The sequence below is a fragment of the Cygnus olor genome, chromosome 23 (genome assembly GCF_009769625.2).
Source record: "Cygnus olor isolate bCygOlo1 chromosome 23, bCygOlo1.pri.v2, whole genome shotgun sequence".
Lineage (NCBI taxonomy): Eukaryota > Metazoa > Chordata > Aves > Anseriformes > Anatidae > Cygnus > Cygnus olor.
In genome coordinates this window covers 7,330,388-7,385,000 of record NC_049191.1, presented here as the reverse complement: position 1 = coordinate 7,385,000, position 54,613 = coordinate 7,330,388, and the positions used below count along the sequence as shown (strand labels likewise).

The 54,613-nt window shown below is 41.2% G+C and overlaps 3 protein-coding genes across 6 annotated transcripts; 1 reads left to right on the top strand and 2 right to left on the bottom strand.

Annotated features, from left to right (window-relative positions):
* Positions 1–5,867: 5,867 nt before the first annotated feature.
* Positions 5,868–32,146, bottom strand: HNRNPR (heterogeneous nuclear ribonucleoprotein R). 4 transcript variants are annotated; one of them, XM_040534652.1, is made up of 11 exons: positions 31,772–32,020; positions 25,518–25,683; positions 23,162–23,280; positions 22,640–22,747; positions 21,840–21,953; positions 13,554–13,730; positions 11,702–11,837; positions 10,417–10,622; positions 9,595–9,744; positions 7,321–7,442; positions 5,868–7,131 (listed from the first exon to the last, which is right to left on the bottom strand). In XM_040534652.1, exons 1-11 carry the CDS (start codon positions 31,844–31,846, stop codon positions 6,519–6,521), a joined length of 1,986 nt encoding a protein of 661 aa, XP_040390586.1. In that variant the 5' UTR covers positions 31,847–32,020; the 3' UTR covers positions 5,868–6,518. The 4 variants fall into 4 exon arrangements, with proteins under 4 accessions (XP_040390586.1, XP_040390585.1, XP_040390589.1 ...); XM_040534651.1 differs by having other exon boundaries at positions 25,518–25,686; positions 31,772–31,919; XM_040534655.1 differs by lacking the exon at positions 25,518–25,683 and having other exon boundaries at positions 31,772–31,929.
* Positions 32,147–39,277: 7,131 nt separating this feature from the next.
* Positions 39,278–40,107, bottom strand: ATP5IF1 (ATP synthase inhibitory factor subunit 1). Its single transcript, XM_040535227.1, has 3 exons — positions 39,958–40,107; positions 39,771–39,883; positions 39,278–39,571 (listed from the first exon to the last, which is right to left on the bottom strand). Exons 1-3 carry the CDS (start codon positions 40,048–40,050, stop codon positions 39,430–39,432), a joined length of 348 nt encoding a protein of 115 aa, XP_040391161.1. The 5' UTR covers positions 40,051–40,107; the 3' UTR covers positions 39,278–39,429.
* An 82-nt stretch (positions 40,108–40,189) lies between these two features.
* On the top strand, positions 40,190–54,136 carry DNAJC8 (DnaJ heat shock protein family (Hsp40) member C8). Its single transcript, XM_040535174.1, has 9 exons — positions 40,190–40,346; positions 41,192–41,293; positions 43,915–43,971; positions 45,696–45,762; positions 46,369–46,463; positions 47,300–47,371; positions 48,586–48,677; positions 49,608–49,683; positions 53,348–54,136. Exons 1-9 carry the CDS (start codon positions 40,278–40,280, stop codon positions 53,468–53,470), a joined length of 753 nt encoding a protein of 250 aa, XP_040391108.1. The 5' UTR covers positions 40,190–40,277; the 3' UTR covers positions 53,471–54,136.
* The last annotated feature ends 477 nt before the right edge of the window (positions 54,137–54,613 follow it).

The window sequence follows — 54,613 nt, the reverse complement described above, 5'->3', positions numbered from 1 at the left end:
GTTTAAAATTCACATCTGGTCTTACAAAAGCAGATGTTAAACTTAAAATAGGGTGCCATCCTTTTAGGTGTTCTGTTGCTATAGGTGCTACCAGGAATAAGTTCCAGTTTTAACCAGTGAGGTTCTCTCTGAATTATCTCTACCTCACTCGTTCAATACATTGAATTTTCAAACTGGTTACTTAAAGTAGGATTCAAGATGGCACCTAACAACATGCTTCAAATAATTCTTTAAAAGGAAATAGACCAGTTCCTAACCAGGAATTGGTTAAAAAAGCAGACATCAAAATCACTGCCTGTACAACTTTTATTCAGTTCTGCGCGCATACATCACGATACTGTCTTCAGCTATACACTTGAACTATTTTTAATCACAGCACTTTTAGTCTACGTGGTGTTTTATTTCCCCTATTTCTACAGGCATAGAAGCAGCAGAGCAGTGAATTTTAAAAGAGAAAAGACTGCTCATTGTTAAGATAGCAGAGTGTTCTCCCAAATAAGTTTTGTGATAGGAAAAAATCTAATGTTATTTCTACATCTTCTCTTAAACTCAAGTTAAATATGCATTTTCTGCATGTTCAATTTGTAAAGTCTCGAGGTATGTTTGAATAATGTCATGTAAGCAGGTATAGATGCATTTGATATTCACTCCTTGAAATTAAAATATGCATACAATCACTTCTCTCATAGCTCATAGTCTGCTGTTAAAGTTGAGGGAGGAGGGATAATTGCGTATCCCAGTTACACAAACACTACATAAAGTTAATAAGCAAGACAGTAAGCTCACTTGTACTAAGGAAGAAAAGTGAAGCTGTACTTGAAGTATACGTGCGAGACGGGCAGAACTAAAGCTAGGTCTGCTCCTCAACCTTTACTTTTTTCTTCATTTAATACAGTTTGTGATTATAGATCAAACTTACATTTTGAGTCTGTATTTTGCAGTCATAAACCTCACCAGAAGCTGATGTTTCTGCTTTCTGATAGGAATACTGCCTATTGTGTATTCCTACAGTTATCCTTAAATCCTACATGTGCAAAAGCGATTTTTTTTCCCCTGTAACAACCTGCCATCTGCTTCAGGCCACCTGTACATTTTCACGAACTGCCATTACACTTGTTACTATCAGTACTCTATCCGATTATACATCCTGAACAATTCTTAACTAAACAAATGAACATCTCTTCTGTTAAAATCTTTTGAGTGAAACTACATCAATGACTTGGTGTGATTAAGACTGTCTTCAAATCAAGGTATTCCAAGCAAGGTTCATCTGGGATTAAGTAAATACTTTTGTTTCTGAAATCCTCAGATACCTCTAACTCAACCAGTTAAATTTCTTCAGTATTGGTGTCAGTGCTACAACTGGCATGCTCATCAGTTTCACAGTAAAAAATGATTGAACTAGTAATCCCATATAGCTTACTGAGCTCTTTCAACTTCTCTGGTCCTTCCGAACTACTGTATTGTGCACTCAGTAAAACAAAGGTCTTGACGCACCTGGCTGAGCAAACATGCTATCCTGAGGGACTCAAAGATATCCAAGAATTTTTAAGTTTGATCTGCAATCCTTCCAAAATCTGATCTTCAGCTTTTGATATTTGTCTATAGTTCACATAATAGACCTTCCACAAAAAAGTTCATTACTAAACTCCAGTGATTTTAACATAGCCAACTACAACTCCCCCTTAGTTTAGCGGTAATTCTTTTGAAATGAATGCCTTGTAAGGATTGTCGGATTCAAAAGATAAAAGATCCAAACTCATGATATGCCAGTTTTTTTTTGTTTGTTTTCCCAAGATAAAGCTTTTGTTTTTTTAAAAAAGACACAAACCTACTTGGACACTTTTACAGCATCTAGACTTCAAAGAAGTGCGCTGTAAGTTCTTCACTTTTTCATCACGGGGAAAAAAATCTGGCTTTGATTACAGAAGAAAAATCCAAGTGTTTAAAACCTTTTATGTTTCCAGCATCTCAAAAATAGCATCCATTTTTCTTCTGAAGCACAAGTCACCTTTATTTTCAAACTGGTTTCAGTTGAAAGAACTTACGCCATTGCGCCTCTTGGACATGGATGAATTTAAATTCAATCATTACCTTCAGTGCTTGAAAACTCTCCATGGTAATTGCAGATTTTCAACAAAATTCCAGTGATCAGGTCTGTGGAGGTCATCTCTTCCCTCCCTCCACCCCCAAACCCTTTAATCTTATTGAAGTAAATTAGAAAGAAAGTTGTCTTACCGATAACTCCAAGGTTAATGTCCCTTGCGAACCCCACCTAGCAAGTCGACATCATGACATGTCAGGTCAGCCTCAATCACGCTTCCCTGATAGTCAGGTAAAAGGAAGGAGTTAAAATACAAAATTGACACTTGCACATTTCTGGACATCAGAAAATGTGATGCAATATAGTCTGAACTGTGTTTCAGAGCTTCTGGTAACCTCCAGGTTGTTTAAACATTTCTTCAGAGGGATTCTCCTATTCTAAGTTTTCAGAAATTCCTGATCAAATATCGCAGATACACCTTGACTGCTTTGTTTGAATGAGAACAAAAGTTTAAGATTCCCTTTAAAGCAAATGATTTTTTTCCTACTTTACAGATTTTATCAGCCAAAGTATGCCAAACTAAGCCACTCAGTTTCAAAATACGTTTTAAGCCAATACACTACATCTAAACAGCTTCATTCAAATTTTAAGTTAACAGAAGCTCCAAGTGTTTTTTTTTTTGTTTTTTAAAAGATAAACAGGAAACACAACTTGGTACACTCTTTCTATAAGGCTCTAAGTTATTTAAGCGCTTCACATGAATGACAATCCAACTGGCAAACTTTCATTATGTAAGTAATCCTTAATCACACAAATACTCACACATGATCAAAGATCACTCAGGAAAGATTTGTAGGACTGGGTTCTTGTCTTTCCACATATGGGCCGATCTCATCATTTCTAGATTACTATTAAATCTTGCTGAGAATTAATATGCATTAGGGTCTCCAGGCCTAGGTGCCAAACATGCCTTACTAAGAAGTTGGAGCCTTTTTGCTCAATACCTCAAATTTGTTCTCCTGCTAGCCTTATAATAAGAGTGCCTTCTGTATAGTTCAAGTTACAGAAATGGGCTTCATGTCCAAATGCAGAGGGTACAAAAATGATAGTCACCAAAATCATATGGTGATATTCTACTTAGACTTCTAAGTTCATTTTGAAAATGCTTTAAGCAATGCAGATATTCTTTCTAATAAAGAGACTATAAATGCTGGGTCCTGAAAATAAACAATGCTACAAAAATTAAACTTTTTAATGCTTTGAAAAAATGCAAATTATGTTTAATGAATTAGTAAAATTAAAAGCTGAGTTTAGTAAGTTGATTTTTGTTAATTATGTGCAAGTAATCCTACACCATAATAGCTGTAAAAATCTTTTGCTCAGAAGTTTTGGAATTGCTATAAATCTGGCAACCTACTTTTTTATTTATATATCAAACACCTTATCAATACAGACATTTAAGCAACTGCTATAAATGAGTGATCAAATGATTATTAAAGTCCCATTTCATGGCTCCTCCTCCAATGCAAGCAGGACACTCAAAAGCTTAATATTGGTTTGCAAGTTGAAATCCATTCTCAACATACTTTATATGAGGATTTTTGTTAAGTTATACTGAAGAAAAGATCAAAACAGATGCATGAGAGTAAATTTAAATTTATTTTTGCTTTGACTATGTATCAAAATTGTGCCGAGAAGATTCTTCCCTTGAATATCTGTCATCAGGCATAGCAGATTTTTCCACTGTGCTACAGTATTTTTGTTCCATGTTTTTGTCAATAATTTTGTTAAGTTCAAGTTCACTGTACACCACTACTAGACTAAGCCGTAGTACACATTACGGATTCAGTGGAGCACTGTTGCAAATTTAAATAGTTAATTTAAGTATCCATCAATCACATAAATTGCAGAACTTGTTATAGCTTGTAAATATAAACTTCTACTGATTTTCATTTTCAGTTATAATAAAGTATAGCTCACTTGTCATACTCAATGAAAATATTAGGATAATTAGTGGTTTTTGGCAGACACAAATACAAGATGTAGCTTTACAATTCTTGAAGACATTTTTTGTTACTTAGTTGTCTTATAAAGATTAGAATCGGAGTTTTTCACTCCCTCCCCCCCCCCCCCCAACTCCCCTTCCCCTTAAGCATGCACTGGGACTTAATCTCTCCTGGGCTAACACTCAAAAGCCGCTGTATGTGAGTTACTACCTTTCTTCCAGGACAGACAGTACTTTAGATTTGATTCCAATTAATCTCCCCTAAACCATATTATCCCCTTTACAATGATTAATGAAATACAAATACTTCTTGGAACTACAGGGTTCTGCTCAACACCACAAAATCTATATAATTACTATAAAGTCATAGTGATAGAACAGCAATCCCTTGTATTAAAACAAAATTACAAGCCAGATCCTTACCACAAGAAAAAGCCTGAAACGCATACCCAGGCAATACCCCTCTGACTTCACTGCTCAAGTAAGGAACAGAGAGGACAGGATTTGGCCCCATTAACTTTATGAAATAAAAAACAAGAACAAAAAGAAAAAAGCTTTAACATACTAAAATATTAATTTTGGAAAGCACTTTAAATTACTTAATGACCAATATACTAATTTGAGAGGAAGAGCGCCTGACAAAGGGGCAAACCCATTTTTGAGAACCAGATATACATCCTAATTTCAATTCATCTCAAAAGTCAAACCATGCAATTATATACCAGGCCCACAACAATAAAGCGTGGGAAGGCTTTTTTTTTTTTAAACATTCTGACATAATACAATTAAAAGACACCAGACAGGAATAGAAGACAAAGGGAGGAGTACGACCGTTGAAGTTTAATTTCCCCAATAGTCTGTGTTTATAATGCTGTAATCAGGTATGAGCAACGTATTTGATTTGGATATTTAGAGGTCCAACAATAGTTTTCTTTAGAGAAAGTTCTAATCCTTTTTGTTTCTCTTTCTTGAGAAGCAAATGTTTCTTCATTGGGGTACAAAATGGCTCAGATGCAACAGAAGAATGTCATAACTCGCCAGTTAAAATTGACATCTGGGAATGTCCAATACAAGGGTCCATAAAAGCAACACATAATACCCCAATAATGTAGCTAGTAGTCTCCACAAAAGATAAGATGTATTTTTTAAACAGCCTTTGTTACAAGGCACAAGAATTCTACGGCAAATTGTTCATCATGGCAGAACATCAAATTAAAATGTCAAGACAGAATTAGGTAGAGTATGGAGAGTATGTTTGTGTTATCTGCAGCGAAAAGTTAGTTTACTGTGCCACAGCACCTAATTTGTTAGTTCTTATCCCTACTCAAACACTATCTTAAGTTAAACTAACATGCTTGAGACCAAAACCATTTCCCTACATGTTTGTACACTGAGTAATACAATATGGCTGTATTCTAACAGAATAGCCTCTAGAGGGACTCCACAATACATAGCAAAAAGGAACAAAATTAACACTATTGTAGGCTCTGCTTCCTTCTCCACATTACATTAACAAATTATATTTGAATTGGATCTCCGTGAATGTTTGGATACATTTCAACAAATAAAAAGCAAAAAAAAGATTCGAAGTTAAATGCTGGTAAGTTACTGAACAGCAATTAAACAGAGTGCCCTTTGGGCTATCTGTAATTTCTCCTAGTTCAGACTGATGTCCACAGTGCTACATGTTGGAAAGCACAAGAAATTTTGCATGAATTTGATCACTCACATAGGCAGTTATACTTTGAAAACAATGTTTTTCGCAAGAATTACCAATGAAATAATGTTTTAGGACACAATTGAATTTGAAATAGGTAATGTTTTGAATAGATTTTTGAGTTTTATTGAAATCTTACATGAACAAGAAATTGGAAATACAATCACATCAAGGAACAAATTGCCACGGCTTTGACGTTTTAAGCCAAACAAATTTTGTAGGGCAGATTTTCAAAAAGGTGTGAAGTTATAACAATTTAAAAACACAGTTAACCTACTTCTAGGAATGCAAAACATACAATCATGTTATTTTCAATACAAGAAAACTTAATTTGTTGTAATTTCTTAAAACTACTAAGACAAAGCACTAGCTTTTACTTTTATGTACAGCATACTCCTATGTAGTCTATCCCAAATCCAAAAAAAACTGTTCAAAACCAGAAGTTCTGCAAAATCATGATTGAACAGTGTGCCATTCCTGCTTTTAAACTGCTAAAATGAAGCCTAAAATGGTAAAAGCATTGAAACCCCTTATGGAGTTCAGAAATTCTGCAAGCCCAGTAATGTCCAAGTGCATTTATGAAAAAAGAAAACTAAGAGACTCGAGTATATACACAAGAGTGATTCTTCAGCCCAATACAAATGGCAGCCAATTGCTACTGAAGGATGAAACATTAAGCCAATTTTGTTTTGAAGGATGTAGAGCTATAGCCAATTCTATGTTTCCAAAATTCTCAATCCCTCCTCACTTGTCTACTTCCACTGCTGCCCATAAGTATCCTGATAAAATTCCTGGTTGTCATTATTGTAACCATAGTTACCGGCATAGTCACCACCTTGCTGGAGCGGCTGTTGAGCGATGGGTTGGGAGCCCCAGTTCTGCTGGTTGTTGGTCTGACGGCGCTTGGAATCAGGCTGGTTGTACCCATCTGCCTTTCTCTTGCCTCCTACGTTGCCCCCACGGTTGCCCCTGGCTCCACGAGCACCACGTCCTCTCTGCTGCTGTGCAGGACCCCCTCTCCCACCCCTGGCTCCTCTTGGTGGTCCCATGGGTGCCCCCCTCTGTGAATAGCCAGCTCTACCTCTTGGTGGTGGTGCTCCCCGCCCCCTAGGTGGTGGAGGGGCACCTCTCCCACCCCTTCCTCCTCCTCCTCTTCCTCTTATAGCATAGCCATCATCATAGCCGTAATAGGGATCTTCATAGCCACCACGGTAGTCATGATAGTCATAACCATAATAATCATCATAATAATCTTCATAGCCATAGTAATCTGGGGGATAGCCATATCCACCTCTCCCTCCACGGCCTCTGCCTCTAATAGGAGGTGGCATGCGAGGTGGAGGGTAGTAATAATAGTCTTCATACCTATTAAGAAAAAGAAACATGCATTAATTTATCTTGAAAAATCTCCCAAAATAAAGTCCAAGTTTTCCCTTGTTAATTAGCAATACACAACATGGCGAAAAAAGTGATTCAGTTTCTTCTGAACTAACTTGCATTTCACAGCAGAATTTCACTCTGCAGTATTACAGTATTGCAAGAATGAACACTCACGCAGTACTTCTGGAGGCCTGCCTGGCAGCCTGACGTTCTTTCCTTTTCTTATCCGGTGGCTTTGCTAACACTATTTCAATTTCTTCCCCTTCTATTTCTTTTCCATTCATTTCATTCATAGCCTATATGAAAATTAGAAGAAAAATATAAAAGACTCATTTCCATTCCAAAGGAAACTAAAAAAAACTTTCTGAAAGAAACCAGTTGGTTGGGCTGTTGCAGACTGAACTACGTTCTGTACTTCATCTCTGTACTCCTTGAAAGGATAACATGGAAGAATTCCGTTTAAGTCCCTCTTTGCTCACCGTATATTCTGAGGCAGCATTTCTTTAAAGAATACTCTCCTTGTACCATAAGGTAAAAGAATCTCAAGCTATACGGAGCATCATATTTAAAAAGTGACAGTGTTATATCTGATTTTTATGTTCCTAGATTCCCTAAATAGTTCAGGGAAACGCTGAGAAAAGTTCTCACTACAAACACTGACATGAACATTCAGTGTACTTGCAAGACAGGTAGAACGTGTACACACACAGGAATATATTTTTTATATGTTGTCTTCCTAGCTAGTTGAATGTAATGCATGAGTGTCTCTGGGGATATCAATTATTTTGACACTCAGCTGACTGAACAATGAAGAGATTTGAGGACACACACTTAAGCGGAAAAAAAGCAACACTGAAACCTGTTTATCTTAAGTGAGGCAACAATCCTCAAGAAAAGTAATGGGCAACACGCAATTTGCGATTCTTACTTTTATGTAAAAAGATAATATACATACACAAAGTACAATTAGGCCTATGCCTTCCTGTTCTTTACCTGGAGTTATCTACCTTGCATTTAATATTTCTGGGTACTAATATATGCATTAACAAAGACTTCAAACATCCTCAAAAACATTAAAGATAGTGGTTTATTTACTTGAAAGGAGCTATGATTCCAGTGCCTACTGTACTTTCAGTGAGCCAATTCCATGCATTCTATACCTTAATAATTCTTTCATTAAAAAACCGATGACATACCCATACACAAAAATGACCCACAAAATTCACAAAACAATTTAGCGGCCATAAACTGGAGTCAGACATGGCAGATGTAGCAGTATTCTAGCTTATTTCAGAGATAGAGCAAATGAAATGCAGTTGAGCATCTATCTTCTCATGTGCCACAAGAGGTTTCTAGATGCTCAAGTGTAAAAAAAAAACCAGAACATTCAGAAGTAAGACCTAGTGGGATCAGGCTGGAGGCTGTATAAAGACATACTACATGAAAACATGTCAGTAGGTGTCACCGACTTACCCCTCCTGTCATAGAATCAGGCTTCCTTACCCTTTCTTGGACATGGTCTAAGACTATCCAAACTGACTTCAACATCATTAAATGAGTGACATTGATTCTAAATCCAAAGTCAGTGTATTCTAAACCTTATTTCGGTAGACAGGAAATTTGTAAGCAATTAAATGGTTACAAAATGCTTAATACAGTTGAGCAAGGAAAGATCCTTTGAACTATGCAACCACAGACACAATATACACCATACTGCTCAAGAGACTCCAAGGTGTAAAACACTTCCTCCACTACCCTGTTGCCTCCATGCCCTATTGCTTTCAAAAACTAAAAGGGGAGTAACTTCTATAGAATTCAAGCCAATGAAGTGCAATCAGTATAGACTAATGTATCTAAGACCAGTTTAGAAGGCCAAAGAAAGACACCTTCAAAACTTACATTAACCACCTCTAATGTTTAAAAAGGTATTTAAAATAAACCTTCCAGGGAGCATGCAGTTTGTTGGTGGTTTTTCGCCCCCTCCCCCCCCTTCTTTTTAAATAGTCTACATCAGAGTTGCAAGTACCATTCTTCTCCCTTTCACAAGATACTTTTTGAGCTACCCTGCAAGTTCTGTGCAGTATTTGTCATCCCCACAGCTACACACAGCCTTTAAATAGGGGTCTTTGAGAGACAACTGATACCTTCTGTCAGTGTTTCCTCAGAAAAACTGTCTAGGTTGATCTTTTTTTCATCTTCTCTAGTCTCTCCTGCATTGGTCTATACCTCTTTTCCAGTCTACTTGTTAACGTGCTACAGTTTTGGCAAGTTTCACATCCTCCTAGCTAGTGAAATCATAGGAACAAAATTATTAGTGTTAAAATTCTCATAATGGAAGCCCTATTACATGGGCTCATCTTAAGATATTTATTGTTAATTAAATTTCTAAAAGCATCAGTACATAAACTGCTGACATCTAATTTATTTAGGGAAGAATAATCAACCTACCTTCACTGCTGCACCTCTGTCCTCAAAATGAACAAAAGCATAGTCCTTTAATTTCTTTACTCTTTCCAGCTTCCCAAATTCAGAAAACGATTTCTCAAGAATTTCTTCCGTCACAGTAGTGGCCAAGTTTCTTACAAACAAAACTTTCACCTAGTGCATAGTGAAAACAAAAGCTATAATCTTTAAAAGCCAACATGAAAGTAAACTAACATTAACCAATAAGATGTTATTCCCTTATTCTATGCATTAAGGATTTGTCCAACCCAATGGTAAATTCTGTACCCATTTCCAAAAAAATACAATAGTTTTATGCAGTTACCTGTATAAAATTCCTACAACTTCTCTCCTTCCACACTTCCCCTCCATGACCAGAAGAATATCAAGAATATCCAACAATGACTTTCTGCTTCTGGGAAGCTACAAGTCCCAGTAAAAGTTTTAGTAATAGACCTCAAGAGTAGCAAAGAATTATTAGCAAAACTTAGGGAAAAAAGAGCACAATGCTGCACTTCAGCTTCATGTCACCCTGAAAAATGGGGTTAAAAGATATCCACCTAGTAGACATCAGCATAAGCAGAATGTAGAATAACCATGTACACCATTAATTTAAAACGTGAACAGAACAGCAAGTTCCTAACGTGTTACACAGGCAAGTGATTTACAGTACTCAGACCATACCAGTTTTGATGGCTTACTATGAAAGTGTCCTCTAACTTCTTTCTGCTCCCCAAAACTAGCACTGCTCAGCTGGACCAAATCTACTGCAGCATAAAAATAATTTCTCCCAAAACAGAAGAGAATCCAAGACCAGGTTTTACTTACCTTTGCCATGACTTCTGGATCAGGTTCCTCTACTGGATCAGCCCACTCTACTGTCACAACATTTCCCCAGACTTTTACTTTCCCACTCATCAGGCGACGTCGAGCTTGTGCTGCTGACTTGTGATCTTCATATTCCAAGAAGCAGAATCCTCGATTCTTCTTTTTATCATCAGGTTGGTGATACAAGATTACATCCACCAAACCCTCTGAAAAACATGTCTTTAGTATTGAGCTTTAAAAGGCGAGAAGAAAAAAATCTAGAGTCTACTCTCTAATGCATTCACTTTTTTTTTGTAGCACACATCCTCTGAACTTAACACCTGAAAGAGATGGGGCAGGGGCATGAGAAACGGGGAGGAGAAAAAAAACATATCCATCCAATTTACCAAGAAACAGGTTGCCTACTAAATGAAATTCTCCAGAACAAACTTACCTCAAAACTATGTCCAAAAAACATCAACATGAACAGTTCAAACATTGTCAATTTTCTATGTTTTACCATTTTTACATTTGTGAAAAGCAGTCAGCAGTAACACGTGGCATCTCCCCTGTCTCAAGGGGAAGATGGAAAGAATTTCTTCCATCTCTCTCCAAAACAAGGAGATAACGAAATGAATATTCACCTTCTGTTTTCACCACTTCCCTGCAGTACTTAAAAATAGTAATCCTAAAAAAGAAGCAGTAGGTTAAAACTCTCCTACAGGGCAAGAGCAGAAGATCAAGATTTCAACCTCTCAAACCAGACGCATCCTTCTTGTGATAAACTAGTTTCTCTTCTTCCTACTTGCTGCAGAAGAACTGGGACAAATTAATCTGTTATTATTTCTACAGTAGCATTCTCTCAAACACTTTTGTATTCCCTCCTCTATCATTCCTTAACATTTGGAGGAATGATGTTTGCTTGAGGCTCTCCAGAAACTTCTCAGCTGTGAAAGTAGAACCTACTGTAGATCCAGTTACAAATGCAGAGTCTTCAACACTAACCTACAACTGATGACAGAATTAGGACTTCCACCACCATCTTTCAGAGTTCATTTGTGCTGTTTCCATCCCAAATTGTAGTCTTACAACAATCATTTAAAGAGCAGTAAAACAGACATTAGTCCCTTCACACTCCACCACAAAGTATACATGATATATAAATTTTCTACCAGATATAAAACTTGGAAAGTAATTTGGAAATAGATTAAATGATACCTGAGAGTCAGTCATTTAACTATAGATACAAGAGAGGTTCAGTGGTATTTCAGGATCAGTGTGACAAACCTATTATGAAGTCCTTTACCTGTGACTTTACTAAACTCTTCCAATATGTTTTCCTTAGTCTTGTTCTTTGGAATTGACCCAACAAATAATCTGTTGTTTGCCACAGAGATGCATACTCCAAGGTGCTTCCCAGGACGGATTTCATAGTTGTCACACTGAGAAAAGAAGAAGCCATTCACTTACACTACCCGATACAAAGTGGATGAAAAGATCCCCCAAACCATAAAATCAGCCGTTTTAATATCTACTATCTTTATACATAGCATATGGAATTCACATTGAATCAAGTACTGCAGTCTTAGAAACTTTTGTTGTTTCAATGTTCACTTGAGAAATTGATGTACAAGAACAATGTGCAACATACAAGCTGCATGGGGTAAATTAATTCACCTACTGTTTATCTCAGACTTAAAAGCTATTCCTAGACAATGAGTGGTGACTGTTTCCTGTGCTTGGAGTCAACATCAGTCATTGCTGCTGTTACTAAAAAACAAATGCATAGAGTTATAGGTACCATGAGTTCTTCCACTTCAATTGCTTTCTTAAACATTAAGCACATTTGCTTCAAGACACTAAATCACTGTGCCATCCCATCTCCCTTCCCACTCTTATAAAAGGGACTTTTTGGGCCCCGTAAGTGCTAGGCCTCTATAAATTTAACTTCTGAAGTTTTATTTTAGAAGCTTCCCATAAAAAAATAGGTTAGCCCGCTTCTTCATACTTGTACCCACAGTTGTATTACTCTGAACAACTGATATATCTTTAAAGGCAGGAGAGTTCAACATTTAAAAAAAGTTAAGAATTCAAGTCATCTTTGTCTTGGGTAGGATTTTTCAGACAGGACCTTGTGAGACAGAACTCTGATTGCTAGCCAGCTTCTGAAAAATCTCATGCTTCTGTAAATTTTTTCAGCTGTTTTTACCCTAAGTGTGACTTCGGCATATAGCTAGCAGTGCAATATCCTCAGAGACCTTCATATTCAAGAACTAGAACAATGCTAAGGTACTACAGGCTATCAAATGATCACTTTAAGGATTTTTTTTTTTCAGATTTTTGCTTCAGATAGTGATTCGTATCACTACAAAACTTTGTGTTCAACTGCCATGAACTTAATCTGAATCTGTTTTTCAATGTATATTTTATAAAGCCGTTTTACTTAGAATCAACCCCGCTCCCATTGATACCTACACATCAGAAGCAGCAGAACGCCTGATGCAGAGAAACTAAACTTCAAAATTTCACGTTTATTTTCAGTATTAAAAGAATCTTGCTTTTCCTATCAAGGCTTAGTTTTCCTAAAAAGTTTAGCACACCCCATTTTCCTTTCTCCCAGTAACCTGGGGAAACTATTTCACCTAAATACAAGTCTGACCCCATTACCAGACAATGTTAAGGTGGAAGATGTACAGGGGAAGGGAATCCAGATACAAGGAATATATTCACAAATTCACTTAATTGGTGTAATGGAGAATGGAGGCCAGTCTTTCATCACTGGTGCAACACTTGATACATCTCCTGTCACTTCAGGATCTTCCTCCTCATCTCCCCCAATCAACAGAAATTTAAAGCAACAACTCTGAGCAGCTTCAACCTAAGAGTTAAGTTTCAGAACATCTTTTTTCTTTCTTCAGTGTCAGAAACTCATATCCACCATGTTCACACACAAATTCAGGAGTAAACAATTTCAAAAACAGTAGACTACATACAAATCTAGTTTTAGTTTGATATACTAAATCAAGGCAGGAGACTATTTAGGAAAAAAATATTATGAGTCCATCGATGAATGCTTTACAAACACCTCACTGTTTAACAGATTCCCAACTTGCTTACAGTTTACATTATCTCATCCAGTCTGAAAAAAAGTTACTCACCAGTTTGACTGCTTCCTGAGCTGCATCTTTGCTACAAAAGGTAATAAAAGCATAACCTCTGTTTTGACCAGAAAGAGGATCCATCATGAGGCGCAGATCCCAAATTGGACCGGCTTTCTCAAAGAGTGGTACCAATTCATCTTCATACAAGTCTCGGGGAATCTTACCAACAAAAACCTAAGAAGGAAGAGGACACTTAAAGCTTTTGCAGAAATCCAAGTTTATTTTTAATACTTCAAAGTTCCTGGGAAGGGAAGTAAGTAGGTTGCAGCAGAAACCATCACAGCAGAAATGCTGTAGCCTTCACTAGGGACAACGTTGTTTTATCTCCTACTAAAGTCTTCTGAAGCCACAGTGTTAGGACTAGATTTTACACATGGAAATGTGGCTTTGTAATTTGTATATAAAAGGCTGTACATCTCCACCAGTGAAGATGAAAACAGTTCTTACCCTGTCATAATTCTGGCAGTTAAAGACCTTACAGACTATCCAGTCAGGTGTCCTGTAATACTCCAGGCCAAGTATTTCCTTGCTCTTGAAATATTTTCATATCATTCCCTAGTCCAATCTTGATTAAGAAGTTAGAGATTGAAAAAAAGATCCTTAATACGTTACCCCAATGCACATTTTCAATTTTAATATACACTGTAGTCTTATTTCTACTTGTTTCAGCTTACGCTAGCTGAATGCTATACTTGTCTAAGAAAAATTGAGAATTCTTATTTTTCTTCCTTATACAGTGATGACTATTAAACTTTGCACAAGTTTTTGTTAAATAATTTAGTCTGTTTAGCTGAGATATAACTAAAAAGATTTTTTTCTAGTTCCAATATTTACAGATATTTGCTCATTTGATTGTTTTTAACCACTAGTGTACCAATTATAGTACTTCCCAAGCATAGCACTACAACAGTTACACTAGTTTTTATCCAAGCTGACTTAAACATGTAACACTGCTTCTTCTCAAATGTACTCTAGAAAAAGGTTCTAAAAACATTTTAGAACATTGGACATTAAAGTGTGCCTTGCGTTGGTAAACAAAGCTGTCCATTTTTGCACATCGCGGTTTTAACTCTATCACCTAAGCATTAGTTGGGCCTTCAACTTTCACATTAAAAAAAGATCTCATAGAAGTTAACCTCATCCATCTAGGTAAAGCCTTGCCATAGTCTCAGTCTCACCTGAGAAGATCTGTACTGAAGGCTTAGCAGACAATTTCAAAACTAAAGAAACTACGAATGCCCAGAAAAGCATTGATATGGACAAACCCCACAAGGAGAGGGCACTGACTGGTTCAAGAAATGCAGAACACATGATTTTCTTCCAAAGGAAAGCTAGATCATTCACATGTTTCTTTACATTACACAGCTATTTCTGCAATTCAGTTACCAGAACATTCCTTTAACATAGCTTAGGCTCTCCACTTCAGTATGAATGCCAACTGGCTATGATCTATTTGCTACTGAGGAAAAAGAACGTATTTATTATACTGATCATAAGTTTAAATTCAAATCCAATAGGCCTCCTTTTCAGGAAAAAATCAGAAATCCCTGCAATAAATGTTTCCATTGGCATTACTTGGAGCGTTCCACTCCAAAACGCATGCGTGCTTCCATTGTAGTATCACTTTCATGTCTTTAAAACTGGCACAAGACAGGAACTCCAACTTGCTATTAAGACTGCGAAATTGTCAGCTGAACTGTCCAATCTACAATGCTGAAAGCTTCTCCGTCCCCCTTTCCTTCTGGTTTCTTTGACTCAGTCTCTTATTACCTCCAAAAACTTGAAACCAGCATCAATTCAACAAGATTGCTACTAACAGTTCAGGTAATATTCTCCAGTAGCTAAGATGATCAACAGAATTAATGATTTCCTTCTCTTACATTCATACCTGACCTATATTCTGGAATAACTTCACATCTGTATCAGATTGACTAAATGTCTCTATGGAAATAATGACAGGAATTTAAGTGAATTTGCCTTGAGCCTGTAAACTTTAATGCATTAATGAAATATATGATCAGACAAACACCAGGTGAACATCTTTCAAGTGTGAGAAGAAACATTAAAAAAAGTTACTTTAAAAAAGTTAAAGATCGGTCAACAAGCTTGGAAAGAGATTCTGAAATACTAAAGAATATAAGTATCATGCCTTATTTCATTTTTCAGTTCTACAAGAAGACTGCAACAGAAAAGCTTCAGAAACCAGCATTACTGTTGAAACAAAATAGGAGATCTTGTGTAAGCAGGATGCAACTGCATTGCTTCCATGCTTTGAGATCACTGACCATTGGGCAATGCCAAGCACAAATACAGGCTGGGTGAAGAATGGGTCGAGAGCAGCCCTGATGAGAAGGACCCATGGATGTTGGTTGATGAGAAGCTCCATGTGTGCTTGCAGCCCAGAAAGACAACCATATCCAGGGCTGCATCAAAAGCAGCGTGACCAGCAGGGCAAGTGGGGTCACTCCCCTTCACTGCTCTTGTGAGATCCCACCTGGAGCCTGTGTTCAGCTCTGGGGCCCCCAGCACAAAAAGGACATGAACCTGTTAGGAGCCCAGAGGAGGCCACAAAGATGATCAAGGGGCTGGAGCACCTCTCATGTGAAGACAGGCTGATGGAGTTGGGGTCGTTCAGCCTGGAGAACAGAAGGCTTCAGGGAGACCTCACAGCAGCCTTCCAGTGCCTAAAAGGGGCTACAGGAAAGCTGGGGAGGGACTCTTTGTCAGGGGTGTGGTGATAGGACATGGGTAATGGCTTTAAACTAAGAGGGCAGGTTTAGATTAGATATCAAGAAGAAACTCTTTACTCTGAGGACAGTGAGGCACTTGAACAGGTTGCCCAGAGCAGCTGTGGATATCCCACCTCTGGAGGTGTCCAAGGCCAGGCCATATGGGGCTTTGATTAACCTGGTCTGGTGGGAGGTGTCCCTGCCCATTGGAGGGGGGTTGGAACTTGATGATATTTAAGGGTCCCTTCCAACCCAAAGCATTCTATGATTCTTTAATTAGACTTACTTTTTCAAGTTTTGCTTCCTGAAGGACATATAACAAGTGTTTTAAAAGACCAATTATGAAAACAGTGCTTTAACTAAGAAGTATTTCATTTTCATGAACTATACAGAGCATTATTCAGGGGTGTAATCCACATCTGCACTCTTGATGATGCATCCTTCAGTTATTTCAACAACTGAGCCTCTTCTGCTGCCACTGCAAACTCACAAAAAAAGAGTCAACAGCAGCATCATTAAGAGCTTCTTCAAAACTTCATCTCCCTGTAACAGTGCTCTTCATGTGCTTTGCAGTAAATCATTTCCAAATGGCAGATTTAAGCGCAAATTAATGTAGGCTGCAGGACTGCTTCAACTCATCCATATCTACAACCGTCATTAAAAATATACTGAAGTAAACAAAAAAATAGGGTAGTGCAGAAGCCTTTGAACCCCAATAGTTTTTCCAGAAGAGCAACATTCCATTTGCATACTACATCCTATAGAAGCTTTGTCTAGTTCAACTCCTGCTGAGTTTATTTTACCATTGGTTCTTACATTAGGAAGTTACTATGTTATCTGATTCTTCCCATTCAATTTATTACAGACAAAAGGAGTTTTAATTGCTCTAACATTCCCACTAAGGTAACATTTTACAGACTGCAAGATAGCCTCACAACCCTTCCCTGGCATTATACAAATACTGACCATGCATCCACAGCATAGCAGATGGAATACCAATTTACCCTCAGAAAGCTAGAGGTAATTTTACATTTTTTAAAGACATTTGAAGATTGTGTCCATCATATTTATCCAATACATTTCAGCTCTGAAAAGGATACGTAACCACTCCTACGTAAGAATGTGTTTATGAAACAGCTTATATGCAATTGTCTTAGTATGGTATGAAGAAAAAAATCTACTTGCAATATTTTTGAATTTTTATTTCATATCACTGCAAAACACTGAAATAGAAGTCTGAATTTAGGAGTAAGACTTACTTTACCTGGATATCTGTCAGTAAAACTAAAATCAATGCAGCAATCAGTATAGACTCAAGTCAATTACTCACACTAGAAGTACTGCACTGATTTAATTTAGGGGGTGGGAGGGAGGAACAGGGTACTTTCTACTCCACTATGCTAGGCATAAGAAGAGAGCTGGTATTTTACAGTTACCAGTGAAGTCTCCTGTTCTTCTAATCATGCCTTGAGATAGTACATTCATTTACACCAATAGCTGAAGGATGGAAATGAAGTACACATCAGTCACTTCCTTATTTCATTTTTTTGGTGTAACATTAGTCTGGACAGGCAGTATGCACACACTTCTATTGTTATGGCTTTGTTGTTGTTTTTTGTTGTTTGTTGGTTTTAAACACTGTCGTTTTTATAAAGTATTGCAAAGACTTTTCAGTTTTCCTGAGTTTAACAGCTAAAAGGTCTTCCATCAGCACACTGAAAATCAGAAGAGAAAACTTATTTGCTTAACAGATTAAAATATGTAACTCAACCTAGTTAGACACTACCTCCACATTAGACACTAGATATGTTTGTTTTACCACCCAGCATTAAGCAATGAAAACACTGAATGCTTGTCTCATTTGCATGAAATCATCTTGAAGTAATGGACAAATGACTAAAATTCCTTTTGTTCCTCATATCTTAAATAAGCTCCTACTTACAAGCTTTTGCTGTGCTGGAAAATAAATATTTTTAACATTTACTTTTCTTGTCTGCACTTAATTTCAAAAGTTACTGAAATTACTAAATAGAAATTACTACTATCTAGGCATCCTCCTATTTTGCTGAACATCTGGTTTTTAGCCACTTAGAGTTCCCAATAAGACAACTTAAAATTCTGGTTATTTATACAAAACTACTCTAAGAATACTGAAAAATATTTTTTTCAGCATCACTTGTATATACACTTCAGTGCAGTGATAAACTACAATTAGCATGGAGAAAGCAGGCCTAAGACGACCCTGATGTACAGTCAGTTACTATCTTCCCATTTATGGATCCATTCTATTTTTTCATCCCTTCAAAGAACTGATTTTTTACTTCTCAGAATACGTAGTATTTCCTTTAGAAACCATCCTTCCTGTGACACTAAAGCATCTTCTTGATGGTAAACACAAGTTTCAACATTTACAAGGATGCAAAAATAATCTATAAACTGAAAAACAATAAAGAATTTAACCATTTTCTTAAATCTAATCTGATGGCTCCACAACAACTCCTGTATCAATGGTTAGTCAAAAGAGCATGACTGAGAGTTTAGAATGAGCTAAAAGACAACCTGCAAGTGACCAAAGCCTTGCCCTGCAGAGAAGGGCTTGGGGAGTCTGGTAGACATGAGCTTGACATGAGCCAGCAGTGCACGCCTGCATCCCAGAAGGCCAACCGCATCCTGAGCTGCATCAGAAGAGGAGTGGCCAGCAGCAAGGTGATCATCCCCCTCTGTTCTGCCCCTGTGAGGCCCCACTTGGGAGTGCTGTGTCCAGGTGTGGGGACCCCAGCGCAAGAAGGATGTGGATCTGGTCCAGAGGAGGGCCATGAAGATGGTCAAAGGGCTGGAGCACCTCTCCTACAAAGAAAGGCTGAGAAAGCTGGGACTGTTCAGCCTAAGGAAGAGAAGGCTCCAGGGGGACCTCGTTGTGGCTTTTTAGTACTTAAGGGGGGCTTATAAAAAACATGGAGTGACTTTTTGCTCAGATAGTACGGGGGGAATGGTTTTAAACTAAAAGAGGGGAGATTTAGATTAGAGGTTAGGAGGAAGTTCTTTACTCAGAGGATGGTGAGATACTGGAAAAGATTGCCCAGAGAAGCTGTTGGTACCCCATCCCTGGAGGTGTTCAAGACCAGGCTGGAGTGGCTCCTGGCCAACCTGATCTAATGGGTGGCATCCCCGCCCATGGCAGGGGGTTGGAATTAGGTGATCTCTAAGGTCCCTTCCAACACAAGCCATTCTATGACTCTATGAAATGCACAGTTCAAGCACTTGTGTAACCAAACTAAAGTCTGCCTGTAGCCTGTTAGCAAGATGCAGATTCGTTCATGACCCTGAATTTCTGGATTTGTGTAGTAACTAGATTGTGTCCTTTATATATTTAAAAAAACTTTAAAATCCTTCTGAACACCTTGTCTATCAGAAGAAAAAAAATCTTACAAATTTTAAAGCGCAAACAAAGCAGCACAGTAGATAAGCAATTATCAATATTTTCAGATGTAAATGACAAAGCCAGTGTAAGTAGAGAAGGAAACATTCACATAACTGCCTGCATTCTCAAATAAATGCCTCCATAAATGTCTAAGTACCAACATTTACTGAGTTCACTTTAAGCAAAATGTTTTTCATTGGAACAGCAAGTCTTTAAATAAAGAGGATTTATTAAGTTATATTATTTCTTATTATTTTCTCCTCCAAGCTTCCACACCTTAACTGCTTTGTCCCTCTTGCAGAATCTCATCCCCAAAAGATCCAGCTGCTCTTAAAGCCCACCCACTTGAATAAATTGATTAGGCTCACCCACAAAGTCCCTTCAGCAATTCACTGTGACAATCTGCAAGTGTGAACGTTTGACGTGCCCAACATCCATAGTTACTTATCAATACCTTGATTTTACTGCACTACGTTCAAATACACCTTGAAAGAGTTAAAATCAGTTACCACGTAAGGAATTCCACTTTAAAAAAACACATTATTCAATGCATAAATATTTACAGTAAAAGAGACCTGATACATCTGTTGGAAAAAAAAGTTTACCTAGTGTGTATTTTCTTGGTATCAGTAGCAATACTTGGGTATACTTAAAAAGAGGTTTGCCGTTGCCAACATCAGTGATAGCTCTTTGGAATTGACATATCTGAGCAGGCAAACAGCTATGAGAATTTTATTCATTTTGTTTAAAATAAGTTTCCAACAAAAATTCACTGTCACAGTCCTAAAGGATACATGTGGTGTCTTTACCCACAGTATTAGAAGAGAGGCTTTTATACTCCTATATAGGCAAAATTAAGAGTAAAAATATATATGTACACACACCCCACCCCACACTTTGTTCTGGAAAAAATGCTATAACATCATACAGAGTCATTTTTGTTAAAACATGGTCTGTGTACCAAATCAGAATATCATGTTTAAAATCTTGATTACTGACCCTCATAGCCCAACAGCAAAAGACTAAATTAAACTGCTGGATGCTTTATTAACGCAAAGCGTTCAGCATCTCAACAAGCCAAGCTGAGCAGTAATAAGTCTTCAAACCCTCCAAAATGCCAGCATTAATTTGGTCAAGGTATGATACTTGTAACTGGTTGGCTGGGCTTTGCTACAGACTCTCATGCTGATTCACTGGAGAAGCATTTACATTACCTTACCTGAGTTTCCTCAAGTTAACACTCCTACCAAGCTTCAAGAAACTTATGAGTATAAACATATATCCTTAATACAATTAAACACAGCCAACTTTTCAGCTTTCCTGTGACTTCCTAAAGAGACTAACCACCACCAATAGGACGAAATACTCGAGTTTGCAATCAAGTGTTTTCAGTCATTAGACAGTACAATTAAATAACACTAAAGAAATATCATCATGTAATCACCCTAAGTTGGTTAAATGGACTTCTAAACCACCTTTATGAATATAGAAACGCAAAAATTTATAAGAAATAAGCTACATGAACTCTTTTAATGTGGTAGTTTCACTATCACACCATGAAATTAAGTATGCTTTTGTATAGATTGAAGTGAAAGCAAATAAACAATTCATAATACCGAGCTAAGTTGTCCTCTTCAAAATAGGTAGATATATTGAATAAAAAAATAAACAAAGGTATTGAATAAAGATACTCCAAAGTCCTTTCTGCTTTTAGTACATTGCATGAAAGTCTTTGTTACTGACATTCAAGTTCTATTTAAGTTGTAAACAGAGTCAAACACTTTTCAGTCATGCTTTTGCCTATACATTCAGCTAATACCTATGTTAGTTACTTTTTAAGCTGTGAACCATAATCTTTAATTTGTATGGTGAAGTCCAACAATTTCATCATCTATTTTATTTTAATAAATTGAATGTGGCCTTCCCCTGTATATTCCACCTGCTTCTTCCTCTCAACCTATTACTTTTTTCCTGCAGAATACGAAGGCCTAAGACTGATCAAGACACAAACACAGAAGAAAGCTTTCTTCTACAATGCTTAAAACTTTCCTTTATGATTTCTTTTATTTTCCAGTATATCTAACATATTAGTTTGCATAAACATACCAATTAGATTAGTCTGTATATACTAACCTCTGTTCCAATACCAGGCTGAACACCAGAATATACAGTATCTGGAGGAGGGCCCCCATACTTCCTCTGTCCTGTAGTTACATCCAAAGTGTAACCAGTCCTCTCTAGCAAAGCCTGAAAAAAATTGTCACATTAGTTATATGAAGGAGGGTAGTGGGTTAAAAGTATAAATAATGAGATAAAGTGTCATAAGAAACATTTCCTTATTTGCTTCTTGCCACACTTTATATATACCACAAGGTATATATGGACATACAGAGCCTACCAAGAAGTGTTATAAAACAACCACCACAAACAAAATTTATTTCATGCTGAGGTCACCAGAAACAACTTGTTTTCCTTTTCCCATTTCACTCTACAAGAACATACGTAGCACCCCAAGAACTTCAGAACACCAAGCAATTCTTCTCACCCACTTTGTATTTAGGTTTTGCACAACAGAGAAACTATGAGTCTCGGTGTTAGTGTATTAAGACACTATCTTGTTGAGATGTCCGACTAGTCTCATAGTAGTTTGAGCTTGCAAAAGCTTTAGAGTAAGAAGACAAGTAAGAATTCTCAAACAGATATCAATATTTTGACAATCCTTACATAAGTTCACGCATTTTGGTAATCGTGTAGTCAGGTAGATCTGCATTTCAGACAACAAGTACTCTTTTCAATCTTTATCTTTCATACATTCCTTGAAGCTAAGTATGAATATACTTGTCCAAGTAGTATTAATGCTTTTTAAGTACATTAAAATTACTTCAACCTAGGTACATATAGTACAGAATAAGTCAGTATTTTCTAAATGTTACCTTGATCTTTGCTTCATCTGGTCCCTTTGTTGATTCCTGTACTTTGCTGCCTTGTTTCTCTCTTTGCCTGTAGGTCTTCATAACTCCACATAAAAATGCACTTTTGTTCTGTAGATACAATTTACAAAATCATTAAATCGTGGGTAAGAAAAGCCCTGGAAACGCACCGAATCTTACACTCCATACTGTGAAGTCACTATATCAAGCCAATGCAGTAAACAACGTATCAAAAGAATTCTCTAGAAAAATAAAACAATTAATTGAACAAGCTTGTAAGACTGGAATTTCAGGTAGTATTTTTACCTCATTTTCTCAATAGCACTCATTTTTATTATCTATGAGCTTTTGTTTTGCACTCAAATACCCACACATTTAGGGCAATTTTTACACAGGCCTGTGATATGGGTTTGAAACATTAGAATACAGGAACAAAGACTTTCTAAGTTTTAACTCTCCTCCTGCCAGTAGTGCCAGAACACTATTTATACTTATGTGCTCACACTCTTGGAGCTCTCACCTTACCTGTACATGCGACAGGTCACTTTCTTTAAACTGCTGTAATACAGAGAGGGCTCCTTCTTCATTAAATTCCCTAAGAGCATCAATTGCTCTTTCATCAAGATCGACATAAGCTACCAACCCTAAAAGTTAAAGATAAAGAAGTTACAGATTTCTATTAAATTTCATACAAACTAAGAACTATGCAGTCTGCTTTTAAAGTCAAAAAGTTACGTTCCATAACAGAGTTATACATTTAATATAATTACATATACCTACACAAGCATATGAAAGAATATGAGTACAACAATGAAAAAAGTTAAATTAAAATGTATATACCTAAGCATTAATTGAAGTGCAAGATTACATCCCATGTGTAACAGCTTTCTAACATTTGAAAATCCAACAGTAAACTCTGGCTCACTTCTAATGATTTGGGTTTTGTTTGTTTGGCATTTATTTTAAGTTTCACACTTCATTCTCTTGAATGGAGCTGTTCTACAGTAAGCTGACGTGAACATTACATGTATCCTACTGCACATGAAAAAGGAGCTACCTAACTGAAGGTTAAACACTTACGAAGCACTACAAAATATTAGTAAGTAGAACAATTTGTTCACTCTTTCCTCCCAACGTCAAAAAAACAAAAATCAGTAGACTTCCTGTGTCTAGAAATTTATTTTTTAACACTCATTTTGTTGCTCTAAGCAGCTTAAGAGCCAGAATTTTAAAAAGGTATTATTTTGAGCCCTGCTGTGTACCCGAAAAAGTTAACATTAATTTTACAGGTACAGACTCCCCCAAGAAACATTGGACCAGTTCTGAAGCACTTTTTCTGTTTAAGGATCTTTACAGGTTATTTTTTCCCTTTTACAATGCACTTGCATAAGCTGTGGAGTGTGAGAACTATAGATATTAACATTTGCACTTTTAAAACCACACACAGCAAAAATACCAAGAACTCCACACACTTTGCAACAGCTTGATCTCCAGAATACACAATTATTTAGCTACTGCTTGATTTCAAAAATGCAAAGTAGTGCCAAGCCCAAGGACTACATTTCAGAAGTGATCCTGCATATTGGAAGGCACCTGTATCTTTCAGGTAAGATCTCAGCAGATTAAAAATCCCAAACTTCAACCCCAAATTTAGCTCTAGTGTCAGAAGTAGTTTTGTTCACTGACAAACCCCTGCACAATACAAGTATCTTCAGTGCATTTAAGGAAGTATGAATGTTTTCAGGTCACTCATGCAATGGAATTATACTAGGTAGTCAGGTTCTGGGCTGAAAAGCTTAACTCCCTTGAGAACTCCTCACAACACAACCTAACTAATACGCATATTAGAGCCCCACAAGTTCCTCTGCCCAGGCATTTACACCTTCTCTCAAACCATCAAGTGCTCATCATCATGACCCACAGTTAGAAAGTGCATATCTAAAAGCTGGTAAAGTCTTGATGAAAGCTCACTGTGAATGACTTCCAAAAGACATCATCCACGTGATCCAGAATGTCATACTGATGATGGTAAGATATTGGTTTTGAACTGCCTTCATTTAATCAGTGGAATTTTGACTCTTTTCAACAAAAACTATCATATTGCCACCAAGGCATTCAAGATAAGCTCATAAAGCAGTTCTATTGCTTCTTGTACATCTGTTCACAGAACGCACTCTAAAGAGGAGAAGGAAGCTTCTGTCTAAAGGACAAAATAATAAGGGTGGACAGGATGTTACAAAAATAAGATAGAAAAAAAAACTTTGCATATAAAGAAACCTTCTCTATAGCAGTTGCATAGACCACTTGCTACCAGCAAAGCATTACTCCATTTGCTAGATAGCTTAGTCCTTGACTTTGTTAAAAAAAGCAGTTAGTATCAAACTGAACTTCTCAGTGTAGTAACCAGGATGGATTAAACTGTCCACTCAGAACTAGAGAGAACACAAAATCCACAGGCAGACTCAATTCAAATGTAGTCCCAGGCAAGACAAGCTAGTTGCTTCCCTCACTAGGTCACCTATCCAGCCTTTGAGTGTTTAAGAACCACTGTGCGGAGTTGACAGTAGAAAAGTAAAAGCAAAATGATGATTTGAAGAAAAAACGTACAGTTTAGTATGCTCAAACATACATCTTTATTAGACAACTAAGAAGCTAGTGCTCTGTGCCCTAAAGCAACTAAGATAACACATACAACGCTAAGGATGTGTCAAATAATTAGTCAATGTAAAACCCAATTTGCCTTTAGGGAAGTCAAAGTAGCAAAACATTCAGAGCTACACAGATCAAAACCAATGTATTTTTAAACCTTAATCTATAAAAATTTGAAAATGGTATGCCCTCACTTTCATAACCAGTCAGAAACAAGAAATGCATATTATACCTGTCTGAAATATTTCATCAAGTCTCTCTGCCACCTTCTGTGGGAGGCCTGCCTCTATCAGTGTCTTGTAGTGTTCTGTGTGAGTTACACTGGAAGTATCCATTGGTTCTTCCTCTTCTTTTAACTGTACCGCATTACCATTCACCTGATTAGCCATTTTATTATGCTGCTGGAAAAAATTCAGGAGCTATATTACAATAAGCCAGAAAAAAAAACTAGTTTGTAGGACAATGCATGATTTATCTAAACTAATTTGTATACATGCTGCAAATGACCTCTATCAAAAGTTTTATTTAATACTTTTTGGATGCAGCTGATCTAAGTTGCAAAATAAAGTACAACCCTTAATACTGCAGAAAATGTACATGGAAGAATTTACTTTCTTTTTTTTTTTTTTAAATGTACTTCATGTACATAACAACGTCTACACTTCAGATTGTCAGCAAGTTAACTGTTTACCATAGCAGCTAGAATGTACTGGGATACGATAACAACATCCTTCAGAGAAGAATCAGAAGAGCTAGTTCTATTTTCATTTCCCATTCCTCTACTTTTAAAACAATCATTTAAAATTCAGTGAACACACGACCCTGCAGGGTAGCTTAACGTATAAAAATGTCAATACTTGTTTGCTAATTTTCACTTTCTTGGCTTGTTGCCATGTCTTCCTTCAAACCCAACATACTGCGTACAACTAGCCAAACGCTTTCTCACAACACTGTCAGAGCTCAGAAAGGGTAGGAAGAGAAAAATTGCACTATCAAGCACATTAAAATTTCAAGCTGCAGAGCTGTTTCCATGCTTTCAGTTTTACTCAAATAAGAGCTCTAAAAATCACCGGTACTTTAGAATATATAACTTATTGGTTTAAAAGGAAGTCATGACTGCAGCATCTTCATTTAAAGACTTGCTTTCAGAATTAACAAACTGATTGCAAATATGTGCACTGAAAAATGCACAGCTATGTTCAGACAATTCCAGTGGGCTTTGCCCAATTCATTAAAAACAGTTTCCATTTCTCAATTAGCCAGCCAGCTGATATTTAGTACTCTCAAATAAAAAGGTTGACAAAAGACAAGTCAACTACCCAGCAGAGAACATTAGGATGATCAATTTAAGTTCAGAAATGAGATGAGCCTCAGGGTTTGAAAGATAAGGAAGAAGTCGATGATCAGCAGTGAAATGATAACCAGATAGACATATGCAGCATGGCAAGAGCAATGCAATTAAGTACTGGAATACAGGTAAGAAGATTCAAGAACAGTTTCTTGTTTTTTGTTTGTCTTTTTTTTTTTGCAGGGTGGGGGTGAAAAGGTGTTAGACTCTGAAACCCTAAGCTATTTACTATGCTGAAAAAAACAAGTCTCCAAAGACAACCACACCTACAACAGTCCTTTGTATACCCATCCCTTCTAGATGAGAGTTGGCGAAGTTTTTGGAAGATATCCTATGATGACTTGCAAGCTCGAGCAAGAAAAAAAAGTTTTTCTTCAGGCAGAAAAGTAATGATTTTACTAACTGTCTTGCCTTGAAGGGCAATTTTAAAGAGATAATACAGCCTCATGTTGTTTCTTTATCAGTTGTCACTTCTTTATGTGATTAGCAAAGAATAGATACAAAGTCTTTTATAGCTACATGGCATATATAGCTACATCCTGTTTCTTGACCCAGAGAAATTGCTTTCTAACCAATTCAGTTTGCTTCAAAACAAAGTTAATTACTTAAAAGCAACCACGACTATAGCCTAATCACAGAATAAAAAAGTTACCTGAAGACTACAGTAATGCTTACCTATCGTTACAAGTATTAACTGAGCATTCCAAGCACTAACTGAAAATCAGGTTTCTATAGGTATGTATACAAAAATTACGGAAAGAAAAAATCAACGATGTCTGCTTGATAGACTGCCACTGTAGTGACTCAAATTTGAAACAGTACAGGGCAAAGGGGTTTCGTTAAACTGAAAATGCTTCAGGTCAATCATTCTAAATCCCTCTTCTCAAAAGTGAGCAGATTTTTGTTTTCACCTCCTATTTGCCTTATAAAAATCTGTTACTTACATACCTCTGTACACACACACACAAACAGGAACTGTGAAGCTAAGCAAAGACATTAACACAGAAGTATTTAAAACAATTACAAGTACCTTCTGAACTTCAGTGATTTATGGTCCCTGACCATTTGCTTTTTTTGTGAAACCAGATTGTTTACAAGTGTCACATTCCGTAAGTTTAGCACTGCTGAACACATTCTCGGACTTGCCCATAACTGAACAAAAGGCTGACAGCTATACTGTGTCAGGTAGAAACCCCTTATCTGCAGTTCAGTAACTCAAACCCATGATAGACAAGATTTGCAGCCTAATGGCATGAAAAGATTATCTACCTTCATCACAAACCAGTGTGTGGAGCTGTATCTAATGCCTAAGCATCAGATTACTACACAGCACCACAGCTGATCAAATTATTTTCTAATTAGGTTTTCAGACAATGTAAATTAAGTCTCGGCATTTTAATTCACTAGCTAGATGGTTTACTTTTTGCTTAAGAACTAGTATCCTCATGAAGAACTAAATTCAAATGTGTTCTGCGTTCCCCAGCCATTAAAGTTCAGTTTAGCTGTTCAAATTTCAGCTATTTCCTGTCCCAGAAACTTAACTTAAAAAGACTTTCTTAAAGGAATTTTCTCTGGAAAGTTTTTAAAGTGACATAGCTGTCAGAATATTTGGGTCCCACCAGCATCCAGAAGAAATGTATTTTTCACAGTTATAGTAAGAAATTCCCTGCTGGCTTCACAAGCTTGGCCAGAAATCTGAGGTTAGGAGGACTTCACATCCTGTATGATCACCAACAAGCAAAATTACATCTCTTACACCACTGAAATCCTGACTCCGAGTTCCTTAGAGATGCATGAGTGAAAGTCATAGCCGTAGTCATCTTTCTCAAGACCACTTTGCTCTCCCTCCAGAGAGCATCAGCTACATGTAGCCATCAAGTTTGTTTGTTTGTTTTTCTGACTTAATTAGTAAGGAAAACACAGAATGATTTTAACAACACTTTTTATTCTCCTCTAAAAACTTTTAAAAGCATATTAAAGAAAAAGAGGAGCATTATCTATGTTTGTATATGCAGTGTTGTCCACGTGGCTCAGCCCACACAAGCCACACAGAAAAGCACGTGCATGCAGGTAGAAGTGACAAATACTTTACTCTGATATACATTAAATAGCTCAAAGAAAAGAGGGAGACTGGTTGAATTGCAAAGATTTTAAGTGTTGATTATAAGCAAAGAATTATGTGTATTAGTATGTGTGGGATATGCATTTGTTTTTAAAACATGCAAAAATGGATGAATTTAAAACAGCATACACAAAAACAGGCTTACCAAATAAGCAGCAGTAAATACATATTGTGGGCAACTTTACAAATGCAAGGAGAGTTCCACTGGTACCTGAAACAATGCCTAGCTCCACCATCTCCGAACTGCAGAACTGTGTGTGCAAGCAGGGGGTGTTGCGAAGGCTGTCTTGTTTTAAAACTTCACACAATTGTTGACACATCATTGTCAACAATGTTTTTCTGAAGTCCATGAACACTCAGTTATATCAGAAGTACTTTTAAGCCATCTACTACCTTTCACTTGGAATTTCTGGATCCTGCATCTCAAAAGATGAATTTGCTAAGTGTCTAGACTCTTTTTCTTTTAAGCATAAGACAAGCAGAAGGTTAAAAACTACAGATGTTTCTCAATTAGCCAGAAACAAGCTTATTTTCATGCCTAAAACAATAAAATAAAATGGCTCATATTTATTTTTTCCCTTTGGAAAAAAAATAACTCAACACACACCTGAGCCCGGCAGTGTACAGCATCTTGAAAACAGAAGCTTAGCCTGAGAACAACAATCACTGGAACAGCCATGAGGTTGCTATTTCCTGTATTTCATACCACTCCTCCAGAGGTTGCCACCCACAGACTAAGTATAACTCTAGCCAATTAAGTACAACTGCAGTCTAGTTAACTGCAAAAATGTTTAGTAACAGCTTAAATGAGCAGAAATGGCAACTTCTGGCAGAGGAAAAATACTGTAAACTACCATAACCAACTTCATAGTGATTATCTATCAATGCTGTTTTCAGCCTTCTGCTGTGTAACGCCTGATTTCATGAAGTAACTGAACTGTACTTGTTTAGCTCAGATGCACTGGAAGCATAACTGAGTCGTGCACAAAACTGCACCAGAGTAATTCCAAGTTGCTTATGTTACTATCCCTGCTACTGAATACATTTGTAAGCCTGTATTATCTGTATAATCTATAAGAAACTAAAAATAACATTGGGGTATTACTCTTTTTTGAAAGGTTTTTTTTTTTTTTTTAAGTGAACCACAGGAAAATGTAAGTAGCCACTATAAAGTTGTCTTATGCTTCAAGAAGATTTTTGCCAAAACAGGAAGAGAAGAAGCACACAAGCAAGTGGAAGGTAAGAACTCACACTAAAAAGACTAAACTGGGAGCTTATTAAAACCTCACTTGTTCATAAAAATGGGAGCATACCAGTAACTTTTATGTGAAAGCACTATTGCCACTTCTTTTGTACCATAGTTTATTCAACCACAAAGTACATTTTTACAGCTTATATGTTTATTAGCATTAGTTATGAGAAGACTTGTTTTGAAGTTATTGTCCCCTGAAAAACCTTTACATATTAGCCAGTTTCCAGACCAGTATTTCAGTGGCAGACGACCTTTACAACAATGAGTAGTTAGCACCCTCATCCCTCCAGCACTTGAGTTCTCAGCCCTTCCCAATCCATAAACCTATGGAATGAAAAAAAAAATCTGAGAACCTCCATCATGATGCTGACCAAAAGACTAGCACAGCCCTGACAGAAACTATGCTTCATCTACACAAGTATAAGCAACCTCCCCATCAAGAGGTAACTTTACCACAGAGGACAGCAATGGGCACATCTGTGCCATTAAAATACAGCTGCATGAGTAGCTACAACATGTTGCTAACCTAAAGTATAAAACCTCGCACATCCTCATTTTTAACTGGAGTTGGTCATTTATAGCTTATCTGGTAGGTTGGGTTGTACAGAACAACCTTCATGGCACTCCAGTTCAAAGCAACATTTCAACAAAAGTGAGCGTTGTTCTCATGAGTTTATCCCCAAGGAATTTTTCAGACCTTTGTCTAACGAAGGAGGGAACGTTGCTTCTCCTGACAAAACTAGTAAATGCAGCATTAGCAGGAGGCTCAAGTATTATACCAAAGCGATCGTGTTTGGACAGAAAACTGAGAATCGCTACTGCTGGGATCCTCTAGCAGAGTGTAACGGGCCAAGAGAATCTAAGCAACTTTTTTCAGAGAGTCATCTAGCACAGCTTATGCATATGATGAACCACATTCAAAAAATCAATAGGTAAGCAGGCTGTTAAGACCCCGTAACTAGAGCCACATTTACGAAATAAAAATAACAACAACATGTTTCAAGATATTTAAGGGAAACTTTTGCAGTTTTGGCAAAGACCTCTCTTAAAAGATCGTTATAGGAAAAACAACGTCCTAGCGACACACTTCTGCAGAATTTCTCCTTTCGCAGCACTAGGTGAGGGGCACTCTCTGAGAGTATTAAGAGCGCGCCCGGGAGCTCTGAGAGCAGCGCGGTTCTCGTTCCCCACAGCCCGCTGCACCGCAACCACCGCTACGCCAGAACCGGAGCGCGCTGCGGCAGCGAGGGCTTTTCTGTCAACGCCTCCTTCGGCCTCCCTCCCGCACCCGGCCGGCAGCCGCGCGCCCAGCCCGTCAGGGCGCCTCAACCCTGACAGCTCCGGCGGCCGGCAGGGGACGGGCCCTGCCCGCGCAGGGGACGCGCCGCGGCCATCCCCGGCAGGGCCGCAGCGGGGGCAGCCTCCGCCCGCCACCGCGCGGCCCCCCCCGTGCAGGGCCCAAGCCGGGCCGCCCCCCCCCGCCGGGCCCGCCCCCAGTGCCAGTGCCCGCGCGCGGCCCGCCCGCCTCCCCACCCCTCCCCCGGCCCGCCGCGCGGACAGGGCCGCTCCCGGCGCCGCCCCCGCCCCGCTCTCTCCTACGCGGCGCGAGCGCCCCGGGCCCGCCTCCGCCAGGCCTACCCCGAGCCCGCCCGCCCGCCCCGCCGCCGCCGCCGCCGCCGCCGGGCCCCCCCCCCCGGAGCCCTCGCCCCCTTTTCGCGGAGCCCCCCCCCCCCCCCCGCGCGAGGCGGCCCCCCGGGGACTCACCAGAGCGGGGCCTGCGCGGCGCAGCTCGGGCCCAAGCAGCGACGGCAAATGGCGCGCGCTCCTCCTTCTCCTCATGGACGGCGGCGCGACCCCGGCAACACGCGGGGTTTCCCGGAACTGTTTCCAGGGACCGCTGCTTCGCCCACTCAGGACCTCCCGTTCGAGACGGGCGGCCGGGCTCGCCTATAAGAAGCGGGAGGCGGGACCCGCCGTCGCTGCCGGAGGCCAATGAGCGGGAGGCGCTGCGACCAATCGCGCGGCGCCTTCAAGCCGGCGCGCCGGCAGGGCCGGAGCTGGGGGGATTTAAAGGGGCAGCGCCGCTGCCAGCCGCCGAACAAAGGGAGCGCGAGGAAGGCGCGGGGCCGCCCCGCCCCTGCCGTGCGGCGCGAGGGCGGGCGGCGGCCGGGCCCCGCCCCCGCAGCCGGAGCCTGGAGCTGGGGGGCCGGGCCCGGGGCTGTCGCGGTCGGAGCCCCGCCGAGGCTCTGGCGGCGGCCGCCAAAGGCGGGAGCGGGGAGGGGAAGGTGGTAGCAGCCGGCGTGCGTGTCCGGGCACGCGTGGTTCTGGTGCCCGGCCCCGCTCATTGACCTGTGATCAAATGGAGCTTGCTGACTGCGCCCGGTTGGCTTGGTCAGGCTCCTGGTGGGCGCAGCCTTACAGGATCACAGAATCGTCCAGGTTGGAAGAGACCTCCAAGATCACCCAGTCCAACCTCTGACCTAACACTAACAAGTCCTCCACTAAACCATATCACTAGGCTCTACATCTAAACGTCTCTTAAAGACCTCCAGGGGTGGTGACTCAACTGCTTCCATGGGCATTCCAATGCCTAACAGCCCTTTCGGTAAAGAAGTTCTTCCTAATATCCAACCTAAACCTCCCCTGGCGCAACTTTGGCCCATTCCTCCTCGTCCTGTCACCAGGCACGTGGGAGAATAGACCAACCCCCACCTTGCTACGGCCTCCTTTAAGGTACCTGTAGAGAGCGATAAGGTCGCCCCTGAGCCTCCTCTTCTCCAGGCTGAACAAACCCAGCTCCTTCAGCCGCTCCTCGTAAGCCTTGTTCTCCAGACCCCTCACCAGCTTTGTTGCCCTTCTCTGGACTCGCTCGAGCACCTCCATGTCCTTCTTGTAGCGAGGGGCCCAAAACTGAACACAGTATTCGAGGTGCGGCCTCACCAGAGCCGAGTACAGGGGGACAATCACTTCCCTAGTCCTACCAGCCACACTGTGATGCGATAAATACACAGTTATGTAGGAAAACCTCTCGTTGGAGTTGATGGTGTTTCCCCTAAGCCACAAAGTGTTGCAGGGTCTTCCATCTTAGCCCGCTGCTGCACAATGCGAAAGTGAATTTGTGCTTGGCTGGGTCAAGCTGAGTCCCGGAGCATTGTGTGGAGACAGTCTGTCCATCCAGGTGGACAGGCCTTGCGTCTGCTAAAGAAATAGCGGTAGCTCTCATACCCTCAGAGAAGGGCCTTCAAACTCTACAACAACAAAACAACTCTTCTGAAGGCTGTGTGCACCCCTACTGCGTATTAAGTACGCATATTTCCATCGTTACTAACATGGAGCAGGGATAAAATTGTATGTGTTAGCTGATGTAAATAAAAGGAACTTTTTGGTCCAGAAATCAGAGGCAAACTCAGGCATCAGAGGTGTTCAGTCTATCTTGCTGAACCTGTCTGGTGGCAGGCAGATGTGCTGCTTCTCTTGTGAAATCTGCACTACTTGTAGGGCTTCCATCTCCAGGTCTGGCACTGTTGACAGTTCCTTGCTGATTGTAGGGTCTGTTGTCATCCGTTCTTTAACAGGATCTGGCACTATTACTTTTTCACTGTAATGTGGTGCTTACACTGAAATTATTTCAGTTATAATACTGGTTCCATTAAGCAGTCTAGCTGTTTTTTGTTGTTGTTTTCCCTGACAAGGTCTATAAGCAGTGCTTCACAGGACAATAGTACCAGTGTTACTCTGAAAAAAACGGTGTGAAAATCATCTACTGTGCGCTGCAGACTGCACATACATAGGCTGTAATGGGGCTGACCGAATTCTGATGTGAAGCAAGGTCTGTGTCCTTCTAGTACGTCTGTGGTTATCTGCCTATGCCACCTGGGTATGGGCGACTTGAGTGAATATCTTTGCCCCCAGCTGAAGATCTCCTTCCATTTCCGTGCTTGGATATTCTTGCCCTCCATGTTTTAGGGTTTTGCAGTCCCTTATTTCTGTAAGCAAGCTCAGCTCCGCTCTTATTATCTTCTTGGTGCTTCACTGTTAAAGGCAGCAGGATATCAGAAGAAGGTATCTTCAGTTGTATTTTATGTAGTATAAAGGTGCCAGAGCTCCATGCTGACGGTGGAACTCAGCCATTTGGCTTACTGACCAAGTTCTGGTAGATCACTCCTGTATATTTGTAGCTACTACCACCCTAGCTTCTGCACCTGCTTTGGCAGAAACTCTTTGTTCTCATGCTCGTACAAAAGCCTCAGCCTAAAATTATCTGAATGTGGAACACCTTTAGCCAGGAACAAATTATGGCCTGAAGGTAGTAGGTTAGTCCAGTGTGAGAAAGGTGAGTATACCCACTAGCAGCCAAAGCAACTTCCCTGCAAAGGAGGTGAAGGAAGCAGGCTTTTCAGCAGCTGTATGTATTTACCCTGCTACCTGTTGACATTTTCCTATTTTCTTGCTGTCCGAGGGTTGAGATTTACAGAGACTCAGCCTGTTCCCATCAGTCTACTACTCCTCTTCCAAGCTTGCAGTGAAATTCGTTTGTTTCCATATCAGTAGCAAGGTGACAGAGTTGATTCTGCTGTAGCTTGCATGTGAGCTCTTAACACGTACTGGAAAAAGGCATACTTCATATGCTTTAAACTTTTTATTCTGATAATTATCAGTGCACTTTTCATTATGTACCACGCATGATGCATGTGCCTGCTTCCAGGAAACATCTCATATGCTGGCACTCTGCAAGTAGCTCTTCTCTTGTGTTTGCCCAAGCCCAGACTTCCAGGGAGAGGAGGTTTGCCAAGAAAAGATTTAAAAAAAAAAAAAAAAGAGAGAGAGAGAGAGAAATCTACAGGCTTCATCTACCACTAAGGAACTTTCTGAAAGCCCCCAGTGTGTTCCACACCCCATTAAAATAGGGGAATGCTGAGGAAAATTTCTACCTGTGGAGGCTGTGCTATTTATTTTGCCTTGCACAGAGCCAAGAGAGAGAGAAAGAGTGAGAGTGCAAAGGCAGACAACTTCATTTACTCCATTTATTAAATCCTATGAACATACGTGGAGTGAGGAGGTCCTGCCAATTCAGTCATAGTTTCAGACTTTTGTCTCTTGTCACTTTTGTCCCCACCTTTCAGCCAAAGATTCTTGGCAACTTCCATCACTTTTTGTGCAGGATGCAGCAGGATACAATTCTTGGGAAGTAGCTTCCATTTGCTGCAGCAATAATCACCAGGTTGGTTTTAGCTGAAAAAGTGTTCTTCACTTGCTTCTGCAGTGGTGTTGGGTGACTGACCTACAGGAGCAAGATTAGGACAGGGGATTTGGGGGCAGGGAAGAATATGCATCTCTAAGAAGTGAAGCTTTTTCTTCATGAATCCATGCTGTAGGTGGCTGTTGGATATTAGGATGTTATGGATGGGATCAGTCCTACCCTGAGGAACAACAGAATAAGATGGATGCATCAGTAACTAGCAGGGAAGAGAGAAGAATCCCTTCCATTTGTGCCCTCATGCCTGCAGGACAGAAGGGAGGGCTATTTATGCCATCAGCCATTCCAGAGCAATTGAGGAAACCCTTAATAAGCCCTTCCGTGGCCTGTTACACAGCTGCAGTATGAAGGTGATCCGAGTTAAGCATCCATGATACCAGACCCTGTTGGCGAAGCATGCATCAGAACAAACACAATCATCTTAAATCATCTCCGCTTTCCAGTAGCTGAAGTACCTCTGCTGGGAGATCTGTCTCTAAGTCACAGCCAGACTGATACCGCATTTACCTCTCTTATGTTTTTAGTAAAGCACCCCAAATACAGTAACCTCCACGTATCCAAATACAGAACCTCCACAAAACAAGAAAACAAGATGATTTAACATCTCACTATTGCTAAAACGCAGAGGTATTCCTGAAACATTTAGGAAACTCCGGAACCAACTTTTCTACTGGTCAGACACTGCTCAAACTCGTTCTCCTTCCCCAGGAAAGAGGGAAATAAATTTCTGCATTTAAATATGCTTGTAAAATGTTTTAATGAGCAGCAGAATCAGTGCAAGAAAAGGGATGAGGTGCTAGAGTCAGGACTGGGGCACTGGGAGCAGGAAGCAGCTCACTTGCTCACAGAATAGTACCTGGTAAATCATAGGTACAAGAGATGAGGTGGGTGAGGTGCTTGTCATTTCTCAAGGCAAGGAGTTGCTAACCAGTCAAGCTCGGGAAGGAGTTTTTTACTATACAGAGATATCTGCACCACCAGGGAAGCGGAAGTGAGCCTGTGTAACTAGGAATGTCCAAAGTGTCATCAGCATTAAACTAAAGCAAACTGACTTCAGGGAGATTTAGGTTATTGGGACTCCCTTAGAAGAGGAGGTCAATGAGTAGAATAGGGTGGAGAAGCCTCATCACCAGTATAAATCGAACAGACACTACCCAAGGCACTAATGTTCACAGCAAAATGGAATCCCTGATGGGAGGATGGCTGCGGGATCTGCTGTCATTCCAGACGGATAAAAATAGAGAACTTTCTAATTTAGCAAAAGTAATTTCATGAAATGGGAGAAGATTGCTCTCACCACACACACACCTCCCTCCTCAGTATTCCTTGTTTTTGTTTGGTGGTCATTTTGGCACTTAGGGGCTGCACAAGCCATTCAACCTAGCACAAGAGTAATTGGGTTCAAAATAAAAATACACACTGCTGCTGAGTTACCAGGATGAACTCCCATGGGAGTCCAATAGAGTCAAGACAGTGGAAGGGAGATCAGATGCAAACAGGAGAGAGACTGTCTGCCTTACAGACAGCACTGTTAATTGGTTCGGTTTGACCAGTACCCACAGTCTCTGGGCATGGCTTTAAAATCACCTGCCAGTCCAGCTGCTGCTGATAGGGCCTTCCCTCCCCAGCCTGCCTACTTGGTTGAGATCTGCATCTGTCTGTCCTCATCGTTGTGAGTATTTCCATTGCTGTAACCTGATGCACATTCAGGATGACTGCAAAGCAGTGAATCAACTAGACCTTCTCCAGGAGACAGGAAGGGCTTATGGACACGTTAAGGGACCCAGCACATTTACCACTGTAGCATAGTAGCCCCCTGGAAACTTGTGCAGTTTAAATTTGAGGAAAGAAAGAGAAGCTTTGGTGAGCATCGTCAGTCAGGAAAGCTCTCTGCTGTATAGCAAAATACTGTACTGCACACCTGAGCTCCAGGGCACTTCAGAAAGTCTATAAACCTCTCCCAGAGACACAGTAGGAGATGATAGTGGTCCACATCAGAACACTCTCACCATCTCCCAGCAAATCCCCTCTACCGCTAAAGGTACCTGGGCAGAGGCTCTGCGGCTGAGCTATTGGACATATACAAGGCATAGCAGTGCTTCAGTTGTAAAACAATGATGAATTCAGACCATCAGAATGACCCCATGTAGTGATTCCTAACACACCTAAGTCTCTAGGACTTCACACACAGTTTGTGGGTTTCACCTCCTTGGGATGCCAGTGGAACCTGCTCAGAAGACCTTAGAATACACTGTTGTCCTAAAATGTCTTTCAGCTATTCCATAGACCACTGTAGCCATGATGCCAAGAAATTGTTTTTCAGTGGTGACATCTCACTAGTGACTCCACAGCTTTTTGGCGAAGCCAACCAGCTCACAGCTACAGTAGGAAAAAGAGGATTTTTAAGTGCTTAAGAACTAAGATTGATAGTATACTGTTTGTCATGACACAGTTCTTCCCACCAGGTTTCATATTGCCAGGGAGGTGGGGAGGGGGAGACATTAATGCTTATGGCTCAGGTTAATCAGCCCCAGCTACAAAGACGGAACCCTGCAGGCAGCTGTATGCGCACCCCATGCACTGCTAACACCACATCCCACAGACTGAACAAAGCAAGACAATGGCATACTTCACAGTGCAGCCTCTCTTCCGCAGTTGGTCATCCAGATTACGTTTTCATTAAACAAGAGTTTAAGGTCATGGACTCTTCATTAGCACTACAATAATTTCCTCTGGAAATAAGGCATACCACTTGCTGCAGTGTTTCTCTGGTGAAAGAGTGGCCCAAGGGGAAAACAGCTGATTGAGGATGAGAAACTGTGACATGGTCAACCAGCTGGCTCTACCTTTGTCTAAGCACTTTCTATACCAAAGGCTCCCATTTGCCTTCTGCTGTTCCAGAAAAGATGGAGCTAGCTACATAATCCCCTAGTCCAGCTTCATTGCAACACTTGACAGTTTAATTTCCTTTAACGTAGGCTGGCTTTTTAGCAGTGATAGAAGCTGCTAGACAAGTCTGTTCAGGCAAATTTAAGAGGAAAGACAGTAAAGGTGAGGAAGGAAAGCCTATTTTCTTACTTGTCCATTCTTACTACACACAATCCCCTTCTTTTCAGGGCTCAGTGAAATAAGACCACACCGTTTCAGCAGGCATCTTCCTGATTTCTTGTAAAGAAATCTTATGTGACTGAACCTGCATAAGATGCATCTTAATCCATCTTTGTTTGAAAGACTTGTGTAAGAAACACCCAGAACTGCAGAAAGACAAAACCACCATTTGGAAAAAAAGTCTTTGGAGAAAGTAATATTTATGTAGAAGTCAGGATTTCAGGTGCTTTGCTCCAGAAATTTGCACAACCCCAAGTGCCATGATTTAGAAGAGGTTTTTTTTTCCTCTGTTTATGGCATTAATTGCTAAGTGCAACAAAAGAACCTTCTATTCACACTCTGCTACTGCAGTAGACCACCGTCTTCTCCCTGCACGACCACGAATGACAATTTTCTTGAGAAAGTTATTTCTGTGTGAACAGGTCTCTACTCAAGTACCTTTTCACGTTTTTCTACTTTTCTTGCAGCTTTAACTGTAAAGTTAGCACACTAACAACCCGTGGTCATTTCTTTCAAAAAAAACCAAGAAATAAAATTGTAAGGTTATATACAGAACTGCCTACTTAAGAACAGAAGAATGATGATGGTTTTTGTCTACTTTAGGCCAGACATCAGGAAGAGGTTCTTCACCGAGAGGGTGGTTGCCCACTGGCACTGGCTCCCCAGGGAAGGAGTCACTGCACCAAGCCTGCCAGAGTTTAAGAAGCGTTTGGACTGTGCACTTAGTCACGTGGTCTGAATTTTGGGGTAGACCTGTGTGGTGCCAGGAGTTGGACTCAATGATCCTTATGGATCCCTTCCAACTCGGGTTTTTCTATAATTCTGTGATTCTATACTTCTTCAGAAGAACTATGATGTTTAAAATCACACAGTAGATTTTTTTTTAATTAAACAGTTACTGAGCAGACCAGAGACTGAGTAGTTTATTTGACATTGTTGCAGACCACAGTATAATAGGACAAATTTGGATCACTTTGGCCAAAGCATACAGTCTTCGATGCTGTTTTACACCATAATAAGCAGTGGCCGTACAAGACAAACAGAACTCAGCAACAGCTTAGTCATCATCTTTAAGCTTCTTGATCTTATACTTATGACGCTCGATTTCTTTCTGCAGTCGCTCGATCTCTTTCTTGTGGTGATCGATCTCTTCCTCATGGTGCTTCCTTAAGGCAGAGAGCTGCTCCCTCTCCTTCTCCCTGCAAGGAAGCACGGCACGGGATGCCCGGCAGCTCCCGGTCACGGCAGCGCACTGCCGGGGGGCAGCACAAGGCCCCGGCGCCGTGCTCGGGGGGGGGGCTGGCGACGCTTCGGCCTCGCACACGGCCGGTGACCGACCGGGCCGGGCCGCGCGGGGCGAGGCAGGCCCCCGGCAGGCCCGGCCTCCCCCGCGCTCACCTGAAGTACCGCTCCTCCTCGGCCGCCTGCTTCTTGCCGAAGGCGCCGCCGGCCTCGCGGATGGCGCCGCCGCCGCCGCCGCCCTTCCCGGCGCCTTTGCCCAGCTCGCCCAGCTGCGGGGAAATGACAGCGGTGAGGGGGACGGCGGCCGCGCCACCCCCTCCCGCCCCGGCCCGCCGCCCCCAACCTGGTCGGCTCCCGAGCCCGAGCTCCAGGCGCGCTGCTGCTGCGCCACCAGGGCCCCGCGCAGGCCGCCCCGCAGCGCCGCCACCGCCGCCATGGCCGCCTGCCCTTGGGCCGCCGCGCGGACGAGGCGGTGGCGCGCGGGGGGCGGGGCCAACGCCGCGCCCGGCCCAAGGCACGTCGGCGGAGGGCGGGGCGGGGGGCGGGGGCGGGGCCTGTTGCCATGGCTGCGCCGTGGCGGTCACGTGCCGGGGGGGCGGCGCCTTCCCCGCTCGGCCTCAGCGTCGCGCTCGGGCGCGCGCGTGGCGTCACGCGGTGCTGGCCATGGCGGCTCCGGGGGAGCGCGGGGCTGGGGGCGCCGCCGAGGAGGCGTTCCTCACCTTCTACAACGAGGTACCGCGCCCTGCCCGCCCCGCCGCCGCCTCGCGGAGACGCTCCCCTGTCAGCGCTGGGGCCTTGGCGGCGCGGCGGTGCCCGCCCGACGGCGGGGGGGGGCCCGGCCTGGCCCGGCCGGGAAGGGAAGGGAAGGGAGGGGCCGGGGGCGCCGCCGGGGCCGGGCCGGGCCGGGCCGGGCCGGGGGGGGACGCGCGGGGCGCAGGGGGTGCGGGGCCCTGCCCCTGCCCCTGCCCCTGCCCCTCAGCCTGCGCTGCTCCCCTGGGCCTGTGCGCGGCTGCCGTGTGTGGAGCTCAGCCTTGCCCACGGAAGGGCGCTGCCGATTTAATGGGGGGGGGGGGGGGTTATTTAAAAAAAAAAAAGGTGGGTTAACGTTAAAAAAAGAAAAAAAAGAAAAGCAAACTGAACGAAATTAAGTAATCGGTGGTCAGAATGAGGCGTCTGTACGCTTGCAGTGGTGTGACTGAACGTTTCATGGGCTCTCCTGCTGATGTTGGGTGAAAATCGTGCAGCAGGTGTCCAGGGGATCACGATGGCAGTGCTGGTAAAGTGTAGGAGTGAAATGAGGCGACAAAGCCACAGCAGTTGAGCATGAGATACGTAAGAGGCAGGCAGAAGTGTTTTTATTATTATTTATATTTAAAAGGTAATGTCAAAATCTGTCATGCTGTATGATATGCTGAAAAAAATGTCCTGCTGATGTAAAGTAAAGTAACTACAGGTTTGGGAGGATCAAGAGGTATTATCAGTTGTCACGCTGGATGATAATTGGTATAGTGGTCACACAGGAAAGCAGGTGAGCATGTTGTGATGGCCAGTTAATAAAGGTCTCTTCTGCTCTTCAGGTAAAACAAATTGAAAAACGAGACTCTGTTCTAACATCAAAAAACCAAATTGACAGGCTGACCCGACCCGGATCTTCCTATTTCAACTTAAATCCTTTTGAGGTTAGTCTGAACGTTTTATCCTCCTATCTGACTTAGCGTACCAAATCCTAGATTTAACAGGTATTTGTTTCAATAAAGAGACAAGCATCATAAAGACGTACATTTCTAAATGTAGATTACAGTGCTGAAGTTTTGTAGAAGACAGGAGGGTGGTGCGTATGTGCTTGCTCTCTTCACTGTTTTATGGCAGGTAGAAACTGTATTCTTTTCGCATGCTTCTCTCGTTTAATGGCACTGGAAATTGGGCAGATTAATGCTAAGTACTTTCTGAAGGAGAATATAACAGCTACGGGTGTTATGCTGTCAGGTTCTTTTCTGACCAGTCTCGATTCAGCACTTACAACTGTGTCTTTTATTTTGGGTGATCATTCTACTGAACTTGTGTAGTGCGTAGAATGATAGCAGGGACTCTTACTTCTCATACTAGCGAGCAATTTTGGAGTCCTTGTAAAACAGGTAACTCCCTTGCACATTGTATTGTTTCATTCCAGCTACAGTCAGTTACAAAGTCTTAATTAATATGAAAGCTTGAAGAAGACAGTGACTATGGACTACACTTGGACAACATGGACAGTAAATGTGGACTACATTTAAATTTGATTTCCATCTAGATGTTGCTAAGATTTGTGAGAAGTCTTATTCGCCTTTGTCTTGTACTTCAGTGTTCAATTTTTTCTATTTTGGCTGAAGCAACCGTTACCAATCAGAATTTTAGTACATTTCACCTCCCTGAGTCATAAGTGTTTTCCTGGCCCACTCTGTAATAGCTGGATAGAAACATTACTGTTACAAAAAACATTTGTTTATCCACAGTATTCAGAAAAGTTGCATTTCTGTACCTGCAGGAAATCACTCTGTTTTACATTTGCATTGTATGCAGTAACATTTTGCTAGTTTGGAAAAGAGTATTGTGCATACAGTTTTCTAGCATTTTTTTTATACTGCATCACTTTTGCTATAATCTATGCTGATGGCTGCTAAGTTAATTTATTTGTTTTCCCTATTCGATAACGATGATATTTTTATTTCAGTTGGTTTTGCTCGTGTGGTGAAGAATCTGGGAATATGACCATGGTGGAATAAACATTAATTTTGTGCATTCTTTGGTAATTTTTTCTAAGTTGAAAGTTAGGCTAGATGATCTTAGAGATCTTTTCCAACCTAAATGGTTCTATGATTCCATGAAATGCAACGTATTCTGGTGTTCCCCTGGAACAGGATTTTCCTGTGTGTATTCAGAGAATCATGGAATGGTTTGGGTTCGAAGGGACCCTTAAGGATCATCAAGTTCCAACCCCCCTCCCATGGGCAGGGACACCTCCCACCAGACCAGGTTGCTCAAAGCCCCATCCAGCCTGGCCTTAAAGACCTCCAGGGATGGGGCATCCACAGCTTCTCTGGGCAACCTGTTCCAGTGCCTCACCATCCTCGTACTAAAGAATTTCTTCCTTGCATCTAATCTAAATCTACCCTCTTTTAGTTTAAAACCATTACTTCTTGTCCTATCACTTTACTACTTGCAGAGTCTCTCCCCAGCTTTCCTGTAGGCCCCCTTTGGGTACCGGAAGGCAGCTGCGAGGTCTCCCCGGAGCCTTCTCTTCTCCAGGCTGAACAACCCCAACTCCCTCAGCCTGTCTTCACGTGAGAGGTGCTCCAGTCCTCTGATGATCTTCATGGCCTCCTGTTGACCCACTCCAACAGGGCCCCAAAGCTGAACACAGTACTCTCTGTGGGGTCTCATGAGAGCAGGCTTCCCTCGACCTGCTGGCCATGCTTCTTTTGGCACAACACAGGTTATGTTGCTGGCTCATACTCTCTTTTCTGTCCACTGAATGAGCTCCTTCCTGATATCGTCTTCATCTGCTTCTGTTTTTTTTAATCTACTCAGGTGCTTTTCAAAATCCTAATTTAAGACTGGTCAGCCAGATCAGGATCAGTCAATCTATCGTGTTAGTGCTTGACTTGGAGAATAAATCATGAAGGCCATTTAAAAGTAGACCGTGGCTTTTCTGTGACAGTGTTTTTCATTTACAGATTCTTAATGTCAGGCCAGTGTGCATCTGCAGTGAGGAGGTTCAGTTGCTACTTAGTGCTTCTGATCACTAAATTGATTGTCACATCCTTAAAGATCAGTAGATCGTGGGCTTGTTCATGGAGGCAAAACAGTAAAACTCTCCTGTCTTCTTCTTTCAAAATGACAAAATCAGTAAATTCTTACGAAGTAGTGTGTTTCCTGCCCGACGTTCTCAGTTATGCATCGCCTGACAGTGTCGCAAACCACCATATGCTTCCATTTCTGCTAAGCTAAGCAACAGGTCTGGTTGAAGGTTTTGTCCAAAGGTGGCTGTTCAGGGATGGCAGATGTCTGCACAAGACTTGAGTATGGAAAGTACTGTGGCATAATCAATGGAATGTAGCATTGCTAAAAGCAGAATGTTCCAAACATGGTGTCTCTTAAAATGTTTCTGTTTTACTAGGTAAAAATTCATGTCCTGAAAACACTCTCTGATGGCAAGTGCTTTCTGGCATTGTGTCTGTGTGCCAATGTTTAGAGCTTGCTGCCAGGAACCTGAAACGTGGGGCGTACCATTAAACTTCCTGTGCTGTTGTGGTCTCTTTAGGTACTGCAGATGGATCCTGAAGCCACAGATGAAGAAATAAAGAAAAGGTTTCGGCAGGTATTTGACTTTAGCATTTGAAGCCTCTGGAAGGAGCCTAGAAGCTCTGTAGAGATTTTGCAGCTGTGCTTGGGGACGAGGAAGGTGGTAAAGTTCTATCTGACAAGTAGTCATTTTGTGAAAAAATGCATATAACAATCTTTGTATAAATAAGGGGAGAGCTGCAGAAGGGTGCCTTGTCCATGCATGGTATTCTTCTCTGTAAAATGTGCCACTATGCTAATGTAAACTGAACTGCCCTCATATAATCGGTTTATTGAAGTTTAGTCCAAAGAAAAGGTCAAAATCTGTCAAATTAAGATCTGAGAAAATCTATTTTTCTCAAATGTGTTGTCTTTGATCCACAAGTTATCTTATATATATAATTATTATTCCTTTTTTTTTTAAGAATTTCAGTGGTCATTTTTGGTGGTTGGGCTACCTGGGACAGCAGCAGCCCTACTCACTGACTTTTCTTCGTTGCTCCATGCAACACAGGAAACATCCCAGATTTATTCTGCTGCCAAATCTGCAGGAGAAATTTGAGTCAGTACATGCAACAAAAAGATGTGATATTCAGAGGGTTGCATCTTCCCACCTGATAGACATGAAGAACTGACTTTAGACAGGGAGCTGCGCTGGCTGCGTTGTCCGGACAGAGGAACATATGTGTGAAAGTGGTGACAGGATGTAGCCTACTCTACACGGGGAATGGGAAGATAACCTATTTGTTGCTGAGTTCTCAATTCTGCATATTAATAAACTGGGGCTGTCAGCTGTAGGCTGATAAAATACCACAAAGAAATGTTTGGAAAAAAGTGCATGGAATTTTTTATTGAAGAAATCAAAGATATAAGTACAGAACTTGGAATAGCCAACAGAAGGAGAAAGATATTGGCTATTGCAAATCACAGAGCAAATCAGCCTTATGCTGCTCTTGGGGAAAGGACCTTTTGCCTGTGAACTAGCAAGTGTTGTGGGTAAAGTTCAGGAAGTAAATATCTTATGTTCTTTGTCACCAGTGCAGCACTGTGACTGGTTTTGAATATTATAGTAGGAAAGATGCAGATAAACTAGAGAGTCCGGACATCAGTGGCAAAAATAAAAGGTACAGAAAAAAAATGCCATATGGGGAAATTTTGAAAGAGCTTTTTCATCCTTTGAAAGGGGAAGATGGAGAACGTGTGTTTTCCAGTCCGTTTAAGGTTGCACTAAAGATGGTAGCGATCAATGTCCTGTCTCTGAATAACATAGGAAGAGTACAGGAGGAAGTTTCCCAAACTTTCAGTAAAGGAGCCTAAGGAAAATCTTACCATTCTTTTAAGTAGTTTAATATTTGAATAATGTTAGGGATGCTGGAGAACTTACTGGGAGATACTGAGTGAAAGATAAACTTTGGCTGAGGATGATCTTTGTAGATTTGTTTCTTCTTAAGGCCAAGGGGTCACCCTATCATCCCTATGCTACTGCAGCTGAAAGGTGTTTGCGTTGTTCTGTATAACACAAGCCACTTTCTCAGATAGCCTATTTACTACAGGAGTTGTACTTGATTTTCAGTCAGAAATCTTTATAAGCTTTTACTGATGCATACCTCTACATGTTGTCAGCTGACGTGCATGTATGCAAAGGGGTGTGATCCCCTGTGATTACTTCTGTCTGAGACTATTTCTCTGCTCTCTCAGAAATCTCTGAAGTAGTCTTTGTCTTTTACAATGATCTTGATAGCAAGATCCTTTCTCTTGCAGTTGTCAATATTGGTACATCCAGACAAAAATCAAGATGATGCAGACAGAGCACAGAAGGCATTTGAAGGTAATGCTCTCGACCTTTTCTGGGCTGGTGTGTGACAGTAGTCGGACTGCTATTTTTCTGTAGCTGGTTTAAATGTGTATAAGGTCTGAAGGCCCCACTGAAGGACAGAAGAATTGCTGTAGAGATATTTTAGGTGAGGGAACAGATGTGGGGATTGGCATTTCAGCAGCAGAATTTCACTAGGTGGCAGTAGAGGCATTATCAGATCACAACGGGGACAAACCATCCATGGGTTTCCAGGATTGTTCAAGAAAAAGCTGTTTAGTCTGTGCATTAGATTTTGTTAAAAGACCATACAGCAGAAATAAGGTGTTGATTTTAGGCATATGCTTTGCGTTAACCATGAGGATTTATGAACCTTAAACTTAACCTCATGCCTTGTAACTAAATCACGTGGTAGGACTGATGCCTTAACCTTACTAAGTCCAGAGGTGTCTTGACAGTCTCTGCCATTACTTCATGCAAAATCCAATTTGACAAATCATATCGCTTACCTAGATGTATTGAAAAAAAACCCCAAACACTCCGAAATCTTTGTAAAGAGCAATCTTGTGATGCCTTTTGAATTTGACTACTGGTGCTATTAATGTTGATGCTTTTTGTTAGCTGTGGATAAAGCTTACAAGTTGCTGCTAGATCAGGAGCAAAAGAAGAGAGCCTTGGATGTGATACAGGCAGGAAAAGAATATGTGGAACATACTGTAAGTATTCCATAGCTAGTCCTTTTTAATTATATTGTTTGTATACCTGCTATATGTTTCGGTCATTAAAAGGTGGGCTGAGCAAAATTCATGATGTAACTGTGCAGGTGGACTCTGAGCAAGTCAAGGCATGAACAAATGTGCTTTGTCCAAGCCTGCTGCTAAGCTCAGTGCGGGATAATTTGGTGAAATTCAGTACTTGAAATAATTAGGTCAGACCACGTGATCTGACCTAAATATTTCTTTTCGAGTCTGTGAATGAATGATGCAGTTCAGATATGTGTAGGTGGAAGAAAATAGGTGCTGACAGCTGGAGACTGAGAGGTTTTGGGGAAAATGACCTATAAGATAAGGAAAGTAGCTCCGATTGCATTGGCCAAGAGGTTAGTTGAGTGATATGAGCGTACTAAAACACAAGAAACTTGAGAAAGAAGATGATATGGGAGAACTCAGATACTATAAATCAAGGAACATTTTATATTCTGCTTGTTGTTAGTCTTTCAAATATTACAAAGCAAAATAAACTTCCTGCTGGTTTGAATGGTGCATATTGGGTATAAATATATCTTAAAAACAAACTAACTGGAAACGAAACAAAGGAATTGTGTTGGATGAATAGTATCTAACATAGTATTTTTAATTACTGCAGTTCATATGATAGTGATCACGTGTGTGTTTATCTGGGCATAAAGCTGTGAGGTTTTGATCTGAAATAAATCCAAATCAAGAACTTACTGTCATCTGAAGTTCTTCCTACAGAATACAGAACTGCTTAGATACAATTATGGAAGTCCTATAAAATTTTGTAGACTCTTATTTTCATCCTTAATCTTAAGGTGAAAGAAAAAAAGAAGCAGTTGAAGAAAGATGGAAAACCTCCCAACGTAGAAGAGGATGATCCTGAAGTTGTAAGTTTACCTCCTGTTCAGAGAGACTGGGGAGTACAGAATGTGTTTTGAGAAATTAAGAATCAAAACCGGTATGCAAGCGTTTATTAGACTTGTTAGGGTGTTGCAAATTCTTTTACTTATAGAAGAATAAATTCTGATAAGTCACTGTAGAAGTCCCATGTGTTGAGTAATATCCAATGTCTTTCAGAAAATAGGTTGACTGTAATCTAAAGAGGAAATACGAGACTATGTAGCTCAGAATATCCAGTACTTTCCTATGAGCAAGTCTTTATTGCTTGTCCATCACCCAGTCTTTTTGAATTGAGTATCTTGTATTCTGAATGCTGGAACTCTGACATTCTTACTGTTAGCAGAGGAATGTATAAGAACCCATTGCAGCATGTCTAAAATGGGCTTTTAGTGACAATTTGTGGTAAGAGCTGTTTGGTCTGTTTCTTGCATATAGCGAGTGAGGACAGATTTGCTGTTCTGCAACACATCATTTATGGCGTGACATAATATAGCTGCTCTTAGCTGGTTTCTAGTCTGAAAAAGTCAAGTGGTATTTGAGGCTTTAATAGTCTTAAACATGATTGAGATGATTCTCAAACACTCAAACATGATTAGGCTGTTTCTCAAACAACGAAACACATTAGTCTTACCGTATCCATCATTTTTTTTTCCTACAAAGTGTTTTTTTTTCCACTTGGTATTGTCACAGTAACCCCATAGCAGTCTTATTTTCTATTGGTTGTCTGAAGACTCTTGCCATTCTTCAATAATGAAGGGCTTTTTTTGTTTTAAAGTATACTGACATGTCCCACTGGAAAGTCAATGCTAGACTTTTAGTAAAACACATTAAGAAGGCCTGCTGGGAAATTACCATCTGTACAGTGACCATTTTTTGTCAAATATCATGACATTGAAGGACTCAACAGAAGATGTAAAAGAGCTTGAAATGAAAAGTTCTGTTTAGGCATAGATTCGTGAATACAAATGAAAATGTCATGTTAGTAGTTGTTTCCTAGTGGTGTCGGGGCCAGAATTTAATCAGTAGTGGTTGATACCCTATTTCACGCCTCTGCTATTAACTACAGTCAAGGCAGGATATGAGGCTATGTGGGCATACATATTCTTTACGTTCTTGTTATGCTTGTTATATTCTTAAGTAAAATAGACTTCTCTAACTGTGTTAATGTGCATTATTTTAAGATAAGATTTGTGTTCCACAGTTCAAACAAGCTGTGTACAAACAGACAATGAAGCTCTTTGCTGAACTGGAAATTAAGAGAAAAGAAAGAGAAGCTAAAGAAATGCATGAAAGGTATGAGCAGCACTCTGTTCAGTTCAGGGTCTTCTTTTCCCCTCATGCTTCCTTGGAGAAGATTAGAAATCACAGAATCTGAGAATAGTCTAGGTTGCAGCAGGCCTTTGGAGGTCATGTGGTCCAACCTCCTGCTGAAAGCACAGCCTCGAATTGGGTTAACAAGGGTCCTCTCAAAGTGAGGCTCGCATACTTCAGTGATGTAGATTCCACCAGTTCACCGAGCATCCTATTGGTTGTAGAGGTCCGTGCATGAGAAATTCAAATAGGAAACTTGCTCTCCAATATTTAAGACACTGGTATATTTGGTATGTTTAATATTCTGTGGAAGCCAGCCAAAACAGTCAAATGGTGATAGCATGCAAATAATTGATTTTTAATTAAGTGCCAGAAATACTCTGTGGCATGTTGATCCCGAACTACTTTGTGTTTTGATCATGTGTTGCCTCAGTGCTTACTGTGGATGCACTTCATAGAGCAGGGCTTCATTAGTGGTCAGTGAAGGCAGTCTGGGAGATGGTTACAAGGCACTGCTTCTGACTACAGAGGAAAATTAGGGAGAAAAATCTGTCTTTCTTACCTTGCATGCTCAAGTGTTTATTAACACTTTATTAATGTGTATGCTCAACTGTTTCAGAGACTTATTGCTAGAGTTTTGAAGGATTCCAACTTGTTTTGCAAGAGAAGATGACTCACTGATTAAATACATGCGTGCTGTCAGTGGTGCCAAACCATCTTCTCTGCTCTCTCCAGATTTGAAACAAAATTTTATTTGTTGTGCAATCTTAGTTGTGCGTATTTATCTCTTCTGATAAGCACTTTAATCTGCCGAGAAGTCAGAAGAGCTTTCTGGGACATTTTGAAAGTGTCACTGTGTTTCTTTAGTGTAGATGCTTGTGGTTCAAAACTTCTTTATGGCTTCCCTTCCAGGAAACGACAGAGGGAAGAAGAAATTGAGGCACAGGAGAAAGCTAAACGAGAGCGAGAATGGCAGAAGAACTTTGAGGTAATCAGCAGGTTAACTCAATGTCACTTGCTGAACGGGCCTCAGCAATTCTCAGCCATGCTGCTGGAAATGCCCTAGCAAAAAAGAGAGACTTTTGTCTGCAAGTGCTGCAAGATAACTTACATAGACGCTTAAAATGTTCCGCAGAAGCCTGTGTTTTGTCCTTGTACGGTGAGAAGAACCCACTGATAGAGCTTTGATACTGCCTTTCCAGCAGGTGTATCTTAAATGAAGTTGTATAGTATTTTTCAGTTCTGTCGGCAGCTAAGTCAGAAATTTGAATTGCTTCTTACCCCAGGTCACTGGTGATCAGTAAAACGTAATCCAGTAGCTGTTCAACCACTGGTGTGGACGGTGTTGATACTTTTCAGTCTGGTTGCTAACACTTATGCAATCTATATCTTATGCAGATATCAAAGACCTGAATGTCACTTCTCTTCGCCACTTCCACTCTGTATTCAAGGTCCAGGCATATCAGAACTAGCTTTGTGGTTGGTTATCGTGCTGTTATTCTAGGTGTCAACCCTACAGCCTGCCAAAACATTTAATCTAGCCTCTTTCCTCATTACACACCAGGGGTAAAGTTCTGTGACATGGAGGGCTGGGTGGGCAGGAAGGAAGTTAGTAGTCATGTGCAGCACCTGCTGAAAAGATGAGCTAGATAGTTCATTTAAATCAAAACCTGATCCCAGGGTATGTTCAAGAGACCTTTTAAGAACAGGGTGTCTGGGAGAGAAGTGTATGGGCTGGGTTGGCATCCTGTGCAAAGCAGACAGCTGGGATTTTTCTAGAGACTCATCTGGGCAGAGTTTGTCTGTGTCCATATACTATATAATATGGATGGAGGAAGCTGGATATTCTGGAAAACACTGAATTGACTGCACTTGTGTATTGTTGTGTTGAGTGTGCTATGGGGTTTTGTCATGTAATGCCGGACAAAGAAATGCGTATGTCACTGGTATTCTGCTGGCAGAAGCTCTGTACTCTATGGCTGTTGTGGCTGGAGAAGTTGGGTGTTGATGCTTTACAGATGCAGCTGAGGAAATGTGAGAAAGTATTACAAGCAAATAATGATGGACCTATTAGTACTGCAGTACTTAGTACTAGCCAGTCCTCAACTACTCCTGGACAGCTGAAGCTCTGCATTTGCAGAAAAGTATCTTCTCCAGCCTTGCTGGTGACCACTTAATCCCTGTGAGGAAAAAAAAAGTATCAGAGCGAGGTGCTAACATCCAAAATGGATCATCTGAATCTACAAGCATAAGAATTATTTCTGCTAGTGACCATTGTTGAGGGAAGGTAATTAGAGACAAAATAACGTGATTTCTTAGCTGCTCTTGTATGTGTACTGACTCAGTATTTACCTTTACAGTATACCTGAAAGAAACGTGTATGATACAAATGTTACTGCTTGGAATGAAGCTTAAACCTTAAGGAAAAAAAAGTCTAAACTGATATTATGCAGTTGTTTTTTTTGTTTGTTTGTTTTATTTAAAAGAAAAAAAAAAGGAACCCCAAAGGTGCTTGAGTTGTACCACTGCACTGCTCTTCTGTGGTTTCTTGCTCCTGGTGATTCCAGTCCTTGTCTGCGTGTTGGATACAAGTTCTGGTCAGGTGTCCTGTCTCTTTATCCTAAAGACTTGTATGATTTCTGTATGTTCTACAGTGTTGCTGAATCCTCATAGGAGTATCTCTGAAGCTATTCACAGTCTGCTTTGAGAGCTGAGTCATATCTTGATACACCATAGAAAAGGAACAAGTTGGAATGTGTATTTCCCCCTCTGTTGCTCCATATGCAATCCAGGATACCCTTAGCCTTCTCTGCAGCAAGGGCATGTTGCTTGTGGTCATCTCTGTGTCCACCAGGACCCTCAGGGCCTTCTCTGCAGAGCTCCTTTGCAGCTGGGTGGTGTCCAACATATACTGGTGCCTGGAGTTGTTCCTCCCCATGGGTAGGACTTTGTACTTCTCCTTGTTGATCTTCATGAAGTTCTTACTGGCCCATTTCTCCAGCCTGTCGAGGTCCCCCTAGATAGCAGCACAACCCCCGATGTATCGGGGGGGATCCCAGTTCTGTGTTGTTTGCAAACTCAGTGAAAGTGTATTCCGTCCCGTCTTTGTAGAATCCTGCACCTGGGAAGGAACAACCGGACGTATCAGTACAGGCTGGGGGGTGACCTGCTGGAGAGGAGCTCTGCGGAGAAGGACCTGCGGGTCCTGGTGGACAACAGGTTGACCATGAGCCAGCAGTGTGCCCTGGTGCCAACGGGATCCTGGTGTGCATTAAAAGGAGCATGGCCAGCAGGTCAAGGGAGGTGATCCTCCCCCTCTACTCTGCCCTGGTCAGGCCTCACCTGGAGTACTGTGTCCAGTTCTGGGCTCCCTGGTACAAAAAAGACAGGGATCTCCTGGAAAGAGTCCAGCGGAGGGCCACAAAGATGATACGGGGCCTGGAGCATCTTCCCTATGAGTAAAAGGCTGAGAGACCTGGGTCTGTTCAGCCTGGAGAAAAGAAGACTGAGAGGGGATCTCATCGATGTGTATAAATACCTGAGGTGTGGGAGACAGAGGGATTTGGCCAACCTCTTTTCAGTGCTTTGTGGGGACAGGATAAGGGGTAATGGGCACAAAATGGAGGACAGGAAGTTCCGCACCAACATGAGAAAGAACTTCTTCATGGTGAGGGTGACGGAGCACTGGAACAGCCTGCACAGGGGGGTGGTGGAGTCTCCTTCTCTGGAGATATTCAAGGCCCGTCTGGACGCCTACCTGGGCAGCCTGCTCTAGGGAGCCTACTTTGGCAGGGGGGTTGGACCCAATGATCTCTTGAGGTCCCTTCCAACCGCTACAATTCTGTGATTCCAGATTACTGGTAGTGACCGGCCTTCTCCTATATGGCTGCAGAGGAAGGTGGGAGTGAGGAGAACAGCTATCCTAGCCTGAGCCTGTGTGCAGTACCAGTATTCCAGGCACAGATATATTCAGAAGGGCCTTGAACATGTGGGTTGTACAGTGAAATGAATCATCCCTGGACTTGTTCAGTCCTACTGTGTAAAACCTTCAGCCTGTAGGGATCGTAGCCTGGGTTTGTGGGGTGTGCGTTTATTAATTTATTTATTGAGGGGTTTCTGCTGCTCACTGGATAGGCCGGGAAGAGGAGAAAAGAGAGCACCATAAGAGACCTTTTCTTATTGCATCTTTGTGGTGAAGCCTGTGGCAAAAAGTGTGAGAGAAGACAGCAGTATGTTTCCCGTGTCCCTTACTTCTCTCTGCCTCCAAGCTGCAGCACAAAGAGAGCTGTCACAAGGATGTGAGAGTAAGGAAATGGCACGTTCTGGGCTGACGGACTGGGAACATCCATTGGAGATGATGGTTCTTATTTGCTTTCTACATCAGAGGAGACTCTAAACCATAATCAGGACTGCACATTTCAAGCTGGTTGCTTTTGAAACAAGAAACCAGTATACTACTTACACTGGTGTTCATGAGCTCACTTGCGGTTGCACTGTGCTACGTCTACTGCTCCGGCTCTTTACAATGTCTGTACGTTCTGGCTGCCAGGGTGCTGGGTAAGAGGCAAATTAATCTCTTGAAACTGGTACGCAAGGTCTGTTCTCTGGCTCTTGAACTCCTTAACCCTCTAGTTCCTCTCTGTTGTTCCCAGGAAAGTCGGGATGGTCGTGTGGACAGCTGGAGAAATTTCCAGGCAAATACCAAGGGGAAGAAAGAAAAGAAAAACAGGACCTTCCTGAGACCTCCCAAAGTAAAAATGGAGCAGCGTGAATGATCCTGGCAGCACTGCCCAAGTGCAGATCCTCAGTCCCCTCCCTGCTTTTAAGGACTCATTGGCACCTAGAGTAAGGATTGCTTTTTAGTAGACTGTTTGTTTCCAGTACAATTAATTATTGGTCAAAGTATTTTTTGTACTCTGTCCATTTGAACTAGGGCCATAGTATGAACCCAGCCAGGAACCCGCTACATGTAGAATACTTGGCTTAGGAGTGTCCCGCCATTATTGCTGTCCCGTCTGTCTGCTGACCTGTAATTCAATGTTTTGTACTTTACAGAGATTGTGCTGTTTCACCATTATTCATTTCTAGTTTGAGAGCTGAACACAGTGTCAGAAATGTACCTGTACCTGTCCAGGCGTCACCTTTCTCAGCAAGTTCAGCTTCGGAAAGGTCCGAACTGACTCTGGGAATCTGCTTCCAGCACTGTGCAGTGCAGCTGACCTGCAGTTAAAGTCCTGCAGCTCCTCACTGAACTGAGTGGTGCTTGGAAGGACCCTTCTCCCCAAGGTCTGATTTCCAAACTGAAAAAAAATCCCAGCTCTCAGGCTTTGACTCCTGTTAATCTCAGACCAGTTGGTCACTTTCTGTGAAGGAAAAAATAACGTCTCTCAATTAATAGTTAAGTTGCAATGGTCTGTATGTAAAATAAATTTTTACCCAAAGTAACCGTTCTTTTTGCATGGAATTATTCAAAAATACAATTGCAAGGGTGTGAGTTGAGTGATGGCCACTGAGATGTTACGGCTGCTCAGCATGAACACTTTCCCTCATAAGAGATGGTAGATTTTAGTTTTAAAAGCCTACTTCAGGTGTGCATTTAAGTTTTGAAGAGATTCTGAAGTATGTAAAGGTATTCAAAGTGGAGTATAGTACAGATTCACATGTGCCTGACAATCTCCTCTGGAGACCTGTGGCTGAGTTTGGAGATTCTTCTCTTCTCTCCTGATGGCAGTCCCCATACCTGGGTCCTGGTGGTAGCTGCCTCCATGAAGATACGGCTTTTCTTTCTCCTCACTGCTCCCTTCACTTGGACTTCATCTTCTATACCCTTATCTTCAGTTGAGTTCAATCCTTTGTGCTGTTCTTTCTGTCTAGGGCGCAGTTGAGGTTTCTCTTGAGGAGGATTGGTTCTGCTGCCC

Excerpts from the sequence above, each read along its gene's own strand:
- HNRNPR (XM_040534651.1), bottom strand. The coding sequence starts at position 31,846 with ATGAGGAGAAGGAGGAGCGCGCGCCATTTGCCGTCGCTGCTTGGGCCC. Across the intron at positions 22,748-23,161 it reads GTGACCTGTCGCATGTACAG|AACAAAAGTGCATTTTTATG; the intron begins GTAAGGTGAGAG and ends TTGTATCTACAG. Across the intron at positions 11,838-13,553 it reads CTCAGGAAGCAGTCAAACTG|TGTGACAACTATGAAATCCG; the intron begins GTGAGTAACTTT and ends TTCTTTTCTCAG.
- ATP5IF1 (XM_040535227.1), bottom strand. The coding sequence starts at position 40,050 with ATGGCGGCGGTGGCGGCGCTGCGGGGCGGCCTGCGCGGGGCCCTGGTG. Across the intron at positions 39,884-39,957 it reads CGGGCTCGGGAGCCGACCAG|CTGGGCGAGCTGGGCAAAGG; the intron begins GTTGGGGGCGGC and ends ATTTCCCCGCAG. Across the intron at positions 39,572-39,770 it reads GAGGAGGAGCGGTACTTCAG|GGAGAAGGAGAGGGAGCAGC; the intron begins GTGAGCGCGGGG and ends GCTTCCTTGCAG.
- DNAJC8 (XM_040535174.1), top strand. The coding sequence starts at position 40,278 with ATGGCGGCTCCGGGGGAGCGCGGGGCTGGGGGCGCCGCCGAGGAGGCG. Across the intron at positions 46,464-47,299 it reads AAGAATATGTGGAACATACT|GTGAAAGAAAAAAAGAAGCA; the intron begins GTAAGTATTCCA and ends CTTAATCTTAAG. Across the intron at positions 47,372-48,585 it reads AAGAGGATGATCCTGAAGTT|TTCAAACAAGCTGTGTACAA; the intron begins GTAAGTTTACCT and ends TGTGTTCCACAG.